Source organism: Lontra canadensis, unplaced genomic scaffold, assembly GCF_010015895.1.
Source record: "Lontra canadensis isolate GAN:19392208 unplaced genomic scaffold, GSC_riverotter_1.0 scaffold7, whole genome shotgun sequence".
NCBI classification, from domain to species: Eukaryota; Metazoa; Chordata; class Mammalia; order Carnivora; family Mustelidae; genus Lontra; species Lontra canadensis.
The window spans coordinates 29702964-29763911 of record NW_022631001.1 but is presented as its reverse complement, the minus strand read 5'-3'; the positions used below and the strand labels follow the sequence as shown (position 1 = coordinate 29763911).

At 42.6% G+C, this 60948-nt stretch overlaps 3 protein-coding genes and 1 long non-coding RNA gene across 14 annotated transcripts; 2 read left to right on the top strand and 2 right to left on the bottom strand.

Moving 5' to 3' along the window:
* The first annotated feature begins 2150 nt into the window (after positions 1-2150).
* On the top strand, positions 2151-25551 carry FAM160A2 (family with sequence similarity 160 member A2). 11 transcript variants are annotated; one of them, XM_032853302.1, is made up of 12 exons: positions 2151-2260; positions 12343-12671; positions 12804-13442; positions 13797-13955; positions 14145-14231; positions 14439-14606; positions 18011-18090; positions 18283-18446; positions 18886-19665; positions 22089-22267; positions 22425-22587; positions 25022-25551. In XM_032853302.1, the coding sequence occupies exons 2-12, from the start codon at positions 12534-12536 to the stop codon at positions 25381-25383; spliced, it is 2919 nt and encodes a 972-aa protein (XP_032709193.1). In that variant the 5' UTR covers positions 2151-2260; positions 12343-12533; the 3' UTR covers positions 25384-25551. The 11 variants fall into 11 exon arrangements, with proteins under 11 accessions (XP_032709193.1, XP_032709196.1, XP_032709191.1 ...); XM_032853305.1 differs by having other exon boundaries at positions 18283-18488; positions 18886-19083; XM_032853300.1 differs by having other exon boundaries at positions 18283-18488.
* Positions 25552-25757: 206 nt separating this feature from the next.
* Positions 25758-30564, bottom strand: CUNH11orf42 (chromosome unknown C11orf42 homolog). The gene is made up of 3 exons (XM_032853307.1): positions 30413-30564; positions 26268-27066; positions 25758-25993 (listed from the first exon to the last, which is right to left on the bottom strand). Exons 1-3 carry the CDS (start codon positions 30482-30484, stop codon positions 25863-25865), a joined length of 1002 nt encoding a protein of 333 aa, XP_032709198.1. The 5' UTR covers positions 30485-30564; the 3' UTR covers positions 25758-25862.
* On the top strand, positions 30554-33769 carry LOC116865139. The gene is made up of 2 exons (XR_004382152.1): positions 30554-31698; positions 32713-33769. It is a non-coding gene; the product is annotated as an uncharacterized LOC116865139 (long non-coding RNA).
* Positions 33770-35378: 1609 nt separating this feature from the next.
* On the bottom strand, positions 35379-36344 carry LOC116865138 (olfactory receptor 52W1). Its single transcript, XM_032853308.1, has one exon. It carries the CDS (start codon positions 36339-36341, stop codon positions 35379-35381), a length of 963 nt encoding a protein of 320 aa, XP_032709199.1. The 5' UTR covers positions 36342-36344.
* Between the last annotated feature and the right edge of the window lie 24604 nt (positions 36345-60948).

The following is a 60948-nucleotide window of genomic DNA, read 5'->3' as shown; positions in this document are numbered from 1 at the left end:
GACCCCCCACGCATTCAGGTGTCTTATATGAGGCCCCAGGCATCGTGGACTAGAGATACACCATTCTTGCTATGGGTTGGTTGAATTTCCAGAATCTGTGAGCATAAAGAAACGGTCATTTTTTTTTACGCTACTAAGTTTGGGATGATGTGTTATGCAGCATAGTACCCAGAACAAACATATATATAAAAAAGTGCACATTTCCTAAGTATACAGCTTGATGAATTTCATAAAGTGAACACATCCATGTAACCAGCACTCACATGAACCAGCACTCACTCTGCCCCCTTCCAGTCATTGCTTTTCCAAGTGTAATCACTAGCCTGACTTCCAATACCGTAGTTGAATTTTGCCTGTGAATGAACTTATATAAACTAAGCATCAGTTTTTAATCCTTTTATTTTCCTTTCGTATGCATCTTGTCATCAAGTCCTGGTGCCCTACCTTCATGTCCACATGCCCATTTCTCTGTAACTTTACTACTTCAGTTTGGGCCTTACTAATTTGACCATGTATAAAATTCTTCATAGTTCTCTGTTATCCCAAGGATAAAATCTAAACTCCTTCACTTGGCATACAAATCCCCAGTTCCTGACCTCTGTTCATGTCTTCAGACTCATTGCTCATTGTTTCTTCTGCATGTTGCCCAGGCCCCAGACGTGCTGTACTGATTGTAGTTCCCAACGCTCCTCCCCACCTGTTGTTCATTCTTTCTTACCTTAGTATGGGCTGATCCTTCAGGCTGAAACTTCCATTTCTTTTTCTTTTTTAAAGATTTATTTATTTACTTATTTATTTATTTGAGAGAGAGAGAGAAAGAGAGAGAGAGAGACAGCAAGAGAGGGAACACAAACAGGAGGAGTGGGACAGGAAGAGTCAGGCTTCCGGCTGAGCAGGGAGCCTGAGGCGGGGCTTCATCCCACCACTTTGGGATCACGACTTGAGCTGAAGGCAGATGCTTAACGACCGAGCCACCCAGGTGCCCCAATTTCTTTTTCTTTTAAAATACTTTTTATTTTAAATGAATTTCAGGCTTACAGAAAGTTGCGGAAAATGTACAGAAAGCTCCCGGAAACTTCTTAGCCATGTTCCCTTGTTATCATCTTACATAACCAGAGTACGATGATTAACATTGGGAATTAACATTGGTACAATACTTTGAACTAAGCCACAGACCTGGCCTGAAACTTTCATTTCTCTTAGTTTCCTATACTCTTGCTTGTTTCTCTGCTCAGACATCATTTACTCCTGAAGACTTCCCTAAGCCCCTTTGCCCTTCTTTCCGTTCATCTCACAAGCCATGCTAAGTGCTCCTCCTCGATGGCAATGATTACACTATATTGCAATTGTCTGGCTTAAGGGCTGAGGTCTTGCAGGGCAGATATGGGTTCTAATTGATTTGGCTGGAATCCTGCCCGGTGTGGAGGTGCTTGTTCCATGTTCCTTGAGTGACTGAACAAGACGTGTCCAAGGAGGAATACGGGGCAGCAGGTGGTGGGGTAGCTAGGAAGGGGCGGTCATCGGCTGAGTACAGTCCAAGCCATGCGCGCAGATGGGGCAAAATGACCCAGTCTGTTTGCAGTCAGCCTTCTCTTAGGCTCAGCTTCTCCACAGGCCCCTCGTACCTACTGACTCCTCCCCCCAGACCTACCCTTCGTGCTAGCTCGGTCTCGTCCAGATCACTCTCCCACCCCAACCACCTCCCGGGACCATCGGCCCCGCCCCTCCACGCTAGTCTCCTCCCCCTTGGCTCTCTCTCCGAAGCACCGCTCCTGGCCTTTCCCTGCCTCTTAAAGTCCCGTCCCTCCTTAGGTCCCGCCTTCTGCCCTCTGGTTCGACCTTTTCTCCTCCGGCTCCGCCCCCGCCCTATGGTCCTCCGCCTCCCCAGAAGTCGTTCCCTATGACACGCTGGAGTCCTTCGGAGGGGCGGGGTTTACAGGGCGAAGAGGCGGGACCCGGAGAAGAGGCGGTACTCCACGCTCGAAATGCTGTCCGCGACCCCGCCCCGGGGCTCGGTCGTTGCCAGGAAACAAGCACGACGCTCCGGCTCTGGCCGGGTCCAGCCAATGAGCTGGCACGCCACTGCCCAGCGGTGCGTCGCTGGGCGGTTACGTGGGGTGCGCGGGGGCGCGGGTTGCGTGTGGCGCGGGGCGGGGCGCGGCTAGTGCGCCTGAGGAGCGATGGCGGCTGCCTGAGCTCACCTAGCACGGCTGCGGCGATCGGGCCTGGTCAGGGTCGGGGTTCTGTGAGTGAACGGCAAGTATGAGTCGCAGGGCCCGGAGAGGCGTGTGAGGGGCCGAGGGACTGGGAAATAACGGCACCGGATTTGGTGACTCTGCTGGTTGAGAGGGTACAGCGTGAGGGGCCGGCATGTGGTGAGGGGCCGAGTGTGAGTGGTTAAGGTAGGGGAGTAGCGTAAGAGCCTAAGGGTGAACGGGCAAGTGAGGAGCTGGTCAAGAAGAAGGGCTAGGGATGCTTTTCCAGGGGCCAAAGGAAAGGGACTTGTGAACATGGTTTAGTGAGGGGCTGAGGCACCTGTGGGCAGGGGTGAGGGCAACCCTGAGACCAGAGTGAGGGGGTACGGCCTTTGCGAGGAGGGGACAGTAAAGGGCAAAGGCGGGATCATGCAGGCTGGTGGGAAATGGGTGAAGGAGTTGAAGCTAGGGCATGAGGGAAGGAATGAGGATTGTGAAGCTTGGATAAGGTTGAGGTTGGTTCTGGAGCCTACTTCGATGGACTGTCCTGCCCAGTGTCCTACCTAGTCTCGGACCGAGTAGGACAGCTTGGGTGAAAGTGTTGTGCACTTGGCTTTAGGAGAACAGAAAAACGAAGGCGTCATGGGCAGTAATAACTATGATAATGAAAATCATTTTTGAGGCTTAGTTTTTAACCAGAGTACTCACTGAAACTGCGGTTTCTCAGGTTCCTCTTCGGGGCTCCAAACTTGGAGATGGCCTTTCTCACCTAGAGTTTTTTGGCCCGACAGCCTATGTTTGTTTTCTCTCCACCTGCTTCTGGGCAACCTTACTCCTCTGCTGCTCCTCACTTTGTTTAGCTGTGGGGCTCTGATGGTTGTCATCTAAATTGGACTAACCATTTTCAGTTGCTAATTCTACTTTCATGAAAGTCACATGGTTTGTTACATACAACACTATATTTAGGCTCAAACAGAATGGCTTTGCTCTCAGTTTCTTTCAGTTAAAAAAAAAATCCTACCGTTTTGAGGTAAGTTAATATACAATAAACTGCTCATATTTAAAATGTGCATGAGTGTTGCCATATGTTTACATCTGTGAAGCCATCACCACTTTCAAGATACTGAATATTCTACTCCCCCCTTTGCACTCCTATCCCTTTGCACTCATTCCTCCGTCCATGACACATTTTTGTGTTCACTTTATTAGTATTTTACAGATCCCTTTCTCCCTGCCAACCCATACTACATGAACATTTTAAAAGTTCTAGACAGCTGGTCTAGTGGTGGACACTTCACTTTCCCACCACTAAATTTTCTTCTCTAGTGACTGTCTATCACAGGGCCCAGATACCTTCCCTAGCCTCAGGGAGATTTAAGCCTTTCCTATCTAGATTGTTTTCTTGAGAATTAGGGGCAGTCCAAGTACAGGTTGCCATTCTGTTCTAGAGTCTCAGCCTCGGGACCAACTGTTCTGACCTATGGTATGTTTTCATTGCTTTGCTCTGGAGGCCATATATTTTCATGCTGATGGAACCCTTGACCACCTACCCTGATGGGCAGAACCCTGTATAACCGACACGTGTCATAACAGGGTTTAGAGCAGTGATTCCTAAACACTGGGCCAAGGATAGTGCCAGTCCACGATAAAGATTTCATCCGTCCAAGGAGGAGGGCGAGAAAGAGAACATATGAAACATGAATTTTTCATAAAGATAAGTTCATTCTTAGATTACTCTTTTAGTGTTAAAGTGCTGACTGATGAAACAATGACAGTAGATGGTGGGTTTTAAAGAAATGGTCTTATTTGCCAAAATAAGAAGTAACAAGCCTATTTTTAAAATTCTTTAGAAATTATTTTTACTGGTTCCCGAAATGGAGAAATTTAGAGTGATGATGGGTGGTTGTTGTTATTATGGTTGAGAAGGCCTAATTCTAGATAATTTCTGAAATTTGAACAGCGTTCATTCAATCACACTTTTCCCTGGGTTTACATACTTTGTGCAGTAGGCACGGGCAGGAATTCTTATGTTGTAGAAGATGATTCGAACTTATGAACCAGAGGTCACGTATGGTAAAGTGGCAAAGCTGAACCCAATTTGGTTTCCTGAGAGTGGGTGACTTGGAGGAAGAAGGTTTGTAGCAGAGTGAAAGCCATGTTGACTAAAAGGCATGTTAGGTATGGGAAAAGTTGTGATGATTCAGAGGACATTATACTGGCAAAAAGCATTTTTTATGATTTGCAATTAGTGTGGTTCCAAAAGAGATTAAAGGGACTTTGAGGATGACATAGAGATGAGGGTTCTGTTTAATATTGTGGCAATGACATGGGAACAGGTATACATAATACCTGGATCACATTGTGTTAGTGGTGGGATGAGACAAGTCATCAGAGTGTTCTTAGGGACTGTCCAGATTCTCAGGTGTTCTGGAGAAAGCACTGGGTTTGGTAAGCTATACTGAACTCTGTTGAAATAGTGCAGTGAGTAAAATGGATTTTGACTTAGACATACAGCCCAGTGATAGATCTGAGAAGAAGTAACCTAAATGAGGGTGGTGATGTCGAGGTAGAAACATGTTTGGAGTGCTGTGTGTAACTGTTTATTCTGCATCTGCTATGCACCAGGCACTCTGCTTAGTGCTGGGAGAGCAAGTTCATTCATTCATATATTAATTCATTTATTCATTCAGCTCATGCTTTTTCAGTATGTAGTCTGTCCTTGTGAGGCTTACATTTTATGAGATAACAAAGTAAACAAGACATGGTCCTCTGAGGTCTCAAGGAATTCTCAGTCAGGTTGGGAGAGGTAGATACATGAAAAGATAATTTTAGTTTAGAGAGAGAGTGTGAAATACAAAAGCATATCATGGGGATATAGTCTCTCCCTGTGTCATACATGTTCTGTGGTCTACCATATATCTGCACAGGTATTACAGATTTATATATCCAAAATAGCACTCAGTGCCTTTGCTCTGAGAGCATGCCCTTGTATCACATGCCCTGTCTCAGTTCCGGCAAGGACTTCAGTGTCCTCTTCAATCTTTCTGCTTCTTCATCCCCTGCATTTAATCACTCACTAAAATCAATATATTTCCCTCTAAAGTATTTTCCTCTCCATTTCCATGGCTACTTCTTAACTGTTAAAGTTTTAGTTTACTTCTTCTAATCTCTTATCTGGATCCCCCTACCCCCCAACAGTCTCCTGCCTTCAGACTTGCTCTTTTCTAGTCTGTCCCTAGAATGATCTTTCTAAAAATACAAATGTAATCATGGAGCTCCTCTCTGCTTAAAAACTTTTGGCTCTTTGTGTTCTGTAGGACAACATCCAAATTCCTTAATATGGCATCATTTGGCCTCAACTCACCTCTCCAGCCTCATTGCCTGCTACTCCTTACTTTGTGTTCTAGCTTGAATAAATTGTTCACAGTTCCCTAACAAACATGTTACTTTTTTGGGCCTTGAGATCTTTGTAATAGCTGTCTCCCTTGCTAAGAATACTTTTTCTTCTCTGCCCAGTGAACTTCCCTTGTTCTTTAGGATAGTTCATTCTCTCCTCTTCTTTTTGACATCTTCTTTGTCATCATCTCCCAAGAGGGGTGGAGAAAGAACTGTGTGTGACATGGAGATTCACTGCTGTAAAGGGGAATCACCGTGATAGAGGTTATGTAAAGGCTGTGCTGAAGTCAGGCGAGCTTCCCTGCAAGAAGCAGAAGTTCTTGGGGAGAGGGGAGGGAGTGAGTTGGGATCATGCATTGATAGCCCATTTGTCTTATACATGTAGGCTGAGGGATGGACAAGCAGGGAGGATATGTGTAAGCTGAGCTCTAGTGTAGTAGGCTTCTTGAAAGGTCATTTTGGTCTCTCCCTGTCTGCTGTGGATATTGTAGGTGTATCCCTGCTCTCAGCTCCCTCCCTGTCTTGCCTCTCCCAGGGCAAAGGTTCATAAGGGAGGCTGAGCCACTTCCTGCCCTGTGCCTGCTATTCTGAGGTTGGTGGACACCCTTGCTGAATGTGCCTATAAGGCTGTATTTTGTGCTATAAGGTGAGTGACTGACCTTGGCTGTTTGTGGGTCTGAAAGATCAGCTCTTCCTTCCCTCTTTTCCCCTGTGGCTGAGCCTGAACTTACATCTAGGAAGAGAGGTCTACTCTTTTTTCTAGACTTTGCATTGAGACGAAAGGGTGCAGTAATAAGGTGGTGATTCCATTCTCTTTGTCTTGTTATTCTCTTTGTCTTGTTTTGAACTTTGCTCAGTTAAGAGGGAATGAGAGAGTCTTAAGTAGGTGACAGGAACGCCAAGCTATGGTCTTCTTTTGTTTTTGCTGTATGTGAAGGAGGCCCAGGTTAAGTGTTAGCTTTTGTGTTCTGAGACCCTGATTTCAGCGTGGTTCTTCTCTTTGGTCTTTGAGAAGAGTTGAAGATGAGGGGATGAAGAAAGGTCCTGGAGGCTATCCTTCTTGGGTCTGAGAGAAGTGCCCTTTGTTGGTCAAGTAGGGAAGCAGAAGTGGGCACCCCAGTTGCAGTCAAAGTAGGAGTTGGTTGTTAATCTTTGAAATTGAGTTCTAAGAGCTGAAGGGAGTTCAGTTTTGGACATGTTAAGTAAGGTTTTATTTTGCTGAGACTGGATGCTTTGCCCTTCCTCAGCTCACTAGATTATGAATGTGGGGTGGTAGGGATGGATGTGTCAGAGCAGGTTAGATCTCTTCTCAGAGGTAAGGATATCCTGGTCAGATAAGATCAGAAGAAGGAAGGGAGAAAGGAAAATGTCATACAGAGAGACTGCTTTGTATGCCTGGCATGCTATGCAGATTATTTTATTTAATTTTTAAAACAGTAACAATACTTATTTCATCAGGAATTTATAGATAAGGACACTGAGGCTCCCACGTATGAAGTGATTTATTTAAGGTCACACAGCTGGAAATTGGTGGACTGAGATTCAAACCAGAGCTCCTGTTTTACCTACTACTTTGTGTTACTCTTGACCTTAGGGCTTCTGTTTATTTTCAGTCCTCAAATGAGATATGATTGAGAAAGCATTCTGTAACCAGTAATGCTCTTGTACCAGTTAGGGTCCTTACAGAGGGCAGATCGCACACATTTAGTTTGGGAAGAATCTTATAAAGGGATTATATTTACAAAGGCATGGGCAGAGTTTAAGGAAACAAACAAGGGGGATGGAGTCTCCCAGGGCTTCTAGCAGTGAGAGAGCTCATAAAATGGGACCTTTCTTACCAGTATTCTCGACTGTTGGCTTTGCTTTCCACAGCCCATGCTTAAGGACTTGGAGGGTGTAGGACTATCTGATGGTTTATAGGAAACCTTGTGTGAAAGACTGAGCATCCGTTCTGTGGCTCTACCCCCTCTCACTTCTTCTCTTCTTCACCGCCCCCATTCTCTTGGGCGAGTGAGTGTGGGAGGATTAGGTGGTTGGTGGGTGGTGATGGATACTAGCTTCCCCATTTCAGATTTCAGATTTTTTTTTCTTAAAGTTTTTTTATTATTATTTATTTATTTGACAGACAGACCACAAGTAGGCAGAGAGGCAGGCAGAGAGAGAACGAGAGAGAGAGGAGGAAGCAGGCTCCCTGCTGAGCAGAGAACTGGATTTGCGGCTTAATCCCAAGAACTGGGATCATGACCTGAGCCAAAGGCAGAGGCTTTAACCCACTGAGCCACCCAGGTGCCCTCAGATTTCAGATTTTCCTGAACTGGCACCCATCCTTTGTTACTGTTTTCCTCCTTTCTCAGAGAAAGTGGAATACCTCAGTTTCTCAGAGTGGTCCTATATCTTATTTGTCTGTCAGTTATCCCCATCTTATTTGTCCACAACGTGTTACTTTCTTCATACTTTTCCTCATTTGACAGACATACTTGTGGCTCTCCGTCCTAAAATAAAACAACACCAAAGGATAAAAACTCTTTCTCTTGACTCCTCACCTCCCACCCCTCCTAGCTTCTTTAAGCTGTTGCCCTATTTTCATCCTTCCCTTTGTCACTGACTTTCCTGTATTGCATCTTACACTACTTTAGCTCTTAGTTATTCTTTAACTACTTAATTCCCTAAGTTTATCTAAAACTTGATTGCTAAAACCGACTGATCATTTTTAACATTCATTCTATTTAGTCTGTCTGTAAACTGTATATTTTGGCGATCTCTACTTTCTTGAAACTTCCTTTCCTTGATTTCTAGATTATCATTATTTCTTGTTTTTTCCTTCCATTTCTGGCTCCCTTCACAGTCCTCAAAGATACTTCCTTGCTTTCCTAATTTCTGGTTTTCCCCAGGATGTCACTCTCAGCTCCTTGCAAGATCTGCTGTTCTCTTTGGAGATTTCATCCATCTCCATAGCTTCATCTACCACCTATAAGTTGTTGATTCCTGGATATATATCTCTAGTCTTGATTTCACTCTTGAGCTCAAGTATAATGTTTCTCTTTGCTTTCTGATATCCTATAGATGTCTCAAAGCTTAACATATCTCAAAGCTCAACAAAGTTTATTTATCCTCTTTTCTAAAACACCTTTGTTATGCGTTTCTCACCTGTTAATGGCATTATCTTTTACTGAATCTCCTATATGTGGTAGAGTCTTCAATTATCCTCCATCCATTTGTCAGGTCTTGTTACTTCAAGTTAAGTGGATGCAGATTATCTGCATTTGCATCCCAGTCTTGCTACTTACCAGCTGGTTAACTTTGACAGTATATTTAGTCTTTGTAGGTTTTGATTTTTTCATGTGTAAAATGGAGATACTAGTACATCTAGGGTTTTTATGAGGTTTGAATGAGCTACTGCAAATAGTGCTTAGAGTAGAGCCTGGCATGTAGTAAGTGCTTAATATATGTTAGCTATAATTATTTTAAATTTAGCATTCAGTTCCACAAGCATTTTTGAAAGCCAGGCACTGTGTTGGCACTGTAATTGCAAAGAAGAATGAATGATATGGTCCCTTTTGAAATAGCTTGCTATTATTGGCAGAGATATTATAGCTGTAAATAATTTCATTATCACCTGGGACATGCTAAGATGAAGGTGAATCTCAGATTTATCTTTTCTAATTTTGCTCTTACCACCTTACTTTGTCTATCGTCTGCCTCTCTCTGCTCCACCTTACACGGCTATCTGACATCTCTCTTTTTTTTTTAATTAACATATAACGTATTATTTGCCCCAGGAGTACAGATCTGTGAATCATCAGGCTTACACATTTCACAGCATTCACCATAGCACATACCCTCCCCAATGTCCCTAACCCAACCATCCTATCCCAACCCCCCCAACCCCTCAGTTTGTTTTGTGAGATTAAGAGTCTCTTATGGTTTGTCTCCCTCCCGATCCCATCTTGTTCATTTTTTCCTTCCCAACCCCTCCAAATTCCTCATATCAGAAACATCATATGATAATTTATCTGACATCTTTTTTAAAAGCAAATTTGATCTTGTCATTTTCTTGTCTAAAAACCTCCTTTGTTTCCAGGGTGTCAATAGACAAAACCTAAACTTGTTAGCGTGATACTCAGTGATAATGATACTCTTCATCCATATTTACCCTCCAACTCAATAATGTTTCTTTCTTCTCTAAGTAGTCTGTGATTAGGCCACCCCAAACTTGGAACTGATTTTCAAATTTGTCATGTTTTTTCACAGTGCCATATTTTTATACATACTGTTTTTAATGCGAAGGCCTTTCCCTCTACTCTCTTTGTGGCCAGTATCTTATTGCTAAAGAGTTAAGTCAGACATCACCTCTTTTCTGGAATCCTGTTATAATCTCTCAGGCAGAATTAGTTGCTTTCTTTCATGTCTCTGTAACTCTTTTGTAAGTACCTCTGTTTATAATATTCATTGGAGTTTTTATTTATGCTCCCCACCCAAATGTTTTTTTCTGTCTTCATATTTCCATTGATTACTTAGCAGAGTACTTAGTACTTTATCAGTATGGATGTACTTGAGTTAATCAGTGAGTGAGCCCAGCCTAATGTTCAGTGTATTGGCCAGGCCCTTTTTTATAAGACTGTCTCTTCTGTTCTCTGGGTTTCCTTAAGCCTAGTTGCTACCTTCCTTTAGTTGTGAGTTGGTAATGGTGAGAGAGAGTATCTGGGTGGAAGGGAAAGATGTTAATGTAACCCGAGGGCAAAGTGTGGGGCTGGTGCCAGGTCTCTGGGTTCCTTCAGCCTTTGTTGAACTTAAAGAGGAAGGACAACTGAACCACACCTTTCCTCTGAAATTTTTTTACTTGTCAGAGATAATACTGCTGAGGGGTGAGGGGTACGATAGAGAAGTTGCTGTGAGCTATGGTCTAGGCCAACGGCTGTTTTAGTACTTCTCCCCTTTCTTTACTGAGGGTGTCATGTCATGTCCCCAGGAGTGAGTGTTGTAAAAATCTGGCAGGATTGGGGTATATGTGTGTATATGGGAATGTGTCCCTGTGTTCTTTGCTGGAATGAAAATTGTTCTGCTCTTTTGGTTTGCTCTGAATTTCCACCTCTTATGTGTGTATTCAGGTAGTTAAGGGTCTGTTGGATTATTTCCTATTGGGTGGGCTTCTAGGGAGGGCCGGTGATTGGTAGAAAAAAAATTTCTTCCTCAGTAGTCCCAGGTGTCTGGAGTCAGATTGAGACCTGGTTTCTTTTCTTTCTTTTCTTTTTCCTTTTCTTTTTTTTTTTCATTTTTTTTTTAAAGTAATCTCTACACCCAGTGTGAACCTCCCAATGTGGACCTCCCAGTGTGGATGGAAGAGTTCCATGCTCTACTGACTGAGCCAGTCAGGCACCCCAAGACTGGGTTTCTTTTTTTTTCTTTCTTTCTTTCAAGATTTTATTTATTTATTTGAACGAGATAGAGCACACACTGAGAGAAAGGTGCAGAGGGAGAGGAAGAGAAGTGAAAGGTGGGGGAGAAGCAGATTCCCCGATGATTAGGGAACCCAGTGTGGGGCTCAATCTTAGGACCCCAATCATGACCTGAGCCAAGGGCAGATGCTTCACTGACTGAGCCACCCAGGCACCTCAAGACTGGGTCTCTTGATCATTCATTTGTTTGTTTGTTTATTCATTCATTTGTTCATTCATTCATTCATTCACTTAAGCATTCATGCATTCAGATATTTACTGAATTCCTAGGTAATGCTCTGGTACTAGGGATACAGCAGTAAATAAAATAGATAAACCTAGCCCTCAGTGAGGTTGCATTCTGGTGGGAAAGCTAGATAAATAAATAAGTAAATAAATATCTTTAGGTGCTGAAGCCTGCTAAGAAGAAAGTAAGATTAGGAAGCTAGAGAGTGAAGGTGGGAAGATGTGCTTTTAAGATATAATTAAGTAAGGTTTCTCTGAGGAGATGGCATTCAAAAAGAGTGGAGTGATGGGAAGAAAGTGAAGATCAGGGGAAGATTACTCCAGGCAGAGGGAATAGAGATTATTCAGGAAGACCTGTATGAGTAAATCAAACGTGAGGACGAGGATGGTAGGATGTTAATGCAAATTAGATCATATAGTGCCCTAGAGGCCAAGGTAAGGGATTTGGATTATTGCTAGTGTGATGGGAAATCTTTGAAAGGTATTCAGCAGAGGTGAGATGTAACATAATTAGGGTTTTACAAATACTCTGTGACTCAGCTCAGTCAGTTAAGCATTGACTCTTGATCTCACCTCAGGTCTTGATCTCAGGATTGTGAGTTCAAGCCCCACATTGGGCTCCAAACTGCGCATGGAGCCTACTAACTAACTAAACTAAACTAAACTAAACTAAAACGAAATACCTGTCAGGGGAGGAGGGCGGGAGGCAAGACTGAAGCATGGAGACCAGACTGGAAGTTATTACAATAGTAAGACATGTTTGAGGGTAGAGGTGATAGGGTTTGCTGATGAATTGGATATTGGAATTAACGAAAATAAATAAGGATGATGCCCAAGTTTTTGGTCTGAGCATGTAGGTGAATGTTGTTATCATTTCTTGAGATGGAGAAGGCTGGAGGAGGAACAGGTTTGATGGTAGAAATGAGTTCTCTTTTAAACACATTACATTTAAGTTGATATGGTGTGTGTGTGTGCATGGAATTTTCAGTGGATTGGTGGCTCTGGGTTCTTTTGGGGAATGGGGAGAGGCAAACTCCTGTTGATCTCTTCCTTCTCTATCTTTGAATTAGATTTGCCAGTCGGGACTAGGCAGTGATCTCTGAACTCACTACTCCAGCCTGGTGTATCTTTTGGCTCCATGGCCAGCTACTGGCTCCTGCAGACCGGATGAAGCAGACTAGAGACACAAGTGGAGAAAGCCTCCAGCTGGCAGATTCTTGGAGAGTGGCCCTCTGGCCGCTGGCCTTGCCCAGCCTGCCTCATGGAGAGGATGAACTGGCTGAGCAGACTGGCCTCCCGGGGCCCTGGGCACCGTGTACCTCAGGGGGCCAGTATGCAGACCCCTGTCGTGGCTGATCCTGAGACCTGCCTCATGGTCTTCAAAAATCACTGGTCCCAGGTAGGAGATTCTATGCCAAGTGGCCTGATTTACTGGCTGCCTGAGTTCTTCCAACCTACTGTGTACTCTCACCATCCCATTTAGTCATTATTTCATCTAAGATTCCTGCAGTCTTCTCTCCTGTTTCTTCAGGTGGTTCGTATCCTGGAGCGGCAAGGCCCTCGGGCAGCTCCTGGGGGTGTGGATGATCTCAGTGCTGTGCGCAACCACACGTACCAGATGTTGACACTGCTGGTAGAAGATCGTGCCGTCCCCTCAGCCCCTACGGCCCCTGGGCCCTTGCTGGAGTTTGCTCTGCGTGAGGACCTGCTAACCCGTGTGTTGGCGTGGCAGCTTCAGTGGGATGAGCTTGGGGATGGGGTTGAGGAACGGCGAGCTGAACAACTGAAGCTGTTTGAGATGCTAGTGAGTGAAGCTCGCCAGCCACTGTTGCGACATGGTCCAGTTCGTGAGGCTCTGCTGACCTTGCTGGATGCCTGTGGCCGTCCTGTGCCCAGTAGCCCAGCACTGGATGAAGGCCTGGTGCTACTTCTCAGCCAGCTGTGTGTGTGTCTGGCCCGGGAGCCTTCATTGCTCGAGTTCTTCCTACAGCCACCTCCTGAGCCTGGAGCTGCCCCCCGTCTTCTCCTCTTTTCTCGCCTCGTTCCTTTCGTCCATCGAGAGGGCACGCTGGGCCAGCAGGCTCGTGACTCCCTACTCCTGCTGATGGCTCTGTCGGCTGGGAGTCCCACTGTGGGCCGCTACATTGCAGATCACTCTTATTTCTGCCCGGTCAGCACCTCCTGGAATGGGGGGTGGGCTATGGTTTGTAGACGTTGTATCCAAAAGATGTGGAGGGGCTATGTATGGGGTCTTCTCCTTTAGGTAGTAGCCCCTAGGTTTGAAAGAAGTACCTGAAGTTGGGGTGGGAATGAAACATGGGCTTAGGTGGATAGCACCAGTACTAAGGCTCTTCATGGGCCAGTGTTCCCAGGTGATGTCCTGGCACATTTGGTAACTAAATATCTGATTTGGGAATAGCTCTTTCCCCTATTCCTGTCAAAACTCTGGGTTACTTACTCCTCTGCTCCCCTTTTTTTATATTGTCTGAGCTTTTGGTAACCTGTCCTTGGGGATGGCCCCCAGGTGCTGGCCACAGGGCTGAGTGCCCTGTACTCCTCACTGCCCCGAAAGATTGAGGTTCCGGGGGATGATTGGCACTGCCTGCGACGGGAAGACTGGCTGGGCGTGCCAGCCCTTGCGCTGTTCATGAGTTCCCTAGAATTCTGCAATGCAGTCATTCAGGTGGGACTGGGGTTCCCAGGAGGTCTGGTCTTTGGTCATTCTGGGGAGATAAGGGGGAAGGGGGCATATTCCCTAGAATTCTGCTCTTCTGCCATCTTGGGGGTGGGATGCCTGTTTGTACCATTCTATTCCCTTCCATACAGTGGCCACCTCACATTGCTCCTCCCTCTCTCTCTTGTACCCCTACAGGTGGCTCACCCTTTGGTGCAGACGCAGCTAGTTGATTATATCCATAATGGGTTTCTGGTGCCTGTCATGGGCCCTGCCTTGCACAAGGTGAGAGTTATGGGTGGCAAGGCAAATCAGGGTATTAGGCTGAGGGGTGGTGACCTAAATGCCAGAACTAATAGGGGAGGTGGTGGGCAGGGTGCTCCTCCCTTTTTCCATGTCTGTTCCTGCTTCTTCCTTAGAACTCAGGGAAAATAACTCAGTATACGTACAGGGAAGCACTAAATTTCCAAATTTTCCCTTCCCTTCGTCCAGACCTCTGTGGAGGAGATGATTGCCAGTACCGCCTATCTGGAACTTTTCCTGCGGAGTATCTCAGAGCCTGCTTTGCTCCGTACCTTCCTGCGATTCCTGCTGTTACACCGGCATGACACCCACACCATCCTTGACACCCTCGTTGCCCGTATTGGCAGCAACTCCCGGGTATGGCCCCTACCTCTGTCCTGGCTTACCTGGGTGAGCCATCTTCTCTCTCTGACCTTTGTTCTGGGAGGGTGTGCCTGCCCTTCTTTGGCCTTTGTCTCCAGTAATCACTTCAAAGTTAGGTGGCATTTACTTTCCAGTATTAAACTTTTTATCATATTGGGTATAGATTTTAATCTACTGCCTTGCTTTTGTAATATATGAATCTAGAACACGGTTACTTTTTCTGGATAACTGGCTGCTCATCATGACTAGAGGTTTTGCCATTGTGCTATACTTGTAGCTTTGGCGTGAGGTTCTCTTTAGCTGTGTGTTGTTCTGTGGCCTGCTGTGGGTAACTCGAGATCACTTCTCCATGTTTTGTGTCTGCTTTGATAGGTGATCCTGCTGCTACTGGTATGCTTAGTTTTTCTCCCCTTTGGATTTGCTGCATTTGAACCGCTATAACTCAGAGCACCTATTCTGTCCACCTACCGACTTAAACATTCCTTTTTCCTGAACATTTATACTGAATGTTCGCTACATGCCTTACTGTTTTCTCGTACTAAGGATAAACGGTAAACAGGATAGACATGGTTGCTGACTTCATGGAGCTTCCTTTATAGACACACAAACCCATTAATAGAATAATTGAAAATTGTGGTCATTGTTATGAAAAAACTAAACAGCGTGCTTAGGAAATAATAGGGTGGTCAGAAACCTTGCTGAGGAGGTGGCATTGAGCTGAGACCTAAACGTCATGAGGGAGTTTGCCTATTGAAGAACAAGTGGAGGAAGAGTCTGGGCAGAGGGAACAACATGCAAAGGATATGAGATGGGGGTGAGCTGAATGTATTTGAGGAAATGAAAGACCAGTATGAATGGAGGTGATGTGAGCAAGAGGGAGAAGGAAATGAGATGAAAGTTGAGAGGTAGGTAAGATTCAGATCATGCATGGCCTTGGAGACCATGGTAAGAAGTTTGGATTTTAACCAATATATGAAATAGGAGTAAGTAGTTTCTATATAATAAAGACCCAAAGTCTTTCTAGGGGAATAAAGCTATTTGTTTAGTCATGGATTTTATGGCATTTATTTGGCTCCGCAACCATTTTTGTTTCCTTCTTATTATAAATAATTGAAGTTCCTTAGGTCCATATGTTTAAAAAAGAAGTTCTTGGATTACTAAATGTTATGGAAAACTGTTCAAGATAATTGAGATACCTTGAGATATCTGTAGTCAGCCTTGTGGTAGGTGAGGTTTTGGAAGAGCTATGAATAACTGAAGGGTATAGAATAACTAAGGGTGTTTGAAGGGTATCTGAATAATTAAGGGTATGGATGAGATATTTCACACTGACTCTGATGAGACCAGTGTTTCTAAACCAGGTGAACACTTCAGAATTTGAAAATGGCAACAACGACAACATATTCTAGGCTCTGCCTTAGCTCTCTTGAATTATAATACATAGGGCATATGAATCAAGTAATTATGATACATGCATGGATTAAGTATTACTGGTAAAAATCAATAAGGGATAGGAGTCAAAACTTTAATTTTATAAAGATACCAAAAAAGGTTTATTTCTCGTTCTGCTAAAGTTAGACCATGGCCTTATATCTTTAACCCAATGGGATGTCCTGTTCGTGTTTTGGGACCATTGATTTTCTTCTTGAGGTTGATTTTTTTTTTTTTTTTCCCTATGCGAGGCTCTGTCTTCCTTTCATCTTAGTATTATCCTCACTTCTTTGATTCTCTCTCATTTTCTTTCGTCTTTAGCATTTGTTTCTATTAGTCTTGCATTTGGTCCTCTGGTCTCAAGGGCCTTCAGGTTCTTGGGCTATTTCTTCCTGGTTCCTGCTTCTTGGAGGAACCAGAATGCTTCTGATTTCAGGATGTCTGTGTTAAATGTGTAATTGCTTTCCTTTCCGTTGCTTGGCCTTTTTAGGCATGAATCAGTTGTCCTGACTTCGAACTTCTTTAAGCTTGTCTTTTGTGGCTTAAAGTGAATCATGCTAGCTTATCAGTCTGTGTACCCTGGCTATCTGTTTTAATTTCCTATTACTGTCATAGCAAATTACCACAAGTGTAGTGCTTAAAACAACATGGATTTATTATCTTGCAGTTCTGTACATCATACTATGATGTGGGACTGAGATTCCTGTTTTCTTGTCAGCTGTCAGCAGAGGACCATTCCCAGATTCTGAGGCCAACCAAATTCCTTGTTTCATGGCTCCCTTCCATCCTCAAAGCCATCAGTGGTGAATCAGGTTTCTCTCATGCTTCAGATTTCTTCTCCTCCTTCTTTCTGACTCAGCTGGAAAAGGTTCTCTGTTTTTAAGGACTCATGTGATTTGATTGGGCCCACCTGGATAATCCAGGCTATTCTTCCCATCTCAGATTCCATAATCATATCTACAAAGTACCTTTTGTCATGTAAGGTAAAAATACAGATTCTATTTAGGACCTGGGCATCTTCGGGGGGCCATTTTTCTACCTACCATGAGTGTGAATGTTTCCTTTGCTAGTTAAAATGGTCAGGGTAAATCTGAACGTTTTCACTGTCCAAAATGTGAACTGCTCTCTCATCTCTTTCCTGCTACAGTTGACTTTTAATGCTCCCACAGTCATTTAGTAACTGATGAGCACCTAGACTGCGCAGCGGTGTCCTGGCCTAAGACCCAGTAGTTGGTCTTCAGGGAGCTCCAGGTATACTTGCCATGAGGGAAGTAGAGAGAAAGTGCTGTGGGGATTTGGAGGAGGATTTTGAGGGAGTGCTTACACACATCTATACTCTTCCCCTCTCTTCACCTAGCCAGAGAAGAACCACCTTCTTATTTTCTAAAACAAATGGTTCCCTCTATTCTGGACCCACCTATTTTTTCCTTTTCCTGTCAGCTGTGCTTGAGTTTCTCTTTCTTCTACCTTCTGAGAGATACACCAGTATTGGAGAGGTGACTCAGATTCCTTGTTCACAGCCCCACCTACTTCGCAGCTGGGATTCTTCCAGGTTCCCTTTGGCTTCTGCTTGGCCTCGGCTGTGGTCTCTACTGACAGGCATTTACTCAGTTATCATATTGCTGTTGGCTCCTGGTAGTCATTCACTCAGTCCCAATATTTCTTGGGGTCTCTCTTCATGGGTACTCATTCCATAGCCAGAGAGTCTGCTGACATGTGTGTGGTCTGTAGAAATACAGAATCTGACATATGGTTCATTCCTATCTGTGAACAGTGAAGTCTTGCCTATAAAGATCATATGAGCATTTATTTAATAATTGAATGATTATTATATGCCAGGCCCTGTGCACATTGTTACTCTAGGAGTGGTTGGTTGGGCCTGGGGCTGGGGGGTTCCCATTTGGTAAACATCTTGGAGGGTAGAGAGCTCTTATGGTGACTCCCTCCCTCCTCCCCCACCTCCCCAGCTCTGCATGGTCTCTCTGAGTCTCTTCAGGACCCTACTGAACCTCAGTTGTGAGGATGTCCTGCTGCAGCTGGTTCTCAGGTACCTGTGGGGACAGGGCTGAGGGATGGCTGATCCTGAACCCTCTAGGCCTTATGCACTGCTGGGCATTGGGTTGTATTGGGGTTGCTCATGTGTTTCCTGGCTTAGTCATATAGTTTCATTGGCTTGATGTTCTCCCAGGTCCTGTCCTTCCTGATCTATCCTGTGTCCTTTTTCTGCTGTCTTTCCCAGGTATCTTGTCCCATGTAACCATGTGATGCTGAGCCAGAAGCCAGCTGTACGTGATGTGGACCTATATGGACGAGCGGCAGACAAGTTTCTCTCCCTAATCCCCCGCTGTTGTCGGCATCATGCCCCTAGCCCACCCCATCCAGAGCATGCCTCATGGGCACGAGGTGGGCCTAGCAGAGAGGCAGGGAGAAGGGAGGACACCACGGGTATGGCCTGGGTTCTGAAAAGCCTAGCAAGAAGGTGGGGCTAGGGTGTGCGGAGAAGGGTGGCCATGAGTGGCATTCCGTCTTTGCGGTGGTAGATGAGGGGTCTTGCAGGGTGGATCCTTAACTCCACCAAAGAAATGTAGCTTCTGAGCAAAGTTGCTCTTTTTCATCCCAGTCCTGTATTGTTTCTATTTTCCATTGTTTCTTTGGTGTTATGGGTGGTGAGAGGAGGTGGTGGATGCTGAAAAGCTTAATTAGGAGGGTGGAGAATCAGCTGCCTGAATAGATCACATGTCTTTGTTGCTTTACTGTCTTCTCTATCAGTCTCTGTAGGTGTCTTATCCTTCCTCTTAGCCCTCTGTCTCTTTGATCCCTCTTATGTTTTTTCCCTCTGTAGGCCCTGGAAGCCCAAGTGTTGACTCCTCTTCTGTGGTGACAGTGCCCCGGCCCTCCACACCATCTCGTCTGGCCCTGTTCCTGCGACAGCAGAGTCTGGGTGGCTCGGAATCCCCAGTTCCAGCCCCTCGCTCACCAGGGCTTGCTGCATCCCCAGCCTCCAGCCCTGGCCGAAGGCCCAGCCCTGTGGAGGAGCCTGGTGAGCTGGAAGACAATTACCTGGAGTATCTGCGTGAGGCACGTCGTGGTGTGGACCGGTGTGTCCGAGCCTGCCGTACCTGGTCTGCCCCGTATGATGGCGAGCGGCCCCCTCCTGAGCCCAGTCCTGTTGGCTCCCGGACTAAGAAACGCAGCCTACTGCCTGAGGAGGACAGGGACATTGTGGGGGAAGGGGAGGATGAAGAGCTGGGGAGTGGGGGGCTTGCTGGGAGTTCAGGGGAGGGCCCTGGCCTCCTGCCCCCTCCCCAGGTCAATGGGGTGCCAGGACCATGGCCTGAGGGGGCCAAGAAGGTTCGTCGGGTACCAGAGGAGGGAGCTGGGGAACTGCCAGAGGGCACCTCCGAGGGCATGGCAGGACTAGAGGGCTTTGGGCAGGAGCTCCGGGAACTGGAAGTGGCATTGAGCAATGGGGGGTCTGGCTCAGAACCCTTGCTAGAGCCTCCACTACCTTTTGAGGAGGAGGAGGCCTATGAGAGCTTCACCTGTCCCCCTGAGCCTCCTGGCCCCTTCCTCAGCAGCCCTTTGCGGACTCTCAACCAGCTGCCAAGCCAGCCCTTCACTGGTAAGCTACTTAGCCTAGGCCTTCTCCTTTTTATACTCTTTGCATGCACTTGACATGTTTGTGCTAATATCTGAGATTTCTTGGCCATGTCATTTCTGTGTACTTGCCCAGCTCCTCATCCATTTTGCTTGGGTCCCTTCCAGACACATACCATGTTGTACTTAATGTCTCTGTGTCTGTCTGTACATCTTCCATGCTTGTGCTGATTTGAGTATTGATTTATGTCTGAGCCTTGTATGTCTGTCCTATGTGCATGTTCCTCCTTTTCCCTAGTCTGGCCTTTTTCTGGGATTGTGATCAGGGTGTTCTGTGTTTGGTGTTTCCTGGTGAATCACAGCAATATATCTGAACAATACATATGGAGGACATACCTGCTATCCTCTATGTGAGGCACCTGTAAGCCATGCTGTTCCCACCTGTATATTTGTCTGGGTGTTGGGTCTCTTGTCAACTTTTCTGTAGCCCAGGATCAGCCCTTCTGGTGTTCTTCCCTTACTCTACCCTGGCCTTCTTTCTTCTCCCAGTCTCCTCAGAGAAGGACTCAATTTCAGGATTTTCTTGTTTTCTCTCCTTGGGCCTTGTTGGTTGCTATGACTACCCACTAAAACTTTCTTCTAGTCTTACGGTTAGTAGTAAGGACTAAAACAGATAGCGTGAAATATGTCTTGGAGGGCAAAGGACAAAAGTGTGGCCCTGAGTGCTCCAGTTGAGTTCTTTGGTCTTTCCAAAGGGCCTGGAGCTAGACCTGACCTGACCAGTTAAGTCCTCTTTGGTTTTTGTTTGAGAGCCAGCTCTACCAATCCTGGTTCTTATCCTTACTCCCCTTCCTGTAGGGAGCAAAAAACCACCTCTGAGAAGCAGTGTAGTGCTTTGGACTGGACACACCTTGAAATAGTGTCTGTTCATGTTACTGATGCATTTAAACCACTTACTGTGATGCTGCTGCATTGGGAGAACTCAGCACATTTTAGCTTTTTACTAGGATCATCATCTCTTGAGTGCATGGCAGATAAAAGTTGACCAAGGTATCTACCCATCTTTTGGTTGTTCGCAGTCAAGTTATCGTGCCTTGATCAGTCCATGTCCTTACTGGCCTGGGGTATGCTGCTTGCACAGAACCAAGGCTTCTGCTCTAGAGTCCTGATAGCTCCCACTTGCAGACTACAGAAAATGGCTTTCCATTTGTTTAGGCTTTGCTCCTTCCTGCTTAATACCACTAGAAGGTGGTATGCAGTTTTACCACATTCTTGAAGCATTAATTGAAGCTGTATCCCTTTTCTTCTTTGTAAACTCATCTGAGATTTTTGAATTTTCTCTTGCAAGAGAGTCTCAGGAAATAAGAGAAACAGTAGGACAAAGTTATGTGGTTATCTTAGGAACCCTGTTAAACTAGGGTTTATGGAGCTAAGGCTACTCATGTGCATCTGGAGTGGAGAATGTTTTTCAGGATTCACTGCCTCTTTGCTTTCGTTGTTCTCCTTAGTTCATAGTGCAGTTCTTAGGTATAATCTGTTTCCCTCACAGACCCCTGGTCAGATAGACTGTGGTGGTTCTAGAGTCCTCATGCTTGGTGATCTGGCTCAGTTGAGACCTGGTAGATTGTTTTCATCCTTTCTGTTATCCTCTCACCCAGCAAAGCGTCTGCCCTCAATCAATTTTCTCTGGCTCTGAACTAATCTCTTTTTTCTGTAAATTCTCTTCTGCCTTCTTGGTTCCTGGTTCCTGAACAGAGCTGATTTCTTCTTTGGCTTCCAGAGATTTCTCTTCTATCTTGAAGTTGGCCTGTGTAGGCACCTTTGCCTTTGCTACAGTTCATTCTTGGTTTCTTCTGACCCAGGTGTAGTGTTATCCTCTGTTTTTTGTGTAACCCGATTCTTCTTTTGGTTCCAATCACCTTCTTGCTTGTTCTTTTTTGTGTCTCCTGGGTGAAGCTTTTTAAAAAACCAAGAGATGTTATGTAGCTTATAGTTATTACTGAATACTTACAATTTGTTTGATCTTTGGCTGACTGCTTTATAGCAGTATCTTTTTGATCCTTTTAATAATCCTATGAGGTGGGTATATTTTATTTTGCCAAGTAGGAAACTATGCTTGGAGAATTTTGGTTCATCCAATACTTAACTAGTAAAAGATAAAGCTGGAATTTTAAACCAGGTCTGTCTGACTCCAGAATCTATGATCTGGCTCTTCATCTTAAGTGTGTGTAAAGCTGGCATCTGGACTCCTGTGGGTCCATCTGGTGTCTGCCATTTCATCTCTTCCAGAGCAGGTGATCACAGGATGCTTAAACATATACCCGGAGATTGACATACAAATAATTTTCACCTAGTGGCATGGTGGGGGGTGTGTCTCTTGGTTTTGGGAGGAATGAGTGCGATGTGCATTGTGTTCAGGCCTTGTATCCTTGTACCCACCTCTCCCAGGCCCCTTCATGGCTGTGCTCTTTGCCAAACTCGAGAACATGCTGCAGAACTCCGTCTATGTCAACTTCCTGCTGACGGGGCTGGTGGCCCAGCTGGCCTGTCACCCCCAGCCCCTGCTCCGCTCTTTCCTGCTCAACACCAACATGGTCTTCCAGCCCAGTGTCAAGTCCCTGCTGCAGGTGTGCGATGCATGCATGCATGGGTGCGTCCAGGCTCCGTGGTGGGCCAGGCCCGCAGCTGGAGTGGCCCTGGGGGGGCTGGGAACAGGCCCAGTGGGACTAGGAAGGACTCTCAGTCTAGAGCCACACAGAAATATCATGAAGTTATGCTTCATAGGTGCTGGGTTCTGTGAAGAATAAAATTGAGAGCTTTGCGGCCTCCCAGGAGGACTTCCCAGCACTGCTATCCAAAGCCAAGAAGTACCTCATTGCCCGTGGCAAGTTGGACTGGGCTGAAGGCCCTGCAGCAGGACCTGCCCCCCGCCGCTCTGATCCCTTAGGTGAGGACTACCCCACCACTCCACCCCTTTCCCTGTCTTCCCTAGACAGCTAATTAGTCCAGGTTAATTGAGCTTTTATTAAGGGTGGAGTCTTGTGCCATGAAGTTGCAGAAAATTGAGTCTCCATGTTTGTTGTTTGGCTCTAGTCAGAGGATAAAATACAGTTATATCCACTCAGAGCCAAATCAGCAGCACCAGCAAAAATTATTCTAGGAGTTGAGGATAGGCAAGGGGACAGAGTAGTCTCTAGGTTGAGGTATTGGGAAAGGACATGGTATTTGACATAATCCTTGAGAGATATTTGACATGGTCTTTGCGTAGGCCAAGGAGTGGGATGGCTTTATTCTTTTCTCTAGGGGACCATATGAACTATTAAGTTGGAGCAGGGCATTTAGAAGGTGGTGAAATTGTTTGTTAATAAGGCTGGAAAGAATTGGCCAGAGCCGTAGGTGCTCAGATGAGAAGTTGGGCTGGGTAGAAGTTGTGATCTTTCAGGCAGTGAGAACCCTTTGGGTGTTCTTAGATATGAAAGCGGAGAGATAAGCATGTTAGTTCATGTGCTAGGTGAATTGGAGCCAGGAGAAAATGGAGTGTAGCTATGACCAGCAAGGCTTGAATTAGAATAGTGGAAAAAGAAAGGAGGAATTGGATAAGGTAGAAATGGGAAGGAAGTATTGGCAGAGTTTGATGAATGGTTGTGGGGTGCAGGGAAGAAGGTAGAGTTAAATATGACCATGCAGCTTTAAATTAGAGCTTCCATTAGTAAGTGTCTGTGTACTTGCTCTGTGTGTTGGCCATTGTCTTTGGTACAGGAGACTCAGGGAGTTACAAGATGAGACCACTGCTTTCTAAGAGCTGATAGTCTAGAGAGTGAATATAGAAGTGTCATTACTGAAAAAGCAAAGTCCCAAAGGTGGTGAATGTAGTGCACCAGGTCAGAATTAACTTTGGATAGGAAAAGGTTCCCTGCCCCTGAAGGCAAATGATACGTATCCTGGAGTTATGATAGGAGGAAGTGATTGTATCCATGGATTTGTGAGGTGTAGAGGGGAAGGTCAGGAATTGAAGTCCTTTATTTGCTAATCAAAGTAGGAGGCAAAATAATGTGCTAAAAGCAAGAGAGCAGGGTGAGATGGAAGATCTTGAGAGATATGAGTTGGGAAGACAGTACCATAATGGTTATTTTACAGCTGATGTTCCTTAGCATGATTTCCTCATGGTACAGCACTGTGACTGTGTCTTATTTCCATAGTTGTGGTCCTGGTTCACTGTGGAGGTAAATAAGGGATTGAGCCCTTGAGCTCATAGATTTCTCTATGAGATGGAAGACATGTGCACAAGTTATTACAATACAGTGTGATAAAGGTGGCGAAATGGGAAGTCAGTGGGGGGCAAATCAGAGGAGGTTTCTCAGGGGGTGGGGATAATGAGATTAGGCCAAGGGGCTAATGAAAACAGTGGGGAGAGTAAAATTAAGGCATAGAGGGCTACAGAAGCATGAAAAGAGGGTTGAAGTTTTCAGGAAGAACAGATAGGTGTGGGTACAAAAGCAGGGGAGGGTGTAAAGAGTTTGGAGAAAGGGTTGGAAGGGGCATGTGAGCCTGGTTGTGAAGGGTTCTGAATGCCATATTTAGTAAATCTGTGTAGCATATTTCTGTAGCCAGTGTTTGAGACAGAGAATGAGAACCATAGCATGATATAGACTCTAGATCCCTAGAGTCTAGGCCCTACATATTGTGCAAAGATCCAGAACCAGTAATCGAGGAAGAACATTAGTAGAGAGAAGGCAATATTTTAAATGGTTCATTTGAGTCTAAGCTGAGGTAAAGTTTTCTGGCCATGTGAAGTTGTCTAAGCTGATGTGAAGTAAAAGGATGGCTTTGGTGGATATAAGAGAGGGACTGGTGGTAGGCGGAGTGGTGGCACAGGAGAACAGATTTTGGAAGGGTAGTAGGGTATGGGACATGTGGTAAAGCCCATGAATTGTTGTTGCATATATGGCCCTGTGGGTGTGGAAGGAGCAGGGGATGTGGGTCATGTGTTATAGACAGGCAGAGGGAAGGTGGAAGTGGTTGGCTCCAGTGTAGGAGCATAATGTAAGGGTGTGTTAGGGACTGAGGAGACAGCTTAGTGGTAGTAGAATAACAGTTGGAAAGGGAGGAGTAGTAAGAGAGTCCCTCAGGGTGAGAGGGCATGGAGAAGGTCTTGGATGGGAATGAAGTAGCTGAAGTGTTGACTGACTGAGAAGGCTGAGGGTGATGGTTGACTGGGTGGGGAGGCTGGATAGAGGGAAGAAGGCTGGGCAGGCAGCATTTTGGTTTTAGAGTCATAGTTGAGATGTTCGTGAACCCAGGGAGGGGGGCATCTCTCTCAGACCGAGAGTGTGTGCCTGACCCCAGCACCTTCACAATCCCCAATACCCATTTATTCCCAGTGAAGAGCCGGAGGCCGTCCTTGGGGGAGTTGCTCCTGCGGCATGCACACAGTCCAACCAGGGCCCGGCAGGCGGCACAGTTGGTTCTTCAGCCTGGGAGAGACGGCGCAGGACTTGGCCTAGGTGGGGGCTCCCCTGGGGCTTCAACTCCGGTTCTGCCCCCTCGGGGTGGGGCCCCAGAGCGCCAAGGTGAGGCTCTGCGAGTCAAGAATGCGGTCTACTGTGCAGTCATTTTCCCTGAGTTTCTCAAGGAATTGGCTGCCATCTCCCAAGCCCATGCTGTCACCTCGCCTTTCTTGTTGGATACTTCAGAGGAGGGATCTGGCCCTCCTGTCTCAGGCTTCGGGCCCCTCAATCCTTAACTTTCTTCCATGGACAATCAGGGCCTCACATGGCCTGGGCTGGGGCCGGGTTATAGGCTCCTTTTTATGTTTGGAGGCAGTGGCAAGAGGACTTTTTAATTTATTTCCAATGAATGTTTTATGGAGAACTTGTTGCAATATGTATAAAAGGGAAATCTCTATTCTGTGCTCATTCTTCTTTCCCACCCTTTTTTCTGGGCTGTGGCCCCAGGAAGGTTGTACATAAATGGGGAGGTCAGGGGTACTTTGTCTCTTGTGAGGACATTGGTGCCAAGGTTTCAGGGTGCTTCTTATGCCCTTAATGGGTGAGGGGGTCATGGAGCCTAGGGGAAAAAGTAGGGACGCTCCTCCGGCCCGCAGAAAGAAGAAGCAGCATGGGCCCAGGATGGTTTTGGGCAGCAGCAGCTGATGTTTATTGGGGACCAGTATCCCTATGCCAGATCTTGGGGGCCTTGCCCCCTGCATTTCTCGCTTCAGCTTCATTCGTCGCTGTCGAACTCTGAGGACAGACCCTGCAGCAGGGGCAGGGACATGGAGTGCCGGTCGGGGTCCCCGGGGCCCCCACCCTGGACTCCTGGTGGGGGGCTGCGGGGGCTGAAGAGCCAGTTCTCTGCCAGGGTTGGGGATAGTCACAGCTTGACTCATGCCCTGGTTTTTCTGCCTCCCTGGTCCCTCCCTGGCCCTCTATGCTGTGCCCACCCCCTCACCAGGACCATGCTTCCACCTCATTGCCCCTGGCTCCCTCACTCCATCCCCTGTCACCGGGATCCAGTGTGGAGTTAGGCGTTCCCCACACATTGCTGGGCATACACTCCTGTATTCCCCATGCCCTCCCCCCCTTTACCCAATCCCATCCCTTTCAGCTTCATAACACCTAGCAGTACCTGACAACATCTGGGGCCCCCTGCGGAAGGGGTTTCGGCCCTTGTAGGAGAATCTGGTGGGTCTGCTCTCCGGCCCTTCCTGAGGTGGTGGTGTAGGTGGGCCTGGGACAGGTGGGGGCACATCAGCAGCTTCAGGGGTATTGGCAGCGACTGATGTGAGGGCCAGAGGTGGCATGATGCCGAGGTTGGGTCTGACCCAGTTGGCACCATGGGGCAGTGGATCTTTGGTCAGAGGCTTCTGTGGTCCCAGCACTCCTTTGGGCTGCAGTGAAAACTTGAGGCAGGAGAAGGCGACAGGCAGTGACCGTTGTAACCGGAGCAGCTGGGGCTCACGGGCTGTAGGTAACAGCCCCAGCTGCAGCCAGGAACAGGAGAAGACCTGGTAGATGACATAGATGCTGTGGGTGCTTCGTAGCCAGGGAAGATTTTGCTGTAGGCTCACCTGCCCTGGTGGCAGCAGCAGGAAGGCCACCTTCTTGCGCAGGCCACCCATGTGCAGGCGGATCCGGCAGGGGTGCCCTTCCAAAAGTCGCATTTCTTCATAGGCTATCTCTGCTCGGCCATTTGGTGAGTATTCCCGAGTGCAGTGGGCAAAGGCACCCTCGGATCCTGCCTGCTCCAGGAGGTTTGGTAGTGGCCCCACTGGTTGTAGTGCCCGCCGACCCTGCCGACCCGGTAAAGCCAGGCGGGTGTGGGCTGGGCGGGACTGCTTCACTAGCACACCCAGTAGGTCATAGCAGGCTGCATCCGACAGGAAAGGTACTGCCACTACATTGGGCCCAAAGCGCTCCTCGATAACCTGCAGATGGCCAGTTTACAGATCAGTGACTGAGTTAGGGTCAGGAGTTACCTGGTAGCCTACTCTAGATTGACCCTCCCATTGTTCACTGTGCAATTACATCTCCACAACGTGCTTCCTGCTTAATTCCTAGTTCTGTCTAGTTCTGTCTACTATTTGCCAGACCCTGCTGGATACTGGGAATACATAAAAGCATAAAACTTAGACCTCATCTTATCATAGCTGAGTCTAATGGAGGAGACGAAGATGTAGACGGTAGTCAGCTAAGTAAAATAATAGAGAGCCAGGTGTGGAGGAGACCAGAAGTGACTTAACAGCTTTTGTCTTTGATAGAAGGGGATCAGAGGATTTCTAGTTTCTAGGTGGTAATACTTGAATTGTGAAGGAATTAGCTAGGTAGGAGGATGGTCAATCCAGGGAAAGGATACAGCCATTTAAAAAACTGGAACTTAGAAACTAAGAAGGGCACATTCAGGAACACACTATTTCACACTACTTAAACATAAGGTCTGAAGAGGGACAGACACATAGGAACTAGACTATGAAAGATCTCGAGTGTGCTAAGTAACAGAAATTTGATCCTGAGGGCAATGGAAAGCCATTTGAAGGGCTCTGGGTGAGAGGGACAGGATCAGAGAGGTGCTTTAGAAAGTTAATTTTGAAGAGCAAGACAAAATAACGAGAGAGAAATATCAGTTAAGAGTATTGTATTACTGCAGGCAAAACATGGTGAGGCTTTCTAAACTAAATAAATGGGGGAACTAAAATAATGGGGGAAGATCTTTAGGTTATAGAATTAGTAGAACTTAGTTAAGGAGTGTGGGAAAAGGAGTCGTGTAGGATTAGTCTTAAGATGATTGGTTAGGTGGTTGATGTCATTCACTACAATGGGCACACAGAGATAGGTTTGGAATGACCATTCTTCAACATCTGCCCTGGCTACAGGGAGTACTTCTTTTAGGGATTTGAGGCCTCATCTTTGTAATGCAGGTCCCAATACGCTTTTAGGGATTCTAATTCCTCTTGGTTTTGTTCTTCTTGTCTTGCCTTTTTTAGTTTGGCCATCCAGTTCTGGGAAGTTTAACTTCATGACTACCTGGGAAACCTTTTAATCCTCTCTAATAACTGTATGTAGGAATGATCTCGACTCATCAAAGATATTGCTGGCTGAGACTTCTGGCTCTGTGTTCTGCTAGGGAGTACGTAAAATTCCCTTTTTGGGTCCCTTTGGCTCCTCTTCCTCAGCCCTCAATTCCCACACATCTGTCTCCCTGCTGCTGGCATTGCCCACCTTGCTGGCCTTCTGATAGAATTCATCAGTGATCCCTTAAGGCCAGTCTGGTTTTTTTGCTACATAGAGCTGTTTTAGAAGTGTGACTGCATAGCATAAGACGAGGGTAGTTAACTGATGGAGTTGTGTCTGCACTTAAAACAAGCTGAAGTAGCTTGAAGACTACTGTCTCTTGTCATCTAGCCAAGGAGATAAATGGCGCTCTTTCTTAATGTGCATGGAAGAATTTCCCATCTTCCTCTCCTGTGTTTCACTGAGACGTGGAATACTTTCCTTCTGGTGGGGGAATCATGCTGAAGAACAGGGCTCTAAGAAGGTCCCTTTGGATTTCCCAGGGGTGACAGCAGAGCACTGGTAGGTTGGCATTTTGTATAGAATGCTCTGTCCCATGATGAAGAAAGCATAGTCACCAAGTATAACTTCAGAATCCTACCCTTGTTGCTCCTTTGTTCCCTAGGTTCCTATACAAATAAGGCAAATAGGAGTGTCCCCAGGAGGTAACTCTCTAATGGGATTTTGACAAATACCTGGTTCTTACGGTCCACGTGTCTGCTAAGAGGTGACTCACTAATGTACCTGGAGGCTTTTTCCTAGAATATAGACATGAATTTGCCTTGGGGTGGGCGGGTTATGAGGCCGTCTTTCTTACCCTTCAGGCCCCCAATAGTGATCCTAAGGTAGGGAAAATAAAATTTCCATGCTAGGGTGACTATTCTTGGTTGAGTCACCACTTGAGACCACTACCTGTTGTTCCCATTGCAGTTTTGTTTCTGGGTAAAAGTTCTGTGGAATATAGACCCCTGCAAATTTAGATCTCCCAGGGGCAGCTTGGGAAAGTGAGGGTGGAAGACTCTTCCTGGATGTACCTTGGGTGGTTTGAGCTGAATGAGGAGCTTTTGAGCCATGTTTTGGTTAGCTCTGTGTATTAAAAGTACTCAATAAACTCTCAGCAGTTCTGGAGAGAGGAAACCGGGTCACTCAGAGGTGTCCTGCTCCTTGAATTTGCCACGTACCACTGGTGATTTATCCTGAATCATTACCTTGCCTTTCCTGACAATTTTCCATTTGAATAGGGAAATTTTCTGATGCTGAGAGATAGTGTAGCTTTCCACTAGTTGATGATCATATTTACTTTCATTCTAATAAAATGCTTGATCTTGTCCAGACCAACCTTTTACATTGCTGAAGCCAGGTACTTTGGGAGGCCTTGACTCTCCTATTTCTACTTCCCTGGGAGGCTGACCTTTGTGGTGAGCTGCTGCTCCATTTCAGATGGGAGCCTCATGCTATTAAGGCTGCTTTGAGTCTGGCAGGCGCTACTTTAAAAGATGGTTGTTTTAAAATTGGTGGGCAGCCTTCTATGAGTGCTTGAAATTCACTGTCCTTCAGATCACATAACTGGAACCTGATCCCCAAATTCTCCAAATTCAGCAATTGTAGCCATCTGGATTTGATGAGATTTGTTGGGTACCTGCAGCTAGATACAGCTGATCTCTGCCTGCTCTTGAAAATCTACATGTTTTGCTCAAAACCCAAATTTCCCATTCTGTAGAAGCTAAAGGTGAAGGATGTATCTGTGAAGAGATTGAAGTTTCTTTAGAAAGTTTAAACGCCCTTCGTGATGGGCCCCTGGATGTCTTTGACCTCATTTTCACTACTACTCATTTGAATTCTGCTCTAAAGGACTATTTGCAGTTTGCAAATATGCACTTTTCTTTTTCCTCTTGGCTTTTGCATATGCTGTGCCTTTAATTAGGACACTGTTCACTTACCCACCCACCCACCTGCTCATTAACTCATTTAGGTGTTTATTAAGCACCATTTATGAGTCAACCATTCCTTTTCCCTCTCTTTACATGAGAATAATATCTACTTGCCTAGCTAGAATGTCACTCTTTCCAGGAGGCCTTCCTGACTTCCTAAGTCCTGCCCTGACTCAGCAGTTGCTACTGTTCTCATCGATTCCTGTTGCCTTTCAAGGAATTGTCTTTCTACTCATAAATTGCTCAGACCCATCTAGGTCACACTTTCTTACTTTCTTTTTAGCCCTCTTACTTTATCCTTGATGAGGGTCCAGGTGGCATCAGCTTCATCCAGTGTCAGCAGGTGGGGGTTACCAACCAACATGGTGGGGTGTGAGAGGGGTTAGGCAGGGCAGTGGCTGCTGCAGGAACCCCAAGCTGCCCAGGGAGGTGAGGACCCAGGCCTTAGGCTTTGACCTACTACAACATGAGGTCATAGAGGTCATGTAGATAATGGGGCCTTGGGTGGGGAGAGGACAGTCACTCTACTAGCCTCACTATGCCCACAGCCCGAGTCCAGGCTCTCGAGTGACTTACCCATTCTCTTCCTTAGGGGAGAAGAATGCAGGTGTGTTTGGGTGGATTTGTATATGTGTGTGCTTGTGTGAGTGCATGTGTGTGTGTATGCTTATATTTCTTGTTCTGAGTTCTTTAAGGAAGCAGAATTAAGCTTCCCCCTTCAGCAGCCTCCTGAAGCAATTTGCTGTGCTGTATTATCAGCTGCTGATGACTTCTTTGTGAGGTTAGGTAAGGGTCCTGAAGGACATGGGAGAAGTATAAAACAGGACTTAGACTGAGAAACAAGCAGTAATTCTCAACATTGGTCATACTTTGGAATTACCTGGGAGCTTTTAAAACTATAGATACCTGGATCCTACCCCCAGGGATTCTGATTTAATTGGTCTGGAGTATGCCTAGGCATCAGGATTTCTAAAAGCTCCTCAGGCAGTTCTGATGTGCAGCCTAACTTGAAACACATTATTAATGAGTGGGTTACAATTGCAGTGAAAACCAGGTGTGTGTGTAGGAGGGTGCCATATGAGTGGTGGCAGTGTGGAGGATAAGAATCTAATTGGGTAATGTTGCCTTAGTAACTGGAGAGGACTTTTAGGAAGCCAGAATTACCCAGGTAAATTTGAGGAAATTTTTTTTCATGTACCACTCCCTGACCTAGGCTGATCTGTGTATAGCTGACTCTCTCCTGCTGCAGCCCTAATCTATGTGTGATTTCCCTTTGTGTCTCTGTTCAGAGATCTCAACCTGGTGTTTGCTGGAGAACAGTGGTTTTTCCTTGGGGAAGAGCCACTCTGTGGAGCCTTTCTAGTAACTTCTGCTCTGCCTCTTATCTGTCTAAAGAGTCTTCTCTTGAGTCCCTCTGGAGAGTCTCCTGTGTTCCTAGGAAGACCACTTCTGTATGGGGAGCATCCTTTCCTATCCTGGCCCAGCAGGTAGGGCTGTCCCATGAAGTTGGCCATAGTCTGAGCTGGCTGAGGTGGCACAAGGAATGGTCCTACATGGTGTAACTGGCCTCAGGGGAGGGTAAGTCTCTCTAGACAGAGCTAATGGTATGGGTGCTAGGTGTTTAAGCAAAGATTTGACAGTGGGCATGGGATTGCTCCAGGAGAGGAACTGAAATCAGATATTTGTTGAAGTCCTGTGTGCTAGGGGCTGTGCCAAACACTTTGAATCCATTATCCTAGTTAATCCTTTTAGTAACTTCTCAAAGTAGGTACTATTATTTCCTCATTTTACAAGTGAATTAATAGGCTCAGAGAGGTTAAGTAGATTAGTGCAAGGGATACAGTGAGTTAATGGCAGTCTGGGATTCAAATCCAAGTCGGCCTGATTCCAGCTTTTTTAAACTAAAATTTGAATGGTAGTTCTTTTTGGTAAAGGAAGACATTGCTGTATCCCCTCTGTTCTCCTGAGTGTATGGTGGGAGGGCGCCTGCTCAGTGGATGTGCAAAGTCATTTAGTGAAAAGGAAGCAGGTAGGATAAGAGAACTGCAATAGCCAAACCAGAAACCCCAAGCTTCTAGTCAGGGCAGGCAAAACCACATTTCTTCCTCTAGTGCCCTCCTAGCCCTACACCAGGAGAGGTCATCTGGTGTAGTATGGTTGGCAATTCTGTTCCCTCCAGAAAGGAATCCTAAATGAGGTAGACAGCAGAGAAACAGACACCAGGACAAGGGACACAGACATGGGGCAAACAGACAGTGCAAGGAGGCAGAAATGCAAAGGTATAGATATGAAAGTTACTGATAAACATGGGTAGGGGATGAAGTACATCCATATCCTAAGGGGATTCCAGAATGAGAAGGGGGTGGATGGGGTAGAGACAGGGATGATGGGCTGTTTGTGAAATGTGAAGAGGATCTCTTTTTCAGATTTTCATAGAGGAGGCTAAGAGAGGGAAATTGGGTATAGATGAACTTCTCAGGCAGAAGCCCATATTGTCATCTCTTTTGCTGATGATCATGATTCTTTAAGCTCCCTGCATTCCACATTGCCCTACCCTGACATTAAGTGAGACTCTTTCCCTTTGGGTCATAGAGTCCAAGGATTGAAAGTTGCTGAAGGAAAACAGATGACAACTGAGTTCTGGATGGAGTTGATGAGCCTAAGGGCTGGGCTGTTTGGGCCATAGCCTGCTTATTGGGTTGCCTCCAGTGTGGCACATTCTGGGGTTTCCGTGGACAGATCATCTGCAACATATCTGAGTGGTGACTGGACTAAAGAACATGAGAGGAACAAAACAGTCAGGGGCTGTTATTTAGGGAACATGGGGTTCTCTGCAAGAACCTCCAGGGTACTATAGAATAGTGTTGATAGAACTTTTGGAGGGATAAAGAGCCCTAACAAGTCTCCTCACTTCTCTTAGGCTACAGGGATAACTGTACAAGGCCCTAATCCCTTATTTGAAAGCTTTAGGGATAGATGTGTTTTGGATGTCAGAATTTTAGAAAGGGAATATAGTGCCTTTGTCCTATATAAAGGAGTACCCCAGAGAGGTTTAGGGCAGTGCCCTATAATTGAACACATCAATATTTCTGAACCTAAATGTATGAATATTCACACCAAGTGAGATAAATAAATACTGTAAATACCATTATGATGTTTCAGGTTAGGTTTTGGACCAAAGTTATAACAAAAAAATATTGTTTCTTCAGAAATTTTTTTTTATTTTGGAACTGTGGATAAGGGATTATAGGATTACTCTCAGGTTATTGTGAGGAGGGAGTGCTGGTAGTCTTCTAAACACATCACATGGTAGGTGTGTGATCTCAATCTAAAACAAAATAACTAATGTCCAAGAGGGTGGAATTTGGCTTGAAGAAAGAAGGTTCTTGGAGTGGGCAATGCACAACTTTGGAAATCAGGTGCCTTGGGGAGCTGTGCACAACCAGGGAATGAAGGTGCCTTAGACAAGAGGTTTCCTGTGGTGGGAAGGTGACAGAATTCATTGCTTATGAACATTGACTGCATAGGATTTCCCTTTTCATGTACTAGAGGGGAAAGGCAAAAAATGTGCGTGTGTGTATGTGTGACACAGGACGTCACATACACATTTCTTTATAATAATGTTGTAATAAATATCTTACTGCATACATCTTTGTTTATATCTCTAATTATTTTGTTAGGATAGATTTATTAAAGAGGTATCTCTAAGAGAATATGGACATCTTAAAGACTCGTGACCAATTAGGATTGGGATTTTGTCACAATTATCCACAAAATCGTTGCCTGAGGAGTTTTTTTTTTTAACTCAACCTCATGAAAAAGATTAGTCTTGAGAATGAGTGAGACCACACTCAAGGACAACTATAGATCTCCTCAGTGTGACAACACCTCTGAAAATCATGCAGAACTTCTGCACTATCTCTTCAGCTCCTTGTTAATGAGGACCTGGTAAGACATCACGTGGCCCTGGAGAGGATATCACCTGCTTTTTCAGATCTGCAGCCTCCTCTGCTGTGTGGTATTCCATGATGTTTGGTTCACTATCTGCTGAGTGGTCAGCCCTGCACTTGCCTTTAGGTCTTCATGGCTGACTCCAGTACCTGCAGTTATGATCGTTTTCCCGGAGAGCTTGGCTTTGCCTGTGCAGCCTGTAGCTTTCTCCAACCTTATAATGGTGAATCCCTGCCTTTTGCCTGAGATTATATTCATTCTTGGTTGGTGTGAAAGATCTTTTGCGCAGTGTCCCTTCCAGTGCAGAGTCTTAACTGAAAGTCAGTCACCTGTTGGGCAATACCATGACACTTCCTGTGTAATACCTCTATTCTCTGCTAGCCACAGCGGTACAAAATACTCCTATTTAAACATGTTGCACCAACATCATGTACATCTAATGATGTTGACCAGGATAAAAGGGGGGTGCTAATGTGGATTTTATTTGGGAATTCAATGTTCTTGACTGAGGATGCAGAGAAGAGCAAACTGGTAAGAGACCACAGTAACTGGACTTCAGACAAGCAGGTGAAGTGCTTATTTCCCAGGATATCAAAATTTCTTTCAGTTGGACCTCTGACCCCTATGGCTGTAGGCCCAGGAAGAGAAGTTTTAGCAATTAATTCTTGAGATATTGACAGGAGAGTGGGGGTAGTAATTACGCAAGACCAAGAGGATTCTCTGGACTGGGAATGGTAAAGATCAATATGCTGGCCAAATTTGGGACCCCCACCTGGGCACATTATCCAGATTCTCAGAACGTGGGGAATAAGCCTGTAACTTTCCCTAAGGAGAGGCTGAAAATAGAATCTGGATCCAGAAGTGGAGAGGGCTGTGATCCTAGGCAAGGACCCAAACACTTGCCTCCTGAGGCAGCGTCACTCTTCCCAGACCCCTAGGTCTAGCATCTGTAGAGGAGCTTTTGTGTGGAAACATGGGAGACTTAGGTAAAAATGATGGCAGCGGGGAGAGGAGAGTTTTCATTAAGTTAAATCTTGTGTACTATGAACCATGGTAATTCCCGATCTTATTTTCCTGCATAGTAACATGTAGCCCCCTGCCTCTGCCTCCTGAGCAAGATACATGTATAGGCCAAAGCCTGCATATGCTAGTGATTATGCATAGTAGAGACTTCATAGCAAATATTTGTTCAGTGGTTATCACAGTCATATGTAGACAGTGGGACAAAGCTGACATAATTCACACCTCCAGGCCCTAGACTCTCTTCTGTATGTCCCCTCTCCACCAGCAGACTCCACTGTTTTCTCTTACAACTGGCTTTTTCTGATGGTGAAGATTTCCAGGAGCTGGTCTCTGATTTGCTTGGTGCGGACCCCGTAGATGAGTGGGTTGAGGGCAGGTGGCAGCAGCAGATAGATGTTAGAGAGAAGAATGTGCACAGGCTTTGGGACAGTGTGACGACCAAAGCGATGTGTGAGGTAAGAGAAGAGACCAGGTACATAGAAGGCCAGAATGACACAGATGTGGGAACTACACGTGCCAAAGGCCTTGGCCCGGGCCTCCCAGGTAGGCAGCCGTAGTACAGCATGGGCAATGAGCCCGTAAGAGGCAGTGATGCCCAGGATATCTATACCTGACACGGCCAGTGAAAGTGCCAGCCCATACAAATTGTTGGCCCGCGTGTCGCCCACCACCAGCTCTACCACTGCCATGTGTGCACAGTACGCATGGCCAATGGTCTTAGCTCGGAAGTGCTCAAATCGTGCCACAAGTAGAGGGAAAGGCACAACAATAGCCACAGCTTTCAGTGCCAGTGCCAGTGCTGCATAGCCTACACGGGTTTTGGTGACTAGGAGAGGATAATGCAGTGGACGCCCTACTGCCACAGCACGATCATAGGCCATGGCCAACAGCACACCAGATTCCACAGCAGTCAGTGCATGGACAAAGAACATCTGGGCCAGGCAGGCACCGTATGGCACAAGCCGGGGCCCAAACCACAGCACAGCAAGCAACCCCGGGGCTATAGATGTAGCTAAGCCCAGGTCTGTAGCTGCCAGTGTGGCCAGGAGTAGAAACATGGGCTGCTGCAGTGTGGAATCTATCTGCACCAATGCCAGCAGTGTTCCATTGCCCAGCAGGGCCAGCAAATACATGGGCCCAAAGACCAGTGTCAACCAGGCCTGGGCAACCCCTAGTCCTGGAATGCCAGTCAGTATGAAGAAGGTTGGGCGTGGGAAGGTGGAGTTGGGATGTGGACCTTCTGCCATCCTGTGGGGGGCAAGGCTTTAGGGCTTATGGGGGCATGACTCCTGATAGGGAAGAGCTGGAGAGATTTTGGAGGGAGTCATAGTGGCACAGCCCCATTCATGGGGTACGTGTAGGGGTAGTGCAGGGATGGGGGATCACAGGGTTATAACCTTTGGTTAAGATTTTTGGATGGATAATCAAGGTCACTACCCCAGCTTGAATGGGAGAATCCTTCATGCCTGAAAGCCCATGAGTGTTGTAGGGGGAGGAATGGGGAGACACTGGTATTGAGAAAGGAGAGCCTCCCTGTTGCAGGGGCTGCTATAGCTGGAGGTCACCTGAGAGCTGGGGCTGAGATGCATGTTTTTCTTTCTCAGGATCCAAAGTAGAGTCCGTCTCAGTCTCTGTAAGGTGGGGGAAAGCCAGAGCTGGTTGGGGCTGCACTGTCCTCGAATGTGTATCTTTAGGCAGAGTTCCTGGGCCTCAGCTTCCTCAGCTCCACACTGGGGGTGGACACATGATTGTAGTGTTGTCCAGCTTTAACATTCTGGGCATCAACCCTCAGAGAAGACGAGTAGAGAGAAAAAGAGAAACAGGAAGAGGAAGACTGGACCTGCAGTGAAGCTGGAAGCCTGATGTGACAGGAGAAAACTTGCTGGGTTTTGAACACCGGGTGGAGAGTTGAAGTTGGGCCTTCGAAGGAACAGAGAAAGAGATGGCAGCAAAAAAGGGAACTTCTCTGTCTTCCTTCCTTCTTCATGATCCAGAAAGGAGTCCCACCAAAGTCTTAATACTGGGGTGCCAGAGGGAATGGAGGTGCCAGAGGGGGAGGAAAGGGTATGCAACCCAGAGTAGCAGCCATACGTGGAAGAAACATCTCTGATGTTGGAGGAGGTAGGGTGAGGAGAACCGATTCTACCCAGAATCTCGCTCACAGCAGAAGATAAATAAACATTAAATGGATAAATGAATGAGGAAAACACCAGCAGAAGACTTGACTGGAGAAAGATCCTGAGCGCTGTGTGTTGGCAGCTTTTCTTCACTTTGATGAATGCCTATGGGGCCCTTTATGAGGCTGTTCTACCTGCTTCCCTCAGGGCCCATACACCTCCCACCTGTGCCACATTAACTCTTCCCTGTGCTGCCTCCTTGCCCAGTGTGATAGCATGGTAACTCAGGAAGTAGAGTAAGGAGGCAGAGAGGGGGACAAGGAGAGTAGGATGGGAGTGAAGAGATCTGGGAAAGAGGAACACTTCCTCTGGGGGGTCTTTGCTGACTCCCTGAAGTCTGGAGAGAAGACCTTGCTATACTCTTGAATAGCATCAGTTCCCTCTATTGTAATTACTTCTCTCTCTTCTCTTTCTCTGTCGCTCTCTCTCCCTACCTCTAGCAGTGCTTCTTATAGCCAGTATCTCCACTGCTCATCACAGTGCCGGGCATGTATTTGTCTATAAGTAACTACTTATTGGTTTTAATTATGTGACAGTACTGCTGGCCAGACAGCATTTGCTGACTAACAGAGGCTCCAACAGTTTTAGGAGCCTTAGGTATCTATGGAGATGAGAAAGAAAGTTATTCACCATCAACCACAAGTCCACTGGGTACGAGTCTGCTCTAATGACACACCCTAAAAATCACCACAGCATGCAAGATAATGTAAAAAAAACGGGGCTTGTGGGAAAGGTGGCAGTAGGGGACATTAAAAAACTTCATCAGTGACACACTTAAAAAGAAGGATAGCACCCCAATAAAAATGGTGGCACTGTTTTATACATTAACTGGTCAGATAGTGCATAAATACACCAATAAATATGACACGTTACCTTGAAAAAGACTTGGAGTTTTCCTTGTGGAAGCGTTAAAGGCAGCTGGTGAATAATTGAGAAGCGGTAGAAGGGGAGACCACGGCTGTCTCCTCTTATCTGCAGTTTCCCTTCTGCAGTTCCAATTGCCCGCTGCCCTCAACTACTGTGGGGAAGCAGATGATCCTCTTTCTGACGAATCGTCAGAAGGTCAATCGTAGCCTAATGCTACATCACAGTGCTGCGTCATTCCCCTCTGCGTCCTCATGTAGGCATTTTACCCTCATATCATCCCAGGAAGCAGGGTGAGTACAATGCGGTAAGGTATTTTGAGAGAGAGACTGTGTTCACATAACTTTTATTACAGCGTATTGTTACAATTATTCTTATTACCAGTTACGGTTAGGCTCTTGCTATGCCCAATTAATATATTATACTTTATCATAGGCATGTCTGTATAGGAAGACACGGTATGGGCATACCTCTTTTAACTGCGTTTCCCAGATCATGCGTTTTTTACAAATTGAAGATTTGTGGCAACCCTGCTTCTACCAAGCCCATTGCTGCCATTTTCCCAACAGCACTTGTTCACTTCATGTCTGTGTCCCATTTCGGTAAATCTCACCGTAATTAAAACTTTCTCATTATTACATTTGTTATGTTGCTCTGTGATCAGTGATTACAACTCACTGAAAGCTCAGGTGATGGTTAGCATTAGCAATCAGATTTTCAAAGATTGATTTATTTATTTTAGAGAGAGACGGCTCGAGCTGGGGGAGGGATTGAGGGAGAGAGGGAGAGAATCTCAAGCAGACTTCCTGCTGGGTACAGAGCTGGACATGGGGGCTCGATCTTGTGACCCCGAGATCATGACCTGAGCCCAAATCAAGAGTCAGATGCATAACTGACTGAGGCAGCCAGGCGTCCCTAGCAATAGTTTTTATTTATTTATTTATATTATCTTAATTAAATTGAATTTATGTATTTTTTATTTATAACGTATTTATTGAGATGTAATTCACACACCACAAATTTCACCTGGGCAATGTATGCAAATCAGTGTTTTTAGCATATCCATAGAGTTGAACAACCATCACCATGTCCTAATTTTAGAACATTTCCATTACTTCAACCCTCTCTTCCTCTGTCCAAAATAAATCCCTGTATTTATCAGCAGTCACTCCCTTTCTCCCAGCCCCTGGAAGATACTAAGCTACTTTCTCTCTCTATAAATTTACCTCTATGTATCAATTTACATTTATATACTTCATATAAATGGAATAATACAACATATGACCTTTTGTGTCTCTTTCACTTAGCATAGTGTTTTCAGGTTCATCCATGATGTGGCATGTCTCAGTACTTCATTACTTTTTACTGTGGGATACCCTTCCACTTTATGGGTATACCACCTTCGATTTATCCATTCATCATTTGATAGACATTTGGATGATTTTCATTCTTTTGACCATTATAAATAATATTGCTAAACATTCATGTAGAAGTTTTTATGTTCTTGTATGTACTTAGGAATAGAACTGCTGGGTCGTATGTTAAACTTTATGTTCCTTTGAGGAAATGCTGAGCTACTTTTCTTTCTTTCTTTTTTTTAAATTTAATTTTATTTTTTCAGTGTTCCAAGATGCATTGTTTATGTATTTTTTAAATATTTTATTTATTTATTTGACAGCACAAGTAAGCAGAATAGCAGGCAGAGGGAGAGGGAGAAGCAGGTTCTATGAAGAGCAGAGAGCCCGATTCGGGGCTCAATCCCAGGACCCTGGGATCATGACCTGAGCCAAAGGCAGCCGCTTAACTGACTGAGCCACCCAGGCACCCCACTAGCAATAGTTTTTAAATTACAGTACTCACATGTCTTTTTTAGACATAATGGCATTGCACACTTAATAGGCTACAGTATGTATAAGCATAACCTTGACATGCACTGGGAAACAAAAATTCACTTGACTTGCTTTATTGCTCTATTTGCATTATTGCAGTGGTCCGGAACTGAATCGGCAGTATCTCTGAGATGTGGCTGTGTACTTAGGGTTTGGTACTATCCGAGGTTTCAGTCATCCATGGGGGCCTTGGAATGTATAACTTGGAGACAGCAAGGGACTACTGTAATCTGAAGTTGGGAGGAATGTTGTAACCAGATATGGATGATGTGGTTTATAACCTAAGTGTGGTGATAGATGTTTCAGGTGTGTATGCATGCTGGATTATCCTTTGCTGCTGTGTTCAGCAGTTTTGAATGCTCTTTTGTGCATTCACCTAGTTCCTGGCAGAGGGAATCGTACATAAGAGAACATGAAATTCTCATTATACTCAGTACTCCAGTGTGTCAATTGGTTGGAACAAATTTGGTCTTTCAAAACCAACTTTATAGTGATCTAATTGAATCTTGGTTGTACCTGGCCCTGTACCATATGGTGCGGATACAATGGCAACAACAAGCTGCCCTCAAGGAGCTCACTGTCTAGTGAACACAGTGATGCAAACAGTTATTGGAAAGCTACTTAAGTAATTGCATTAATTCAGGTTAGTACCAATATGGAGGAAGCACAGAGAAAGGAGGTTTCCCTCTTCTTGGGGTGTCAGGGAATTCTCTGAATTGTAGTAATGGCTACATATGCAGGTACCGCTCTAAGTCCTGTTCTTACCACATGAATTTCAGTAGGTACAATGATTTCCCCCATTTTACAGATAAAGAACTAAGGCACAAACTTGTCCAAGGTCAGATAGTAAATAGCAGTTAGATACTAACTGGATCTGGCCCTAGCATGCTTGCTCTTAGCCACTGCTTTAAACATTTCTGCTGAGATTTAGCACACAAATAGGAGTTTTCTAGGGTATTTGGGCCAGAAGGATCTGTACCTGGTAAGAGAAGTTCAGGTTGTCCTAGCATTGCTGAAGAAGGAAAGGAGCACTTGGGAGCTGAGGGCAGTGGGTGGAGAACCGTGAAGGGGATAACGCCCTTGAGTGACATTACATTCAAACAGCCTCAAGAGAACACTAATGGGACTTTTGGCTGACATATGCCTGTCCTGGGCACTAACTGTACAAAAGATTGTTCATAAGATAAATCACAGATCCTTTAAGCCCAACACAATTGAAGTTGTTAAGTTCCCACAAATTTTCTATATTCTGTGTTGCTCACTAGCTATTAATCCAGGATGTATTGGGGGATATTTTTGATTTTGTCTCTAGAAGAGTTCCTTTGTTGATCCCTTAGGCCCCAGTCCAACATTAGAGCAGCTTTCTGATTACATTTGAGGTCACCTGGCTGGTCTTTCCCTGAGATGGCCATTGGAGGAGTGGATCTGACATTACACCTGTGACCTTATGGAGCTGTGTGCCAGAGTCTGCTCCCCAGGGGTGGATGCCAGCCCTGTAGGGGGGTAATGATAGAGTGGGAGGAGGAAGAGGGGCTCATTGGGCCTCTCAGTTGACTGGTATAAGAGGAGAAAGGGGCTCTGGGAATTGTCCCTGAATTTACTTCTTTGACTAATGCAGCTACCACCAACATTTACTATAGAATAGGGTTTTCAGATATCCGCTTGTGTAGGCCTGTTCTGATTTTCTGCTTACGATTGACCAGTGAGCAACAACATGTAGCAGTAAGTTACCCATTTATACAATAGATTACAGATCAGAAAATCTTGGGGCCTAGTGATGCCACTCAACACTGGATCCTCTTCTAGAAACCTCTTAAGGCAAACTCTCAGTTGGTCAAGTCTCAATTCCCTGGTGAATATGAGACCCCTCTCTGACCACTAGTACCACAATAGTACAGGATTCACTTTCCCTCAGTTTTTGGAGAGATAGACTCTATAAGCCCAAGGTAAGATGGTGGCACTCCATATCTGTGGAGATGTGGATGACATGAAACCACCACACCACTCCGTTTTCTAGGTCTTCTAGCTTCACTTCCTTCCTTCATCCAGTCCTTCCATGAGAATATCTTTAATAATCCATGAAGCTCTGGGGGTACTTGGGGATCCCAATACCTAGGATAGTGGATATTCTGGCACTAAGGTTGTAAACTTGTGAAGGGAACTGTTCTCCCTATTATAATAGGATCTGGTAGAAATCAGGTTCTGGTAGGGGTATGTAATAGCTCAGATCTAGTTTTTATCAATTGTCCTGTAATATTGTCTTCTGTCCTTATCCATTTTCCTTTCCTCTGCAGTGGGGTCAGTCCCTGGATTAACTCTATCTTTGACCATAGATAGTGGTGACTCTAGTGTTCTCTTGCATGCTGAGGTCACAGTTCCTGTCCTTGTTTCCCAGGTGACACTGTAAGACAAGAAAATTGGGTTATGATGCTGAACACCCCCTACCCCATGCTTTAATTTGTCCAGTCATTCTTTTCCTTCAATATGAGGCATGGAAGAGACATTTTTAAAGTCTCTCTGACCAGTATTGGCTAAGGAGACCAGTGCTGGGTATTCTTCCAAAGACTTTCCTCGCAGAAGACGAGTAGTTCCCTCTAAAGGTTCTCTAGCATTTAGAAGGGGACTTTGGAACTGACTGTGTTTGTTGGGGCCATCGTTCAAGAAATTAATTCCCTAAAATTCAGTTCTGAGGTAATAGGTAGCGCCTTTATCTTTTCCACCATTACCTCCTTTCCTCTAAGCTCATATTGCATGGCTGAAACTCTTACAAGCAAAAAAGTACTAATGTCATCCATGCAATCCAGCAAACATTATTAAGAACTCATTACATGCCAAACACAGTATTATGAATGGGGAAACAGCCTCTCTTATCATTTGGTTCACACAGCCACAGAGGCCCACTTCCTTAAGAGCTTGTGTATCTGTTTCCTTTCATCCTAACTGGCTTATGTCCCATTTTATACCCCACAAACTTATCCTAGAATATTGCAGCAGTCTCACAACAGATGCACTTGTTTCTAAGAAACTTCATTGTGTTTTCTTTTTTTCATTACACTTTTATTTGAAAAGTGGGTAATATATATAAAAGTACAAAGAATAACAAATGCACATGTTATCAAGACATCCAGAACTGATCATTATTACCATTTTCTCCCACTTGCTTTCAGTTCCTTTTTTTTTTTTAAAGATTTTATTTATTTATTTGACAAAGATCACAGGTAGGCACAGAGAGAGGAAGAAGGGAAGCAGACTCTCTGATGAGTAGAGAGCCTGATGTGGGGCTCGATTCCAGGACCTGGGATCACGTCCTGAGCTGAAGGCAGAGGCTTTAACCTACTGAGCCTGTTTTTTTTTTTTTTTTTTTTCCCACCCCAATATTTATTGGCTACTTGAGAATATTCTTTTTTTTTTCTTTTTTTTTTAAATCAAGACAATAGAAGTTAAAGATAAAATTAAAGTCTCTTTTATCTCCTATAGTGTTTCATTTTACCTTAGAGGCAGTAATTACCATGAATTTTGTGTATCTTTCTAATTCAATTTTTACTGCTTTTGCTAGTTGGTGCTTTTAGACCTTGACATAAATTATTTCCTACTGTATAGAGGAAATTATGTTTTGAGTTCTGTTTATGCAGCTATCTAGATCTTTATCATTCTTTTACATTTCTACATAGTTTTACAGCTTGTGATTATGCCAAATATTTATTTATTGGTGGACTTACTGTTTCTGGCTATTTTGCTATGTATACTGCTATTTAATATTTTTGTACATGCCTCCTCTTTCACATGTATAAAAATTTCTCTAGACTATACATCTAGAAGTGGAATTTCTGGGTCATGAGATATGCACATTTTCCTCTTTAGCAGATTTTATCAAATTGTTCTTCAAAATAGTTGTTCCAACTTGTATTCCCACTAGCAGTTTATGAAAGGTCCTGTTTTTTAACATCCTTGACATTTTATATTATCAGACTCTTAACCTTTTTGTGAATCTGGCTAATTAGAAATCTTAGCTCATCATTTTAATTTATATTTTTAATATATTTATTGGTCATTTGTATTTCTTCTTCTATAAATTTTCTGATTATTTCTTTTGCCCATTTTTCTCTTCAGTTGTCTCTCCCCCTATATTATTTTGTACACTTTCTCTGTATAGTCTAGATATTAATCCTTTGTTTTACATTGGAAATGTAGCCTTTTAGTCTGTTAATTAACTTTTAATTTTGTTTATGGTGTCACTTCTCTGTACAGAAAATTTGAATTATTTTATTTTATTTTTTTAAAAGATTTTATTTATTCATTGGACAGAGAGAAAGAGATCGCAAGTAGGCAGAGTGGCAGGTGGTGGTGGGGGGGCAGCAGGCTCCCTGCTGAGCAGAGAGCTTGATGTGGGGCTCAATTCCAGGACCCTGAGATCATGACCTGGGTAGAAGGCAGAGGCTTAACCCACTGAGCCACTCAAGTGCCCCTGAATTTTTTTTTTAAGATTTTTTTCTTTTTAAACTTTTTGACAGAGAAAGGTCACAAGTAGGCAGAGAGGCAGGCAGTGGGGGAGGGAAGCAGGCTCCCCACCAAGCCCAATGCAGGGCTTGCTCCCAGGACCCCAAGATCATGACCAGAGCTGAAGGCCCAACCCACTGAGCCACCCAGGCACCCCAAATTTTAATTTTAATAAAAAGCACATATAGGTCATGTACTTTTGTGTATTATTTAGTAAGTTCTTTCCTACCCCGAGATTGTAAAGATATTATAAGTTTTATGGTGTTTAGATTTTTTAATGTTTAGTTCTTTTAATCCATCTGAAATTTATTTTTGTGTGTATGACATGAGACAAGGATCTAGTTTTATTTCTTTGTTTTTCTTAAAAGGAAACTTGGTTCTTCCAGTACTTTTCTGCAATGATACACAATTATTACACACTAAATTCCTATGTATAATAGATTTGATCTAGGCTAGGTCTTTATTCCATTAATGTTATTTGCTAATTCCTCACCAATATTAACTACTGTAATTATCTTTATATCTGTCAGGCAAGTCACTCTTCCTTGTTTTTCTCTGTGTGTGTGTTTCCAGAAACATCTTGGCTTTTTTTGTGCCTTTATTCTTTTATATGATTATTAGAATAACTTTCCTGAGTTCCATGAAAAATCCTATGGGATCTTAATTGGGAATGAATTTAGTTTATAGATTAATTTAGGAACATTAATATCCTTCCAATATGGAATATTTTCGTTCATAATATATCTTATCATTTATTCAAATCTCCTTATATTTTATTCAATAAAATTTAAAGATTTCTCCATTATAATAATGCATATTTTTGAACATCTATTCTGTTTCTTATAGTTTTAAAAACCAATTTATTGGGGTAAATGTACCCAATATTAAGTGTTTAATTTGATGAGTTTAACAAATGTATACACTCATATAAGCACCATCCCAATCAAGAAATATAACAGTTTTATCATCCCCAAATGTTCCCTTGCTACTCTTTGCAGTTGATTCCCTATACCCCTGGTCCCGGCCCCAGCCTCAGGCAGCTAACTTTCTGTTCTTATAATTTAATTTTACTTTTAATAGAATTTTATATAAATGGAATTATATAGTATATACTACATAATACTTTTTGTATGGTTCCTGTCACTTAACATGTTTTTGGGAGTCATCCATTTTGTTGCAGTTATCATTAGCTAATTCCTTTTTATAGGTGAATAGGTGAATTCCTTTTATAGGTGAATAGTTCTATGAATATTCCACATATTTATCCATTATTCCTTTGACAGACATTTCAATTGTCTTCATTTTTAACTGTTATTGATATAATGATAAAATGATAATAACAATATAATATAGTGAACATTTGCTTACAAATCTTTGTGTAGGAATATTTTCATTTCTCTTGGGTAAACCCTTAGGAATTCATCATGTGATAAGTGTATGTTTAACTTTATAAGAAGCTAAGAAATGATTTTCCGAAGTAGTTGTACCATTTTGCACTCCCAACAACCTTGTATAAGATTTCTGGTTATTCTACACCCTTGCCAACTTTTGGTATTGTCTCCCAGGTTGTGACTTATTGAACACCTAGTGTGAGTCAGGCACTGGGCTAAGTACTCTGCATGTATCATCTCACTCAATATAATGTATCTTTGAGGTAGGTACTATCATTATTTCCATTTAACAAATGAACTAACTGAGACGTGGATAGTTGACTTCTGATCACAAAACATCAAACGAGTCTGGATTTGGATCCAGCTCAGTGTGAGTCCAAAATGGATTCCTTTAGTGAGTATATAGTATCAGGGTTATGTTGGCTTCATACAACTACATCAGTCTGACTTCCATCTTTTTATAATAGGTAATTTCATTTCTCCTTAGCCTGCATTTCTCCTTCCTTGCCTAGACCAATGTACCAGTTCAAGTTGAAGGACCAGCTACCTTGCTTTGCCTAAAATCTGTAGGTAAAGAAGAGAGCTTTTCTCCTAACCTCTAAGTTTACTTGAATCTTCTTGCATCCACCCAAATCAGTGCCCTCTTTTCTTCATTACATCTTCTGTGCATGCTCTTTCTGTCCCTCCTCTGTAGTTGCCATTGTGCATTTTATGTCACACAGCTCTTGCCCCAAAGTTCTGTGGCTGGACCCTCCAGCTTCCCTAAAGACGCACTCAATGTTCCCTAACTCCCTGGCCAGCATCCCTTCTTGCCTTCCTTCCCTTGTGCACTGAAAGCATATAAAACACCCTGTAGAAGTTGCTACACTATAAGTGTGTCACTGGCCTGGGCTGAGGATTCATTGCAAATGTCAGTTTTGTCTCAGTTTTCACATCACTCAAATCTGCCTCCTCTGTGTGAACAGTACTAGTACCACTTTCTGTATTTGACAGTCATTTTGTGTTTGTGTTCCTAGCCCATCTTTCTCCCTTTCTGTGTGGAGGGAGAAATGCCATAGACTTGTCTTGTAGTCTAGTGAGTCTGCGTATGGACTGTCTCTTGAGTCTGGTGAATATGTTGTCATGGAGTTCTCTTCCTCATTCTCATTGCTTCTTGTGCTTAGTCTGTCATCACTGAACCCCCCCCCCCCCCGGTTTTCTTCTCACCTTTGGATCTTGCCACCACTTCCTTGCACATAAGAGGTGCATTTGTCTCATTTTGCAAACTTACCATTTGAATATCAGTGGGCTAAAAGCAGCCTACAGTCATATTCATACATTCATATCTTTGACTTTCATTGTATTGGGTTTGCCTTTTTCCAAAAATCTAAAAATATTTTAAAAATATCTTTTCTTAATTGCCTCTTTCTTAAATCCTCAAATTTCATAGGTGCTTACTCTAACCAGAGTTATAAAGATGTATAAAGAAAAAATTAAACAGTCTCTCTTCATCTTATTCTCTTTCCAACCCCTGATCTACTCCTAAATAATTTTTGTTAACATCCTGCATTCTTTTATAGTTTTCTCCATGCTCATAGGTACTTAAATAAACATTTAGATTTTTAGTTTTTATTTTTATAATTTTCAGATCAAATAGTATATTTTATGTATGTTTTGTTTATTGTATTTTTTATAATACACAAATATGTATATTTTGTATAATTTTCTTTTGTTCATTTGACAGATGTTTGTTGGAACATTTACTTCTATCAAGTACTATTTTAGGTACTATTAATAGTAATATATTATTATTATTATTATTATGTTATTATTAGTAGTAAAATATTGTATGTTTTTCAGGTCAATATGTATAGCACTAATGTATCCTTTTAAATAGCTATATATACACATAGACAAACACAGAACACATTTTTAAATTTTCAGATAATTATGCATTCATAAGCAGGTGTAAGAAACTATACTGAGAAATCCTGTGTAACATTTATTCAGTTTCCCTCAGTAGCAACAAAATTGCAAAACTATAATGCAATATCACAATAAGGAAGTTGATAATAATATAGTCAAGATACATAACAATTTCATTACCACTAAGATCCCTTTTTTTGCCCTTTTACAATCACACCTACTTCCTTCCCTCCTTCCTACATCCCCTTCTATAACTCCCAGCAACTGATTACCTCATCTCCATTTCTATGCTTTGTCATCTGAACAACGTTATATAAATGGCATCCTACAATATATAACCTTTTGGGATTGATTTTTGACTTAGCATAATTCCCTTGATATTGTTGTATGAATCAGTAGTCCATTCCTGTTTTTTGCTGAATGATATTTCATGGTATGGATGTACCAATGTTTGTTGAACCAATCATTGTTGAAGGACATCTGGATGTTTCCAGTTTTTGGCCATTACTGATAAGGTTTCTATGAACAATCATATATGAGTTTTTGTGTAAACATAAATTTTTATTTGTCTGGGATAATGCCCAAGAGATCAATTGCTGGGTCATATGGTAACTGGATAATTCTATAAGAAACTGCCAGACTGTTTCCTAGTGAGGATGTTCCATTTATATTCCTACCAACGATACATGAGTGATTCAGTTTTTCTCATTTTTGTCAGCATTTGGTGTTGTCACTATTTTGTATTTTTAGCTGTTCTAAGAGGTGGGTATTGAATATCTCATCATGGTCTTAAATTGTATTTCCTTTGTGGCTACTGATGTTAGATACATTTTTTGTGCTTGTGTGCCATCTGTATATCCTTTTCAGTGAAATGTCTCTTCCTGTCTTTTGCCAATTTTGAATTGGATTGTTATTTTTACTGTTGAGTTTTGAGAGTTATTCATATATTCTAGATACCAGTCTTTTGTTAAACATGTGGTTGCAGATATTTTTCTCCCAGTCTGTAGCTTGTCTTTTCATCTTTTTTCATATGGTCTTTTGAAGAGCAAATTTTAAATTTTTGACAAAGGCCAACTTGCTTTTTCCCCTTTATGGACTGAGCTTTTGATGTCAACTCTAAGAACTCTGCTTTGATCTAGATCCCTAAGATTTCCCCCCATATTTCCCCCTAGAAGTTGTTATATTTTTTAATGTTTTTTTTTTACTTGCCTATGATTCATTTTGAGTTAAATTTTGTATAAGGTATGAAATTTAGGTAGAGTTCTTTTTTTTTTTTTTTTTGCATATGGATATATATTTGCTCCAGCATCATTTGGTGAAAAGGCTATTCTATTGAATTGCTTTTTCACTTTTGTGAAAACACAGTTGGGCATATTTGTGTGGGTCTGTTTCTGGGTTCATTCTTCTGGTCTTTTGATCTATGTGTCTATTCCTCTGCCAGTTACCACCCTGTTTGATTACTACTATATTATAGTAGAACTTAATAATGGCTAGAGTAATTTTTCCTACTTTATTTCTCCTTTTTGTCAAGACTGTTTTAACTATTCTAGATTCTGTATCTTTCTGTGTGAATTTAGAATAATTTTTTATGTCTACAAAGAAATCCTGGATAAGATTTTGATAGAAATTTCATTAAAATTTATAGACCAATTTGGGGAGAATTGTCAGCTTTAATGTATTTTCCAATCCATGAACACAGTATGTATCTCCATTTATTTACATTTTCTTCTTTTTTTAAAAGTATTTTGTAATATTCTGCATATAGATCTTATACATGCTTTAAGTTTACCTATTTCATTTTCTTTGGAGTGATTGTAAATTGTATTTTTTATTTTATTATTTATTTATTTATTTACTTATTTATTTAAAATCTTTTATTTACTTGACAGACAGAGATTACAAGTAGGCAGAGAGGCAGGCAGAGAGAGGAAGAAGCAGGCTCCCTGCTGAGCAGAGAGCCTGACGTGGGGCTCCATCCCAGGACCCTGGGATCATGACCTGAGCCGAAGACAGAGGCTTAACCCACTGAGCCACCCAGGTGCCCCTGTGTTTTTTTAAACCGGTTTTTTGAGGTATGGTTGACATATAAAAAGTGGTACATATTTAATGTATACAACCTGATGAGTTTGGGTATAAGTATACACCCATGAAGCCGTCACCACCATCAAGATTATAGACATATCAGTTTCCTTCCATAGTGTTCTCTTGTCCCTTTTATTATTATTATTATTTGTGTGTGTGTGGTAATAATACTTAACATAAGATTTACACTCTTAGCAAATTTGAGGTGCATTGGACAGGTTTATTAGCTATAGGCACTATGCCGAATGGTAGATATATAGAAATTATTTATCTGCATGACTGAAACTTTGTACTCTTTGACCATTACCTCCCCCACCCCGGCCTTCTCAACCACCATTTTATACACTGAATCTATGAGTTTGACTACTCTAGATTCCACATATAAGTGACAGTGTACGGTGTTTGTCTTTCTGTATCTGGCTTATTTCACACAGTATAATGTCCATTCATGTTGTTGCAAAAGCAGGATTTCCTTCCTTTTTAAGGCTGAATAGTATTCTACTGTATATTTATACTACATTTTCTTTATCCATTTATCCATGGATGAACATTTAGGTTATATCCACATCTTGGCTATTGTGAATAATATTGTAATAAATATGGGAGTATAGCTATCTCTTTAAGATTCTGGTTTGGATAAGTATCTAGAAGTGGGATTGCTGGATTACATGGTAGTTCTATTTTTTATTTTATTTGGAGCCTTCATATAGTTTTCATAATGGTTACACCAACTTATATTCTGACCAACAGTGTACCATGATTCTCTTCACATTATTGCTATACTAGTTATCTATTGTTTTTTAAATGTTGTCCTTCTTAACAGGTGTGAAGTAATATCTCAGTGTGATTTTGATTTGCATTTCTCTGATGATTAGTGATGTTGAAACCCTTTTCACACACCTGTTGGCTATTTATGTGTCTTCTTTTGTGCTTTGTGTATATGTGTGTGTCTTTCTTTTTTAAAGATTTTTATTATTTATTTATCTGAGAGAGAGAGAGAGAGAGAGAAAGAGAGAGAGAGAGAGAGAGAGAGGGAAATCAGGAGTAAAGGGGAGGGGCAGGGAAGACAGAGAAGCAGATGCCCTGCTGAGCAAGGAGTCTGATGCGGGGCTCTATTCCAAAATCCGGAGATTGTGACCTGAGCTAAAGGCAGATGCTCAACCGACTGAGCCACCCAGGTTCCTCTGTGTGTGTCTTTTTTAGAGACATGTCTATTCAGGTCCATTGCCCATTTGTTATTTAAGCTGATTCTTTTCTTGCTGTCGACTGTATGCATTCCTTATATATTTTGAGTACCAACCTTTCATCAGTTATATGGTTTGCAAATATTTTCTCCCATTCCATAGATTGCTTTTTCATTGTTTTGATTGTTTCCTTTGCTGTACAGAAGCTTTTAAGTTTGATGTAATTCAATTTATTATTTTTTGCATTTATTGACTGTGTTTTTGGTGTCATATCCAAAAAAATCATTTCTAAGACCAATATCAAGGAGATTTTTCCCTATGTTTCCTTCTAGGAGCTTGTGGTTTCAAGTCTTACATTTAAATCTTTAATCTGCATTGACTTGATTTTGTGTATTATGTAAGATAAAAGTCCAAGTTCATTCTTTGCATCTGGCTATCCAGTTTTCCCAATACCAGTCACTGAAGTTCTTTTCTCAATTTGGATTCTTGGCATCCTTGTGGTAGATTAGTTGACTGTATAAGTATGGGTTTATTTCTAGGGTCTCTATTCTGTTCTATTGGTATATGGGTCTGTTTTTATGTCAGTACCATACTGTTTGATTATTATAGCTTTGTAATATAATTTGAAGCAATTGGAATACCTCCAGCATTTTTCTTCTCAGGATTGCTTTGGCTCTTTATGGTAGTATGGGTATTTTAAAATATTAATTCTTCCAATCCATGAAGATGGGATATCTTTCCATTTTATTTATCTTCTTCATTTTTTAAAATCCGTGTTTACTGGTTTTTTATAGATTTTTTTACCTCCTTAGTTAAATTTACTATTAAGTAGTTAATTCTTTTTGATGCAACTATAAAATAGTATTTTTTTCTTAGTTTCTTTTCTGCATAGTTCACTATTAGTACATACAAATGCAACTGATTTTTGTATGTCAATTTTGTATCCTGAAACTTTACTGAGTTCCTTTATTATTTTTATCATATCATATCATTTTTATAATTTTTTTTGGTGGAGTCTTTAAAATTTTTATCTGTAATATCATGTCTTCTGCAAACAGATCATTTTACTTCTTCCTTTCTGATTTGGATGCCTTTTAATCTTTCCTGCCTGATTGCTCCCATGAGGATTTTCAGTACTATATTGGTTAGAAGTGATCACAGTGTTCACCTGGCCTGTTTCAGCTTTTCACTGTTGATCATGATGTTACCTGTGCCCAACATATATGGCTTTTATTATGTTGAGATACATTCTATCGATATGTGTAATTTATTGAGACGTTTTAAGAAATCATGAATGGATGTTGAATTTTGTCAAATGGTTTTTCTGCATTTATTGAGATGATCATTATTTTTATCCTTCATTCTGTTCATGTGGTATATCACATTTATTGATTTGCATATGTTGAAACATCCTTGCATCCTAGGAATAGATCCCACTTCATCATAGTGTATCATTCTTTTAATGTGCTGTTGAATTCAGTTTGCTAGTATTTTGTTGAGTTTTGGTATCTATCTTCATCAAGGATATTGGCCTGTACTTTTTTCTTATAATGTCCTTATGTGGTTTTGGTGTAAGGATAATACTAGGCTTATAAATGAGTTTGGAAGTATTCCATTCTCTTCAGTTTTTTGGAAGAGTTTGAGATGATTGGTATTCTTCTATAAATGTTTGGTAGAATTCACCAGTGAAGCTATCCAATCCTGGGCTTTTCTTTGTTAGGATGTTTTTGACTACTATTTTAACCTCCTTAATCATCATTGGTCTGTTCAGATTTTCTATTTCTTCATGATTCAATCTTGCTAGGTTGAGTGTTTGTAGGAATTTATCCATTTCTTGTAGGTTATCCAATTTGTTGTAATATTCATGTAATATTCATATAATATTCATCACCCTTTGTATTTCTGTGGTATCAGTTGTAATAGATCCTCTTCTTTTCCTTATTTTGTAGGTTCCTCTTTCATTTATGATTTTATTATTGAGTTTTCACTCTTTTTTTTTCTTAAATTTCTTTTCAGTGTAACAGTATTCATTGTTTTTTTGCACCACACCCACTGCTCCATGCAATCCGTGCCCTCTCTAATACCCACCACCTGGTTCCCTCAACCTCCCACCTCCCGCCCCTTCAAAACCCTCAAATTGTTTTTCAGAGTCCATAGTCTCTCATGGTTCACCTCCCCTTCCAATTCCCCTCAACTCCCTTCTCCTCTCCATCTCCCCTTGTTCTTTTTTTTTTTTTTTCTTAGTGTACCTAAGGGTTTGTCAGTTTTGTTCATCTTTTCAAAAGATAAACTTTTAGTTTTGTTGATCTTTTTTTATAGGTTTTCTGGTCTTTATTTCATTAATTTTTGCTCTAATCTTTATTATTTCTGCTAACTTTGGACTTAGTTCTTTTTCTAGTTCTTTGAGGTACAAATATAGGTTGAGATTTTTTTTCTTGATGTAGGGATTTATAGCTATAAAATTCCCTCTTTGAAATCTTCTTGCTGCATCCCATAAAGATTGCTATGTTGTGTTATCATCTAATTTGTCCTATGCCTTGAGTTTCTATCTTCATATTTGAAGAAGCAGTCACCTCCTTCAGTCTTTGCTGCCTGGCTTCTGACTGGCTGCCAGGAGAGAAAATCTTCACCAGTAGGCCTGGCTGGAGATTTTAAAGCTCTCTAAGAACTTTTCTAAGGATGTGTCTGCTCCATTTTTCTTGTTTTCTCTTGAGGAAAAATCCTTAGGGTTGTGTGTCTTCTTTTGATCCTGCCAAGCCAGGCTGGCTGCTGAGAGTCTCCCATTTACTTTTCTTAGGGTGATACCCTGAAGTATTGTGTACCTTCTTCCATGCCAGGAGAATCTTGTTGACTGCTTATATCTGTGTGCTCTCTGTGGAGGCTCATACATACCATCTGCAGAAAAGCACAGGGTGTTGGCAATGGGGGGACTCGTGAAATGCTAGGGCAGACACTGGCTACCGTAGGGGTATCCACAGATGACATGTCCTTTAGCGTTCATGGATAGGCTATCGGTAGAGACTGCAAGCTGGTTAGTAGGAATTTTGGCTGAAATTTTTGCATTGGTGATTAAAAGAGTCCCTTTCCCTTTCCCCTGCTCATAGCTGTCCCCAGACTATTCATCAAAGCTGATCTCCTTATGTTCTGGGTGGAGCAAGGCAGAAGTGGACCTCTTGGGCAGTGTCCTACCAGGCTAGGGAAACTGGATGCTGACCTCAACTCTCTCTTTTCTTGTGGGAGAGATTGTGAACTGAGGGGGTCTCTCTTGGCACTGAGCTGTACTGTCTGTGGGAAGGAATGATGTAGTTAAAGTGAAACTATTCTTCTTACCCTCTTTTATTTTTTTTTAAAGATTTTATTTATTTATTTGACAGACAGAGATCACAAGTAGGCAGGGAGGCAGGCAGAGAGAGAGGAGGAAGCAGGCTCTCTGCAGAGCAGAAAGCCCGATACGGGGGTCAATCCCAGGACCCTGGGATCACAACCTGAGCTGAAGGCAGAGGCTTTAACCCACTGAGCCACCCAGGCGCCCCTCTTCTTACCCTCTTTAATGGCTTTATTCTTTCTCTTTTTGTTTTTCTCCAGCAGGGTACTGGAACCTTTCAGCTGGAGTCCTGGACTCCCACAAAGGTATTTTTATCTATGGGTGGATGTTAAAATTGGTGTTTCTATGGGGGTTTGAGGGTTGAAATCTGCTATTCTAGCATCTCAGTGGTATTGTATCCTTAATTTTGGTTTTCACATGTTTTTTGTTAGGATAATGTGATTGATTTTTGTGTGTTGATGCTGTATTTTAAAACTTTGTTGAATTCACTTATTCTTCTAGGAGTTTACATATTTTTGCAGATTCCTTGGGATTTTGTATGTGTACAATAAATGCCATCTGCAAATAGGGATGGTTTTATTTCTTCCTTTCTCATCTGGATTATTATTATTGTTTTTGTTTTTGTTGTTGTTGTTGTTGTTATTATTATTTTGGTCTTATTACAGTGGCTGGAACTTCAAGTATAGGGTAAATAAAATTGGTGAGTGTGGATATCTTTGCCATATTCCTGACCTACAGGACAAGCGTTCAGTCTTTTATCACTGATATGATGTTAGTTGTCAGTTTTTGTAGATATCCTTTTTTAAAAATTTTTCATTTTTAATAAAAGATTTTATTTATTTATCTGTCGGGGAAGGTGAGAGAGACCACAAGAAGGTTCCCTGCTCAGGCAGCCTGATGGAATGTAGAACTCCAACTCAGGACTCAAGCAGAAAAGGCAGATACTTAACCAACTGAGTGATGGAAGCAACTCAAGTAATGCGAACAAGTCAGTAGTCAATATTACAGTGGCGTCACACATTCTTTGACTTAACAAATGGCTTATCACACGCTAAAGAGAACTTTTAAAAAATTGCCTGGATTAACACTAAAATTCAGTTGAATATACATATGTTTCTAAAATAATAAACTTCAAAATTTTTATAATGCAATTCAGGTACTCTTATAGAAAAATTAGAATGTAAGAATAAGCAAAAAAGCAAAATAGGGGTGCCTGGGTGGCTTAGTGGGTTAAGCCTCTGCCTTAGGCTCAGGTCATGATCTCAGGGTCCTGGGATTTGAGCCCCGCATCAGGCTCTCTGCTCGGCAAGAAGCCTGCTTCCCCTCTCTCTCTGCTTGCCTCTGCCTACTTGTGATCTCTGTCTGTCCTATAAATAAATAAAATCTTAAAAAAAAATAAACAGCACTCCTAATGTTACCTTTTAAAGCACTTACTCATTGTTAATATTTGGTATACATATATGTCAAATATATATATATATATACGCCAAACTATACACTTTGGTTTTTTTTTCCCAAGCATTTGTCCTAACCTTATATATATAATTATATACATATCTGAAATGATAAATGTATTATATACATATCTGAAATGATAAATGTATGATGAATGATAATGATAAATATTAGACATCTGACCCAACATATTAGATATATTACATATCTGACTCAAAAAAATTTGCTGAGATTAGTTTTATGGCTCAGGGTAAGGTCTATCTTAATAAAAGTCCAGAGGTACTTAAAAAATGCTTGTTCAATTATTGTTGGGTGGAGTGTTCTATATATTTATCAGATCCTGATGGATTGTGTTGGTCAGTTTCCTTTCTCCTTGTTGATATTCTGTCTAGTAGTTCCATCAATTGCTGAGACAGAACCTAACACTGAGAAGGCTGTTAAAGTTCTAAATTATAATGGTGAGTTGTTTATCTTTCTGTTCGGTTCTATCTGGTTTTGCTTCATGTATTTTGAGGGCCTGTTGTGTGGTGTGTAAATATTTAGGATCAATTTATCTTCCTGGTGAATTGATCCTTCTATCACTATGTAATGTGTCTCTTTGGTACTATTAGTTTTCTTTGCTTTGAAGTCCATTTTATCTGATATTAATATAGCTACTCCTACTTTTTTTGATGTTTACATGATATCTATTTTTCTATCCTTTTATTTTTGGCATGTAGTTGATTTGTGTGTGTATTTTTTTAAATTCAGTCTCTGTTTTTTAATTGGTATATTGAAACCATTTACAGTTAAGATGATGTTAATATGTTAAGGGCTATGTCTGCCCTCTCACTGTTTTCTGTTTGTTTCTTCTATGTCTCTTTCTTCTGTTTCTGTTTCCTTGTTGTTCTGTGGGTTATTTGAACATTTTTAGAATTCCTTCTTTATTTAGAAGGTTTTGAGTTTGTGGTTTTGCATGATTTTCTCTGGGGTTATTTCATTAAAGTGTATATATGTGATCATAGTCCACTGGTATCAACTTTTTACCACTTTTAGTAAAATGTGAAAAATAATGCCATTTAGCTGTCCCTTTGCTCTTTCCACTTTTATATGTCATTATCTTGAGTATCAGCTGGTATTATAATTTTTGTTTTAACCATTGTATGTGAAATGAAAAACTCATGAGAAGAAGAATTTATCCATATTTCCGCTCCTTTCACCGTTAGTTGTTTCTGATGCTTCAAAAAATTCTTCTTTTGACAAATACAGACACACATGAAACTCACACGTTTCCATATGTAGCATATTTTCATCAAAGAAACTCCCTCTACTTCCTCCCACCCCAGAGGCAATCATTCTGATAGGTCACCACAGATTAGTTGTTGTCTGTTGTAGAACCTCTGGCTTCTTTCACTCAACATAATGATCTTGAGTTTAATTTGTGTTAATGCGTGTTTTAGTAGTTTGTTCATTTAATTGCTAAAGAGATTCCATTGTATAAATATATCACAATTTGTTTATCCATTCTTTTGTTGATGGACATTTGAGTTGTTTCTAATTTTTGGCTGTTACGAATAAAACTGCTATAAACATTTATGTACAAGGCTCTTGTGGGCTTATGATTTATTTTTCTTGGGTAAATACCTGAAAGTGGGATTGCTGGGTTGATGTCATTTTCTTTTTTCCTCACTGGTTCCTAGCAACTTTTGCTCCAAAAGTTACAAGATGAGTTGGGAAGAATTACTCTCCTCCCAACTTTAATTAAGTACTCACACAAAATAAATTTTACTTTTAGTGGTATAAACATTTAATCAATCTTTAATTTATTCTGTTTCTTTTTTCTTGAATTTACCTTGAGTGATTGATCTTGTAGGGTTGCTTCAAAATTATCTCTCTTAGCTCTCTCTCTCTCTTTTTTTTTAGTTTTATTTATTTATTTATTTTTAAATTTTTTAAATAAACATATAATGTATTATTAGCCCCAGGGGTACAGGTCTGTGAATCGCCAGGTTTACACTTCACAGCACTCACCATAGCACATACCCTCCCCAATGTCCATAACCCCACCACCCTCTCTCTCTCTTTTTTAAAGATTTTATTTATTTATTTAACAGAGAGATAGAGATCACAAGTAGGCAGAGCAGCAGGCAGAGACAGAGAGGGGAAAGCAGGCTCCCCACCAAGCAGAGAGCCCAATGCACGGCTTGATCCTAGGACCCTGAGATCATGACCTGAGCTGAAGGCAGAAGCTTAACCCACTGAGCCACCCAGGCACCCCTCTCTTAGCTTTTTTCTTTTTCTTTTTTTAAAAGATTTTATTTATTTATTTGACAGGCAGAGATCACAAGTAGGCAGAGAAACAGGCACAGAGAAAGGGGGAAGCAGGCTCCTCGCTGAGCAGAGTGACCGATGCGTGGCTCCATCCCAGGACCCTGGGATTATGTCCTGAGCCGAAGGCAGAGGCTTTAACCCACTGAGCCACCCAGGCACCTTGTTCATCTCTTAGCTCTCTCAATCAGAGTTTCTGGATTGAGTCTGAACACGGACATGCTCACCTGGGGCTTTTGTTTTCTCTTCTTATCAGCTACTTGGTCTCTCTAAACCTCTATCATTTTATCTGCCAAATGGATATAATAATAGTCCTTATCTTATTGGATTGCTTTGAGAATTAAGTAAGATTATTTGTGTTTAGCCCTAACACAGTGATAAGGATATAGTAAGGGCTCATCAGATGTTAACTGTTATTATGTTATTATTTTATTGCTGGGATTTCTGTCACTGCTCTTATGCTGTGTCTTCAAGTATTTTCTGTGCATTCTGTCTGGATGAGTAATTATCCCTAGAGTTAGTGTTCCCTGTTGGCATTAGGGCCAGAGTTTTGTTTTCTCCTTTAGTTCATTGGCCCCATGCTTATGATCCCAGGGGTGACTCTGACACCTGCCTCCAGAAGGAAGTATGTGTCTTTTTACTCTAAATATAAGCACCCCGAACAGAGCAGGCCCTCAGGCCAACATGTTCAGTCTCCAGGTTTCTCTTTTCTTCTCATTCCTCTTCTCTCAGAACAAGCAATGTTTTGAGCTCTGCTCTCCCACTTTCTCAGTCCTTCAGCTGATACTGTGATACAGTAGGTGAGTTTAAGAGCATCGAGGGTGGTAGGGGGAGGGATTGGCAGGAGTGTGAGTGTTTGTGTACTTAGGAGTATCTGTAAAGGAGAGACTAGAGCTAGGAGAGAGAAAGTAGAGATGTGGGAATGAGAGAAAGGATGAGAGAGGGATTGCACAGGGTGCTGGCAGAGCACAGGGTGGGTGGGTGGGCACAGGGAGACATGTCCATTTGATAAGGAGGTGGCCCTGGTTAGGAATGGGAATGCAGAATGGGGCCAGGAAAAGCACTGGAGTATGTGGGGGAAGAGACTTTCCTTGATTAAAAATTTTTTTAATTAAAAAAATTTTTTTTCTAACTACACATATTTTTAATTGAATTAAAAATAGATGATGGATAGATAGAGTCACATGCCATTGTAAGAAATAATGCAGAGATTCATTTACCCTTTATCCAGTTCTTCAAGTGGTAACATCTTACAATATTATAATATGATATTTACCAGGATACTGATTTGATGAAATCAGGATACAAAACAACTCCATCACCACAGGAAGCCTCCTTTTATCCTTTACTAGCCACACAATCCTCTCTTCCCCCATCCTTCACCTCTGGCAACTGCTAATCACACTGATCCATTCCCCATTTCTATTTTCCTTTAATTTCAAGAATAGTATGTAAGTGAAATCATATTGTATGTATCACTTTGATACTAGCTTTTTCTTCACTCAGCATAATTCTATGGAGATTCATCTAAATTGTTGTACACACAATAGTTTCTTAATTTTTATTCCTAACTGGTAGTCCACTGTTTAACCATTCACCCATTGGAGGATATGTGAGTTGTTTCCAGGTTTTTGCTCTTACGAGTACAGTAAACATTAACGTCTGTCTCAAAGTTTTCTTTGTGAACCCAAGTTTTCATTATCACTGGGATAAAGGCACAGGGAGCATTATTTTCAGCAGATTTTTAAAAGTTTTTAATTTTTAAAAACTCACAACTCTGGGGTCAGGTCACATGCTTTACCCACTGAGCCAGTCAGGTGACCCTGATAAGCGTTCAGGGGCAGTTCACAGAGCAGTCAGAACCAGACTATGCCAAGACAGGGTTTATCGGTGGGGGCTATTCATCAAAATGGCTCAGATTTTGATCAATACATTAGTGAGACAGGGAAAGCTACACGTGAAAGATTAATCACTAATTCTGTGGTTCATTTCTTCACATATTTCCTAAGTACCGATGATGAGCCAGACTCTGTGCATAGTGCTGTGAACTCCCTGTCCCAAACTGAGGAGGACTCTTGAGGAAAGTTTTCTTGGTAATCTGGGTGTCAGGTGTGTATAAACCAGGAAAGTCTTGTCCTTTGAAGAACAGATAGAGAGATTGGGACCAGAGATTGCGCCTTGGAGCTGGGTTCTCTATGTTTATGCCATCACAACATAAGAATATGGTGGATGATGTTTATACATGATACACCACCTTATGCTTACTTGGAGTTTTACAAAATCTTCAAAATCCTTATTAGGAGTGAAACAAATGGGTAGGTGGAAAGTTTTCTTGAGATGTTTATTTATTTAAAAGCATGAGTTACTATGTCAGTGAATTAAGGGCATATCAGTCCCTCTGCAGTATAGATAACACTGGCTTTAGATTATGAAAATATTTTACATGCTGGCTTTAAGTGCATGTGAGCAAGAGTGAGGTTATTAGAGATACAAAGCTGCATTTGCTCCAATTTATTAAAAAGATAAACATTCACAAGTGTTTATACCTTCTGTATTAAAAATAATTCCTTGTGACATATCTCATAACTAGTCTTTCCAATATATTGTGCTGCAAACAGAGGCAACCCTTATAACCTTGGGTGAGGGGCAAGCTCTTTTATCCATTAGGGACATGGCTTCAGTGTGGAGAACTGGTACTTTTTAAAGAACGTAAGAGTGGTGAAAAACATTTCAGTTCTGAAGCCTGTGTACAAAGAAAATGGCAATATAAAATTACTA

Coding starts and splice junctions, on each gene's coding strand:
- CUNH11orf42 (XM_032853307.1), bottom strand. CDS start 30,484: ATGTTGGTTGGTAACCCCCACCTGCTGACACTGGATGAAGCTGATGCC. Junction 27,067..30,412: donor GGACCCTCATCAAGGATAAA/GTAAGAGGGCTA, acceptor GGCCATCTGCAG/GTTATCGAGGAGCGCTTTGG. Junction 25,994..26,267: donor GGGGCCCCAGATGTTGTCAG/GTACTGCTAGGT, acceptor CAACCCTGGCAG/AGAACTGGCTCTTCAGCCCC.
- FAM160A2 (XM_032853295.1), top strand. CDS start 12,534: ATGGAGAGGATGAACTGGCTGAGCAGACTGGCCTCCCGGGGCCCTGGG. Junction 18,489..18,885: donor GAGAAGGGAGGACACCACGG/GTATGGCCTGGG, acceptor TTCCCTCTGTAG/GCCCTGGAAGCCCAAGTGTT. Junction 22,268..22,424: donor GTGTCAAGTCCCTGCTGCAG/GTGTGCGATGCA, acceptor TATGCTTCATAG/GTGCTGGGTTCTGTGAAGAA.
- LOC116865138 (XM_032853308.1), bottom strand. CDS start 36,341: ATGGCAGAAGGTCCACATCCCAACTCCACCTTCCCACGCCCAACCTTC.